General features: G+C 33.5%; 8 protein-coding genes across 11 annotated transcripts in view; 4 read left to right on the top strand and 4 right to left on the bottom strand.

Moving 5' to 3' along the window:
- The first annotated feature begins 2,562 nt into the window (after positions 1 to 2,562).
- Positions 2,563 to 6,154, top strand: LOC134249045 (haloacid dehalogenase-like hydrolase domain-containing protein 2). The gene is made up of 8 exons (XM_062731411.1): positions 2,563 to 2,820; positions 3,071 to 3,074; positions 3,943 to 4,151; positions 4,641 to 4,725; positions 5,060 to 5,142; positions 5,384 to 5,517; positions 5,632 to 5,695; positions 5,790 to 6,154. The coding sequence occupies exons 1-8, from the start codon at positions 2,568 to 2,570 to the stop codon at positions 5,894 to 5,896; spliced, it is 939 nt and encodes a 312-aa protein (XP_062587395.1). The 5' UTR covers positions 2,563 to 2,567; the 3' UTR covers positions 5,897 to 6,154.
- Positions 6,155 to 7,268: 1,114 nt separating this feature from the next.
- LOC134249038 (vacuolar protein sorting-associated protein 26C-like) lies at positions 7,269 to 21,966 on the bottom strand. Its single transcript, XM_062731403.1, has 9 exons — positions 21,873 to 21,966; positions 20,538 to 20,684; positions 19,469 to 19,618; positions 18,907 to 19,002; positions 9,308 to 9,388; positions 9,000 to 9,080; positions 7,895 to 7,991; positions 7,515 to 7,640; positions 7,269 to 7,403 (listed from the first exon to the last, which is right to left on the bottom strand). Exons 1-9 carry the CDS (start codon positions 21,924 to 21,926, stop codon positions 7,321 to 7,323), a joined length of 915 nt encoding a protein of 304 aa, XP_062587387.1. The 5' UTR covers positions 21,927 to 21,966; the 3' UTR covers positions 7,269 to 7,320.
- Positions 12,225 to 18,285, bottom strand: LOC134249037 (THAP domain-containing protein 10-like). Of its 3 annotated transcripts, XM_062731402.1 has the most exons (6): positions 17,473 to 18,285; positions 16,339 to 16,454; positions 16,197 to 16,287; positions 13,115 to 13,238; positions 12,569 to 12,801; positions 12,225 to 12,364 (listed from the first exon to the last, which is right to left on the bottom strand). In XM_062731402.1, exons 1-5 carry the CDS (start codon positions 17,905 to 17,907, stop codon positions 12,650 to 12,652), a joined length of 918 nt encoding a protein of 305 aa, XP_062587386.1. In that variant the 5' UTR covers positions 17,908 to 18,285; the 3' UTR covers positions 12,225 to 12,364; positions 12,569 to 12,649. The 3 variants fall into 3 exon arrangements, with proteins under 3 accessions (XP_062587386.1, XP_062587384.1, XP_062587385.1); XM_062731400.1 differs by having other exon boundaries at positions 16,197 to 16,454; XM_062731401.1 differs by having other exon boundaries at positions 16,197 to 16,450; positions 17,469 to 18,285.
- A 354-nt stretch (positions 21,967 to 22,320) lies between the features above and the next one.
- LOC134249039 (uncharacterized) lies at positions 22,321 to 37,693 on the top strand. The gene is made up of 18 exons (XM_062731404.1): positions 22,321 to 22,599; positions 24,371 to 24,608; positions 25,142 to 25,364; positions 25,580 to 25,702; positions 25,842 to 26,067; positions 26,480 to 26,618; positions 26,736 to 27,155; positions 30,336 to 30,349; positions 32,949 to 33,340; positions 33,503 to 33,717; positions 34,078 to 34,242; positions 34,332 to 34,482; positions 34,671 to 34,828; positions 36,430 to 36,557; positions 36,669 to 36,793; positions 36,920 to 37,063; positions 37,157 to 37,216; positions 37,389 to 37,693. The coding sequence occupies exons 1-18, from the start codon at positions 22,523 to 22,525 to the stop codon at positions 37,580 to 37,582; spliced, it is 3,192 nt and encodes a 1,063-aa protein (XP_062587388.1). The 5' UTR covers positions 22,321 to 22,522; the 3' UTR covers positions 37,583 to 37,693.
- A 3,041-nt stretch (positions 37,694 to 40,734) lies between these two features.
- LOC134249042 (failed axon connections homolog) lies at positions 40,735 to 47,305 on the top strand. Of its 2 annotated transcripts, XM_062731407.1 has the most exons (7): positions 40,735 to 40,806; positions 41,046 to 41,160; positions 41,409 to 41,532; positions 44,209 to 44,411; positions 45,739 to 45,941; positions 46,435 to 46,551; positions 46,800 to 47,305. In XM_062731407.1, exons 2-7 carry the CDS (start codon positions 41,051 to 41,053, stop codon positions 46,901 to 46,903), a joined length of 861 nt encoding a protein of 286 aa, XP_062587391.1. In that variant the 5' UTR covers positions 40,735 to 40,806; positions 41,046 to 41,050; the 3' UTR covers positions 46,904 to 47,305. The 2 variants fall into 2 exon arrangements, with proteins under 2 accessions (XP_062587391.1, XP_062587390.1); XM_062731406.1 differs by lacking the exon at positions 40,735 to 40,806 and having other exon boundaries at positions 41,014 to 41,160.
- Positions 47,306 to 47,428: 123 nt separating this feature from the next.
- LOC134249041 (uncharacterized) lies at positions 47,429 to 50,568 on the bottom strand. The gene is made up of 3 exons (XM_062731405.1): positions 50,450 to 50,568; positions 48,666 to 49,603; positions 47,429 to 48,266 (listed from the first exon to the last, which is right to left on the bottom strand). Exons 2-3 carry the CDS (start codon positions 49,564 to 49,566, stop codon positions 48,055 to 48,057), a joined length of 1,113 nt encoding a protein of 370 aa, XP_062587389.1. The 5' UTR covers positions 49,567 to 49,603; positions 50,450 to 50,568; the 3' UTR covers positions 47,429 to 48,054.
- Positions 50,569 to 65,778: 15,210 nt separating this feature from the next.
- LOC134249043 (malignant fibrous histiocytoma-amplified sequence 1 homolog) overlaps positions 65,779 to 71,408 on the bottom strand; it is a 14,278-nt gene continuing 8,648 nt past the window's right edge. The window contains exons 4-6 of the mRNA XM_062731409.1: positions 69,823 to 69,909; positions 67,613 to 67,894; positions 65,779 to 67,368 (exon numbers count right to left, since the gene is read on the bottom strand). Coding sequence (XP_062587393.1) covers positions 67,346 to 67,368; positions 67,613 to 67,894; positions 69,823 to 69,909 — 392 coding nt within the window. The 3' untranslated portion in view covers positions 65,779 to 67,345. The remainder of the gene's footprint in view (positions 67,369 to 67,612; positions 67,895 to 69,822; positions 69,910 to 71,408) is intronic.
- LOC134249044 (mucin-3B-like) overlaps positions 70,373 to 71,408 on the top strand; it is a 2,912-nt gene continuing 1,876 nt past the window's right edge. Inside the window, exons 1-3 of the mRNA XM_062731410.1 lie at positions 70,373 to 70,511; positions 70,696 to 70,764; positions 70,911 to 71,408. The exon at positions 70,911 to 71,408 is cut by the window's right edge and continues 1,876 nt beyond it. Coding sequence (XP_062587394.1) covers positions 70,704 to 70,764; positions 70,911 to 71,408 — 559 coding nt within the window. The 5' untranslated portion in view covers positions 70,373 to 70,511; positions 70,696 to 70,703. The remainder of the gene's footprint in view (positions 70,512 to 70,695; positions 70,765 to 70,910) is intronic.

Below are 71,408 nucleotides of genomic sequence, written 5' to 3' on the forward strand. Positions count from 1 at the left end.
GAATGTACATTACTATGATTAGTAACCAAAAAGAAAAAAAATCTTACTGATTTTATTAAAGTTATGCTCTGAAATACATCCATAAAACAGCTTTTGTCTTACTGTTGGCTTAATGACAAGCCTTTCTTACATTTATTTTTATATTTAATGATAAAATTCCTTCGTCTAAACATTTTTCCGATATATCGATATTACAAAACCGCATTGCAATACGATATTTTTTGTCATTGTATTGCTATATACCGAAATATTGATAATTTTTGCCCAGCCCTACTAGTACTAATTTTTGTGGATTCAGAAACTCATGTATATTTGCTTTCTACATGTATCATTTAAAACTATATGTAATATAAAAACTTGTGTGTTTTCAGCTGTCTGTCTGTCCTTTTTTAGAATTATTGTGATGTAATTTAAAACTTGAATTAAATCCATGCAGATTATTACCATTCAGTATTTGCATTTGATACTGATATAGTGTAGGGAAGTGTTTTCCTAGAAATCTGAGGTAAGCATTATTACCATTCAGTACTTGCATTTGATACTGATATAGTGTAGGGAAGTGTTTTCCTAGAAATCTGAGGTAAGCATTATTACCATTCAGTACTTGCATTTGATACTGATATAGTGTAGGGAAGTGTTTTCCTAGAAATCTAAGGTAAGCATTATTACCATTCAGTACTTGCATTTGATACTGATATAGTGTAGGGAAGTGTTTTCCTAGAAATCTAAGGTAAGCATTATTACCATTCAGTACTTGTTTTTGATACTGATATAGTGTAGGGAAGTGTTTTCCTAGAAATCTAAGGTAAGCATTATTACCATTCAGTACTTGTATTTGATACTGATATAGTGTAGGGAAGTGTTTTCCTAGAAATCTAAGGTAAGGATTATTACCATTCAGTACTTGTATTTGATACTGATATAGTGTAGGGAAGTGTTTTCCTAGAAATCTGAGATAAGCATCCTTTCCTCTGGCTGCAGTATTCTTTATTCTATCCACTAAGGAACTTGATCTTCTGATGCCAAATTGACACAATTCATTGTGATCACTTTGCTGATATGGTGCTAGATAGGTGCTGCATACAAAAGAAAAAAAATGTGTTGAATATTTTCACTTTTTGATCAAGAAGCATCCTAGAGAAAATACATTATGGAAACTGAAAAAAAAAAAATCAAAATTTAAAGTGCTGAAAAATATGATTGGGTAAGGCTGATTTTGATGGGTCGATCGAAGTACGTCATACAAATCATTTTTTATTGTTGGCCTGGTATAATTATCAACTCAAGAAATCAAGTCTACTATAACTTTCAAAGAGTTATCATAGAGAAAACAAATAGAAATGGAATATAAAGCTGTAACTGTACACCACCTTGTGAAGAAGTACGTCATACAAATCATTTTTTATTGTTGGCCTGGTATAATTATCAACTCAAGAAATCAAGTCTACTATAACTTTCAAAGAGTTATCATAGAGAAAACAAATAGAAATGGAATATAAAGCTGTAACTGTACACCACCTTGTGAATTATGAGGCATGGATCATAATGTTATGTGAATTAATACCAATCAATTTTAGTACTGCAGATCAGACCAATTTTAGTTACTATTGATTATCAAATCAAAACAGTATTACAGAACCATACAATCTAATATATTTGATCAATAATTTGAACTTAAATTTAAAAGTTAAATCAAATTAAAGCTATATCAATGAAACAAAATATATAAATTGCATTAGAATGGGAATAACTATCTTGTAATTTGGTATTTGCCACCGTTAATGCTGATTTCATGGTCGCAAACAACCGTTTTACCAGCTCTGTTTAAGTGTCCCCAGTAAAAATCAGTTTGCAACCATTAAATCAGCATGAGCAGTCTGAAATACGAAATTACAAGATAGATTTTACCTAATTTATCCTGGAGAAGGAAAGTAATTTTTCAATACAAATCTCTAAGACCAACTTTAATTAATTATACTTAGTAAGGAAGTTTGATATAATATCTAAATAAAGTTATTGTGCATAGCTTAACTTGCTTGATCTGTTAATTAAGGCTATAGAGCTTGAGCTCATTATATTGCAAAATCAAACCCCTGTCAGCCTGTCTGCCCGACACTTTCACTTTCCAAGCAAAACCCACTGAAACCCTACCTTGATGAGTGAAAAGAAAACAGTAGTGGTCTTGACATCAAACGTCGGGACAGCATAACTAGAATTTGTAAAATCCTAATAAAAACTACATTTGTAAATACATATTTTCGTATTCTCACTCCTATTCTTCTTTGATAAAACTGTAAATATTATGAACTTATGAGATCATGATCATCATGCACATGTCATTTCAAAATATTTCGTTTCCCGAACCCGATTGACATGATGAATTTCTAATATTTTTTTAACCAAGCAAGAACTAAGATTTTAGAAGTATATTTGATTCAAACATAAGTACTCCTTAATTTTTTTAAATAATTTTTTTAAAATAGTATTTACAATTAATTTTCATACCTCTTTCTGTAGATCTTGAGCCGTTTTCTTTCTCACTTTTACATTGCTGTCATTTATTTCCGATGTATACAAAGTGTTGTTTCACTTTCAATAAAATTAGTTACAACAACTACAAGTGCTTAAAAGGAAACAAAGCAAGCTTGTCATGTAACGTGCTAGAGTTACTAAGAAATTTCAAACCATATTCTACGGAATCAGGACATCAAATGGAGAGGAAAATTAAGACAGTTCTTGTAGATTTGAGTGGAACAATTCATATTGAAAATGAAGAGATTGCGGGATCTTTGGATGCATTGAAAAGGCAAGATCTGATGAATCATAATGGTAATCAAGTTTTATTCACAAAATTCTTTTTATAATGGGTAAACTCTATCAAACCAGTCCCCAGATGTGAGATTCAAAAGATGCTTGTTGCACTAGGATGGTTGGATCCACTCAAGAGATTAGGGTAGTCCTCACATGTTACTATCTAATTGTTGAATGATGCATCTAAGGTAATCTAAGATTCAGCTGGCTCTACCCCCTGCTTTTTTATATATGTGCAGGAGAGTCGTCATTCCTTTACCTGAGTTCTTGCATCTCACAAGCTAGGTCCAAATAAAATAAAGTTGTAAAATTCCGATTTCGGATTATGACCTAAATTTTTCAAAAACTTGCTTCAGATGCTGGATATGACCTAAATTTTCCAGATAAGTGACAATGGTAAAGTTTATTGACTATAACTCTGTTTTGATGTAACTTGCATGAATGCATCTAGGGAAGGGCACTACCAGACTGGCTTGGGATGCTGGAAGTGACCTACATTTTCTGGATGAGTGAGCAGGTGTAAAAGAGACAATTTGTTCCTCTGCTGGGGATTGAACCCGGGGCCTCTGGCTTGCCAGTCCAGTGCTCTACCAATTGAGCTAAAGGGTTAACCCACTAGCCCAAGCTAGTAGGATGCCATTTATCTTATACTACTACATTGTCCCCCTCCAGAGAATGAGATGTCCTCATCTCTTTTGGAGTGCCGACACCTGTCGGGCGAAGTTCTAGTGGCAATTACTCTCACCCGCCAGAGAACACCCGGGTCCCAACGTGGGTGCCAAATGTAACAGAGACAATTTTGTGCCGCTGCTGGGGATTGAACCTGGGGCCTCTGGCTTGCCACTCCACTGCTCTATCAATTGAGCTAAAGGGTTAACCCACTAGCCCAAGCTAGTAGGATGACATCTATCTTACACTACTACACAGGTTTAAGTTTTTTTTTAAAGCAGGTCTGTTCCCAAGTGACTTTAAGTCCTACCTTAACCAAACTTAATATGTCAGAATGTACGCTAAGTACATGTACAAAAAAAAATGGTGTGAGATTTGCCTTAATTACATGTATAGATAACATTTGTGGAGGTGATCGAGCTTCATAATCTTTTTATTACAATATGTTTTTAATTTGAACAGGTTGAGGAAGTCGAATTTAAACATCAAATTTGTAACAAACACCACAAAAGAATCACAGAAACTACTATTACAGAGGTTGAGAAGAATTGGCTTCAGTATTGAATCCTCAGAAATCTTCACCTCCTTAACTGCTGCAGTTAAATTAATAAAGAGAAAATCATTACGGCCATTCCTGCTTGTAGATGACAGAGCTTTAGAGGATTTTGAAGGTAAGTAAAGTATAACTGCATTTGTTGAATAATATACTTGAGGGGCTTAGACAGATTTGAAAATAATATTTTTTCAAAGTATCTGTATTATTGTTATATCATGACTTATATGTTGCTTTAGCTAATACATGTAATTCACATGAAAATATAACAAAAAACTTGTTTTATCTGGAAATTATTGAAACTACAATTGATATTGTTTGATTGATATATCCTTGCACTGTTTGAAGCAGTCTAATGAGCATTGATCAAAAATATGCCACACTCATCACTGCAAGGACTAATTCATGTAAAAAAAAAATTGAATGCTTACTTAATGGTTTTCTTTATTGATTCGTCATGTGATTGTCATGTGAATGCACTTTAATTTGCAAATAAAAGTTAATTTGTATGAGTTTATTTCACATTTATTTACTATATAGTTATTACACATAAATTAATATTTTTTACAGAGAATGACTTTTAATATATATGTCATTTGCTTTGTAGGAATTGACACCAAGTCTCCAAATGCAGTTGTGGTAGGACTAGCTCCTGAAAAATTTGAGTATGGCAAACTCAATCAAGCTTTTCGGTTTGTATGAGATCATACTACTTATTCCCTATAGCATTGATATTAATTTTCAAAATTGATATGCAAGTTTTTATGGTAGTGTAATAAATGGAGAAATACAAAGCAATAAAGTTTGTAAAATACCTTTATAAAGTTACGTACAGCATCACAAATTGATATACATATTCAGACAGTATCATCTTTGTGAAGTAACTATTTTGTCATAAACAGTACAATAGTATTTCATCCAAGTTTATAAGCTACATTTTGTACTATATAGCTGATATAACTTATGTTCTGAGAGGGCATGTAAGGAGCACTGGATGAGTTCTTTGACACATGAACTTTTTTTAAGGTTATTGATAGATGGAGCTGCACTTATAGCCATTCACAAAGCCAGATATTATAAGACAGCTGCTGGATTATCCCTGGGACCAGGTATAAGTCATGTAAGAGGGAGAATTCAATCTTAATTCTCATTCACTTTTAAAATAAAGTGAGGAGAACCTTGGAAATCAAACCTTTTTTTTATTTGGCAAGAAATACATGCACAGGAATGTGAAGGAAAAGCTTCTCATAAGAGCAGCAGCAACAAATAATATAAACAAAACATAATTATGATTTTGAACTTTTGAGACAAGGGCCAGGTTTTTCAGAGTTTTTTCTCTATTTTCAATAGGGCCATTTGTAACTGGATTAGAATATGCAGCCGATTGTAAAGCAGAAGTTGTTGGAAAACCTGAGAGAACTTTTTTCTTGTCTGCAGTAGAAGAATTTAATTGTCTTCCAGAGGAATGTGTTATGATTGGAGATGTACAGTTTCTTATTTATTTAGAAAATCTTGCATCAATATTTTGACATATAAAATAGTGAACTTTTAAGTCATTACATAGAGCTCATTTTGAGATATGTGTGCCATGTTTGTAGGATGTTAGAGATGATATAAATGGTGCACAGAACTGTGGAATGCTGGGTATCCTTGTACAGACAGGTATAATATATCAGTACTATTCAAGTTAAATAGATTATGGAGATGGATTTACACAATTTTTATTGTGTTAACATTTTATATCATTTTCCCCCAGGTAAATACAGGCCTGAAGATGAAGAAAAAATAAATCCCAAACCATACCTGACTGTTAAAGACTTTCCTGAAGCTGTTGATAAAATTTTATCTCAAAAATATTCATAAATTAGAAGTAAGATAATTTAACAAAGAAAATATTGCAAGACTCACCAGTAGATTTATCATTCTGTGTTATTCCATGCATATGTTGCATTAAATAACATGACTGCATTTGAATTGAAAAGATTTGAAGACAATGTTCAACTGAACTCTTACTCATACTACACTGTACATCATACCATTTATGTTGCAAGTTAGTATAAAGTTTTGTTGTGAACACTGATACATCTCCATTCTCTCTTGAATAAAATTTTTAAAATTTCAGTATGTCTTAATATTCTTTTACATGGCTTGTAGATGTATTGTGTGCCACATACATTTGCCCAGTCAAGTGCATGATTACACATGTTAAATTTACGTCTTGCTAAATTTCCATTTTTACAGTATAAGCGGAAATTTTAGCAAGACGCATATTCAACAATTTGTCCTGAAATATTGCAGTCTTATTTTAGTGAGATATGATTTAGCGATTTGGAAATGCCCACTAAAGAAGCAAATTATAAATAATACAGAATCAATTTTTAGCGATGTACAATTTTAGCAATTACAATATCCTTACTAATAATGCCAAAATTAAATCCTTGCTAAAAATTCTGCTTATACGGTATTTATCCCCAAAACAAACCTTCATGTTATGCAAGAGCTCTTCTACATGCAGTAATTTGTTGATAGCCTGGACATAAAAATAAATTTCATACTTGACCTTGTCCAACTAACCCTGACAAAGAGTCCAGCCTTCACAGGCAACTGTACACAATAAGCAATTCTTTTTCTCCACAAAATTGTAATAGTTCAACTCATGTAATTTAAGGATTTCAACATTATTGCTACATTGCAAAACATTTCAATTCATTTCCCATACTTTTTACCAAAACTTTGGATGCTCATTACTGCTACTCATTTATCAGTAAGACAACTCATTATCACTTCATAACAATTAAATCCTCCAGCACGCAATGTCACCCTTCCTGTATAATACACTTGACTCACCATGTTATATGAACACAACTCGACTCACAAAGTAATCATTACTTTAATATATAAAATAAATATTGCACTTGTTACAAAATACAAATATAATCTTTACACTCATGTATAAATGACCCTACCGCATTTTCTCATTTAAGGTGGAATGAACACAGAAGCCAGGGGCCACATTGCTCACCTTAATTCCACTGGTCTATCTGCTCACAAGGAAAAAAAATTTGAAAGATTTTCCCCCTCTATGTTCCATTATAAATGTTTAATCCCATACTGTGACCCCCCTGGGTCATGATCTGGAAGAACCTGAGTTTTGGAGAGGTCAAAACTTAAAATTTGTTCAAGAAAGCTTGTTTATGCTTTAGTGCAGTTTTAATTGGCAAAATTAAAAAGTTCTGTAAATGAGTTGTTTTGGCCATTTTGAACAATAAAGGAATCCATTAACTTCACTAAAACCTGGTCAGCTTGATAGGGAAGTTTTCAGTCACCAAATGATTGTCTTGAAACACAATAACTATGTTGATTTCAAAGTCTGAAAAGAAACATAAAATCAGGTTTAGGTACAACAATTAACTAAGATTAAAATAATATCACATTCAATTCATTTCACCTGCAAATACATACTGCTGTATTATATACTAACCAACTTTGAAATTATTGGTTGAAAGTGTTGGGCAGGTGAAAAGTCGAGGGAAAATCATCCATATAGGGATTGAGATACCACGGCAGACATCTCCATCAGCTATCTGGATATTCTGGATCTCTGTGGCTGTGTATAAAGATTTCTCAGTTCTGTATTTTTTAATGAAGCATATACTGCGTGACAGAGGAAGGGACTACAATATGGAGTCCAATTTTAACATGGGAATTTTTAAATAAAAAGTCTTTGAAGAATCTCCTTCTTTAATACAACAGGACCCAGATGATTCAGGTATAAAGCATTGAGGACTGTTCTTATAATGATCATTTATATACATGTATATGATAGACATCAAATATTTGAGTTTTTGTAAGAAAATATACCATCTTTGGCATAACCCTCAGCACATCCACAAGTTTCTACTCGTACCAGCTGAATTTCTATTGATTTGATTTGTGTGTCACAATGTTCTACTGTTAGCTGCAAATAAAAAATCAATCTATATTTCAAAACCGATATTCATATAATTTTCTTATTTCTAAAAAGTTAAAATATGGAACATAACCACTGACTAATCAGGTTGACATTAGAATATGTTGATTTACACTACCTGAACAACTACAGACACAACGTGCATGAATTTTTTCATTATTCAGGATTTTGTCAATGCTGTTATCAACCAACACTAGTAATTCTTAGCAGAAACATAAACAACCTTTTTGTTAAATATTCCTTGTTACTTTGTAGCCAACAGGACAACAAAATTCAGGACAACAGCATTCAAAATCATAGAAGCTATGTAGTCTGCACAGGGGACATTTTCCCCTTAATTTAAGAAAATTAGACATTAATTAAATTTGTTCCTTAATTTTATTATTACTGAAATAGTTGTATTCAAAATTTGATGATGAACTGTTATGTGTAGCTGAGAGTTTACATGATAAGAAGGTCAACACTTGAATATTAAATGCTTAAGAATTAGTGTCCAGCCTTGGACATACATTACCTATGAGTGGCTGAGTGGCTGACCTTGAACTTACTTTCCTCTAGTGATGATTTTAGACTTACCTCTTTTCTGGGTGTCTGACTGATGTCCTTAGATTTAACTCTCCTCTAAGTGGCTTTGTGTTCACCTTAGACTTACTGGTACTTCTCTTCTGGGTGGCTCAGTGGTGACCTAGGACTTATATTATCTTAACTAAGTTGCTAAGTTATAACCTTGGACTTACCTTTCCTTTTAGTGGCTTAGTGATGACCTTGAACTTACCTCTCCTCTGAGTGGTTTAGTGATGACCTTGGACTTACCTCTCCTCTGAATGGCTTAGTGATGACCTTGAACTTACCCCTCCTTTCAGTGGGTAATTGATGAACTTGGACTTACCTCTCCTCTTAGAGATAACCTTGAACTTACCCCTCCTTTCAGTGGGTAATTGATGAACTTGGACTTACCTCTCTTCTTAGTGGCTTAGTAAATGACCTTGAACTTACCTCTCCTCTTAATGGCTTAGTGATGCACATCACAGCTGAGTCTAACTTTCCTTTGACCTTGAACTTTGGCACATTCTGTTTCTAGAGTTCAGAGTAGAAGTTTGTAAGAAGGGATCTGTTATAATTTTTTCACAAAAATTTAATCTTAAAATTAATACATACATTCATTTCATTTTCTACATTTTCAAATTTAAAATTCAACTCCTACAGATTTTACAGTGCTAGTGACTGTAAAGAAAATGTATTGTTATCAGATAAATCCATAAGAGATAATTAACAAAAAAACTAGCACATGCCAGCAACCTTACTTCTTTAACATTTGTCAGGGTCTCAGGTGAGATTGTAAACTGTACAGGTTTTGGTGTAGACTTGGCTTTATCCTGCTCTTCCTGTTCATCAATATAAAACTGTATTGGTGCAATATAATGTAAGGAAAAAATTTACTTATTTAACATACAGTTAATACATGGCAATCAAACAAGGTTTAAAGGGTAATGGAAATGGGTAGCAATTCTTTTATATGTTTTAGAGTTTGGCGAAATAAAACCAACAAAAAAAACCGCATCGAAATCGATGCAAGTTTAACGGAGTTATTGCCCGTTGAAAGCGTCTATTTTTACCTGTTATGAAAATCCAATCAAGCAAAAATAGAATCGATCGAAAACGAGGCTATATCGCCGTGACGTCACTACATGGACAGATTAGGCGGATTAGTATGGATTACAACGAGATTAGTTCCGACAACAACGACGATATCAGCCTTGATATGTCAGATGGATCTTCAGTTTTTGATGAACCAGATGGATTGGGTGTCGAACTTGGTACAAGACCTTACCAGTTTGAGCCAGAAGCCGATTCTGACGAGGAATTGGTAGATGAAAACAACACACAGCCCAGCGAGGACGAGCGCTTGGGGAGTACTGACTGGTTAGAAAATGGCATTTTTTCCAATTAGATTGCTTAATGTGACATATGTAGTCCAATATTTAGACTTAATAACCATATAAAGCAACATAAATTGCGTAATTTACTTAGGGTATGGCTGAACTATGAACATTTTCTGCGGAAAGGTGATTGCCTTCAAGGCATCGTACTTTTACCTTCTTGTTTGATTACTGGCAAATCTTTTACCAAAAAATCACATTCACTATAGGATCATGATAACCCTCCTATAAAATATGTTGGCTAAATTTTAGCTAAATGTTTCGTTATTATTTTTAGGCTTTTTAATATTGGACCTATGTATAATATTGTTTGAATACACTGTGCCTATACTGTGGTTTCCTTAGTTACATTACAAAACCAGTATCAACCATATTTTTATGCCGTTTTGAAAATAGCATGAAGTAACTAGAAATATTCTGCATTTAGTTTCTAACAAATACAATTTTTGGTTTATGAGTTGGTTGCTTGGGAACGAAATTTCAGTACAGAAAACTGCACTCCACAGTAAATGGGGCTTGGGGAGGGAGATGTACTTGTGTTATGACTTATTCATCATCTGAAAACAGTAATATCACAGATTTTTTCTATTAAACTTTTAATTCCTATACTGAATTAAAAATAGCTTTAATTTGTCAACAGGTGCACTTGTGAGCAGTGTGTTGCGATGCCTAATGCAGAAGAGTGTGTATGCTGCCAGGAGATACCTGAAATCAGATGCGTGACAGAAGAAGACCATCGACACTGCATTACACAGCACAATGGGTTCTCCCCAGTATGTCTTCACCCTTCTGTTTTGAGGACGGCGTACCATGCATATAGACAGCAGTATGCAGAACTTCCGGAAACTAATGGGTAATAATTCTGATTCAATTCAATGAAACAAATGTTAAAATGAAATCAGAATCAGTTTATTTCGCTCAAACCATACAATATGGTACATGAGGAACATAAACTATAAACTTTAAATGAAACATAAATAAGACTAATTGGCTGTTCATTGTTTATTGAACATAGAAACTCACTTTAGAACAAATTGCACAGTGAACTTATCAAATTGTTTGATAATCCACAATGTCTCAAATTTATACAAACAGAAAATAAAACCAAAAATATTACAAACTCAACAAAATGAAAACATTAACACAACAATAGGAAAAAAAGGTCAAACTTGAACATTTCTCCCACCTCAATTCATTGCTGCCTTCTGGTGTGGAAGTGGGGACCCAGTACAGGTGGTTAACAATGCTCTTGATCCACTCCATCAACCTCTCACAGTCTTTTTCCTTGCCGAGGGCTGTCAGCTTCTTCTTCAGACCTTAAATGTACATAGAAGTTTACAAAATCTGACAATTATGTACATAGAAGTTTACAAAATCTGACAATTATGTACATAGAAGTTTACAAAATCTGACACTTGTCCTTCCTTTTTGAGACAATTTTAATACAAACGATAGAGTTTTATAATAAATTAGCGTCTTCCTTTACTTTATAAAATTTTAGCATTCAACTTTATTGTAAAAACAAGAAAGCAATGTCACAAACCTTTTGCAACATGCCAAACATCCACATAGTGTGTAGTGTCTGGCATATTCTCCCGAACCCATTTCGCCACCTGGAGATGTCGGTCTGTTATGAGCTGGCAGACTTCAATGTTGTTCTGTTGTAGGAATTGGACAACTCTTATCAGCCCTTCCTTCTCCATACGACAGCTTCCCCCGACCTCATTGCTCTAATAAGTAAAAAAAGTTACATTAGTTTACCTTAAAAGGTCAAATACTATTGAACATGATTTTTTTTTTTATAATTTTTTTTTTAAACTTATCACTTAGATAAGAATTATTGCATTTCTGTAAACAGTTATTTTTAGAATAAGTTGTTTCATGTATCATATGGTAAATACCTGTACAAGTTGGACATCAATGACGATGTTTTTGTCCAAATCCATGGCCGTGTAGCTGCCAAACTTGGCACAGTGACCTGGAGTGTCGGCCCTCCCATCTCCGCCCAAACGAACTGGCTGACCAGAGTCCTGAATCTGCTGTACATACTGGTTCTGGTGGTTCTTCCAAACACTAAGAATGGTGGGATGTAAGTAATGCTGTTGGTGATTCATGAAGGTCCTCACTGAGATTGTAGCAATGTCCATAAATTGCAACATCCGAATGGACTTTGTCGGCAAGGACCCAGAAAACAAAATGGCACATGACAGTTCAAAATTCCCAGCTGGGATGGCACCAATAAGGGGCTGGCTTGACCAAATTCTGCTGAAACGACAGCATCCACACTCTTGACGAACAGAAATGAAGGTTCCCTTTGAGTGAACGATGTCTGCCAAGGATGGGCTGGCACATCTTGGGCATGTCGCAAAGAGATCCATGAGTTGACTATGGTACACTATAAACTTCATTCCTCTCCTATCCCTGAAAATGCAGAGAGGTCAAAATTATGCTGTCACAAAAGTACTCTCAATCATGACTACTACATTACATATAAATAAATGAAAATGGGACTTAAATTATAACTTTGTGAAATATAAGTGGATTTGTTCTCATTTTTTTTTTTTCAGTACATCATGTCATCAAGTTATTGATTATTACTTGAAATAATATCTATAATATAATTACCCTCTGTCGGCTTCCAGCAAATCTTCTGAGTCAATGCTACTGAATGAGTCGTGAACTGATTCGTCCTCCTCATCTGAACCGTCATCCGTACCAATAGAGGAACGTTGTGTCAGCACACTCTTCATGTAGTACAGGTGTCTCTGGTTCTCCAAGTCGTCTTAGGGGAGGAGCTGGCAGAAGTTCACAGGCAATTCCAACATCCCTGGTCTTCACAGGATTACCTGCCTGCACCACTGAAAATAATAATTTCAATATGCACATTATTGTTTTAAAACACATTGTAGCCTACATTAAAGCATAAAAAATAAGTTGGGTTTTTTGAAACTACAAATTCTTTAAAAAAAAAACAACAGGTGGAACTGAAATGAACTTAGCTGATTCAATTCTCACAATACTGTTTAACTTTAGCTTTACTCGACAAATATTCCTTAAATATTAATCTTTATTCATTCAACATCGAGTCCCCTTGCACGAAAACTTGTGATCAACATTTTATCACCCAGTTCAGCTGGATAATGTTGTACTGATATTTATAAATTAAAATACCTTTGTCGCTGGTCTTCCATTTGGTTTGGGTGTAGTGGGACTTTCTCATTGGCTTAGTCAAGGAGCGTTGGCACCCTACAGTCCTTGTCTCTTTTGCAACCATCTCTACGACAATGGTACATCTCTGTAAATATCAGACATAAAATTTTAATATACATAATGACCATCACAGCATGAAGAATATGCAGGAAACATTAAATTTTTTCAAAACATTTCTTTTTTTTCCCCATATGATTTTTTTTTCTTTTCTGTCAAATAAATACTTCTGACTGGGAACTATTTGTGGCTCATAATTAACAAATCTGCCCAAAATCTAGGTATGTAATATAGGACCAATGATAAGTATCCTTTAACCCATTTCCTACTGCAGCCAAGTCTGCAGAGCTTATCAGTAAGACGAGGGATAACATGCCTGCTGCTGTGATGGCTAAGTTAATTAGCACCATCTGTACTTTCTGCCTGATAACAAGATAATTAATCCCTGTAGGTATATAAAAGTATACATATTTATAAAGCTCTTAAAATTCTGCATCCAGCAGTATAAATTTCAATATGCAGCAAGAATGCTATCCCATGTTTTATCTGATGTAAATAATAATAAATTCTTAAAAGCACTTGAAAATTTTTGTCATCTTTTTATTCAACTGCATTTTATGTGCATAAAGTGAATGTAAGCAGTATGTTTTTTTTGCATCAGTAGTTACATCAAACATTTCTGAACAATTTACAGTTTATTTCATTAAAAAATCTATAAAAATAAAAAAGTTATTGATATTTCAATACATAGGGTATTATCTCAGAATTTTCGACATTTGAATCAAGAATGGAATTTCTTTAAAAATTATTTAAAAAATATACAACATGCATTTTGCTACATTTTAAACAAAGTTTTAAGTAAAATAATGTATTACAAACATTATATCAAAACAAAAATGAAAAAAAAAATTTACTTACTTCAAAATAATATGTAATAAAATATTGCAAAAAGAAATCCTCAATTTTAATTCTCAACTCAAAAAAAGAAGTCACATTCACTAATGTTTACACTTTCATCATTCGCATGATGTGCTTAGAGCTGCACTCTAAGTGTACCGGGACATCACATTGTTGGCATCCAAATTTCGTAACACCTTTCCTTTGTCCTTGTGGTCCTGACAGGGAACATTCCCGGCACACTTTGTTTTTGGGGAACATTTTCACAATGTTATGCTCGGTAGCGCGTCCTCCACAGTCAAGTTTTTGTGGTTCTCTTCTAGATCTCACATCACCTATTAGATCTTCCACTAGGTCTTCTATATAGTCTTGAAAACTTGGCCATCTCTCACGAGCAATTTCTGGGTGGGTGTCCTTCACTACTATGTAGGAATTGTGAGCCGATGCCATCATCAGATAGAAAAACAGCCTCCGCCACCACTTCTTTGATCTGTGACTCAAGAGATAGTACCCTATCATCTGATCACATAAATCCACCCCCTTCATGTGTTTCTGGTAGTCCGAGAGAAGTTTTGGAACCTGCACCACGGTGTTCTCGGCAGCACGTCGTGTCACTTGTCCTCGATGGCTAGGGTCATGAAAGTTTGACAAGACACTTACGGGTTTCGTGTCCAACCAAATGCAGTACGTCAGGTTGTCTTTTTGAGCTACTTTGAACTCATGCTTCCTCAAGTTGACTTTAGATGGGATTAGATCCTTTGGAAGTCCCTTACGGTTTGCACGCACAGTCCCACATGCCATGATCCCTCGGAGGTAAAGGTCATTCAGTAGGTCGGTGCCCGTGTAGAAATTATCCATATATACATTCAAGTTTGATCCAAAGTAATTTCTGCACAAGTCCATCACCACTCTGTATGACAGTCCCTTTTCCTGATTTCCCTCCTTACCCGTATACACCTGGAACTTGCTCAAATAACCAGTGTCGCTTTCCGCCATTGCCCAAACTTTCAGTCCCCATTTTATAGGCTTAGCAGGTAGGTACTGGCGAAAGGATAATCTTCCTTTGAACTTTATCATTGATTCATCAATGGTTACATTTCCATGTGGAATGTAAATTTCACCAAATTTCCTGTCCAAGAATTCCAAGAACCATCGAACTTTCCAAAGTTTGTCTGGAATCTGTGGTTGTTCATCATTGTTTTGGATATGTAAATACCTCCATATTTGATGGAATCTATCCCTTGACATGATTCTGTTGAATGATGTGCAGAATAACCATTTATTCTGTCGCCAATAATCTGTTTTTTCTGGGAGACGCAGTATTCCCATTGCAAAACACAGTCCGAGAAATGCCCTCATTTCATTTGATTCCACTGGAGTCCATTTTGCTGCATACGGTGGGGGAGGGTTTTTTTCACGTTCCTGGCGAGCATAAATGTTCGTTTCATTTACTAATTTGTCAATGAGTTCATTTGTCCAAAATAGTTCAAAATATTGACCTGCCGATGCCTCTTCAGGGTGTTCTACAGTGGCCCCACCAACGTTTTTGTACCGATTCTGCATCCGGGGTTGGAAATTTTCCTTCACCCACTGATGCTGAAAGCCGAGAAATTCTTCATCTTCGTCACTATCCTCGGCGAAAATATTCAAAATCCAGTCATCAACGTCTCCCTGGTTAACTTCACGATCAATATTTCCAGCTAAAACATCCATATCCTCTTCATCTACATCGTATTCTGCCTCAATATCGCTACCATCGCTCAAATCTTCACCTCGCTCCGCCATTTTGAAATTTCGTTCGTGTCTAAAGCATCAGTTTTCTTTGTTTCAACCAGGTTTTCCCCTCATAAATAAGTATCTAGTTTCACTTTTATGTGCGCATGATCAAGGTCTATTTCCGCTTTTCCTTAGTCTGTAAAATGTTTTAAACATCCGGGCTTTTCAATGGCATTTAAAGACCAAGTATGACGCAGGTACGTAAACTACTACTGTAGTGGTAGTTCGCGATGTGAGCGGAATACGACTACAGACGTAGATCGCGGGGAATGGGTTAATTCTCCTAAAAGCTTCATAAAATTAAATTCGATTTGCTGTCAGCTTCACAACAATGAAAATATTTTAAGCAAATAAGGTTGTGTACAAATTTTACCTCTTCATCTAATTCAATGGTTGGTGTGTTAATGGATCTCTGCTGCTCTGGTGTATTGTCAGACCCCGGCTGCTTTGGTATATCGTCAGATCTCTGCTGCTCTGGTGCATCACCCGACCCCTGCTGCCATGTATCGTCAGACCTCTGCTGCTCTGTCTGTGTGCCTTCAACCCCCTGGGGATTACATCTGTCACGGCCAGCTTCAGTTAGGGTGTCGGACTTGGACTCTCTCCTTGCCTGCTCAAACTCTAATACTATCTACAATTCAATTTTAAAACCGATATTCACAAATCCTTTAAAATAAATGTTTTGGTCATAAATTTACTTTAAAAAAAAAGGAGTGATAAACTGCTAAAATAATATTGTTCATAGGTGATATTATAATGAAGCAAGCAATGCATCCCTTTATTTCAATGAAAAGGGTCAGACATGGGGCTGAGGTTTATGAACAGAATCTTTGAGGACCTTACAACAAATTTTAATTTCAAAGCGGCATTTTTGTCAATTGAAGTGGTCAATTTGGCGCTTTCTAGGGAAGCAAGCATTCCGTAGTGTGCAATTACCATCGCCTGACACCCGAGACTACCAAATTTAGAGGTCAAGCTATCAAAAATCTATACTCTGTGTTAGCCCATTAGGCTATTAAATCTAAAAGAAAAGTAAACATATATTTACCTCCACCGAATTGAAGTTCGAATGAACTTTTTTGTAAAATCATAATCTTTAATTCGTTTAACCTATGCATTGTGTGTTGCTATCGCAAGTCGTCTCAGTTACAATGATATTCAATATAAATAGGGGGAAGTACCTGACAATTACAAAGCGCAAACGGTTAGCCATTATTTGTTTCATATATTTCAACTTAAGTAGTTTTTTAACCTTTATGTTATACTTATACATGTACATGGATTGTTTTTGGTAGGTAATGGGATAGTGACTGGCAAGTGGCAACCTAAGGCTAGTAACTTTGTTACTTCCACTACCCCGACGGGCTAGTATCTTATATTTGTAATTGCGCACCCCTGAAGTATGTGTTTATCTGGTTAAACAAATACATCAGATGCATAGAATTTTGAATGTACACATAATTTGACTGTGCTATTTGATATTGTGATGCCTGACAGGACCTTGATTTGGAAATAAAGAGTCTATCATCATGTACAAAATAGCTGCACAAGTATTGAGATGATGAAGATTACCATGATTACAGCACTTATATTTATATGTAAATAAAAATATTTTAATAATAGATAAATAAATGATTGAATTAACTTACTCTTTTGGATTCCCTCCTGAGATAAGCCCTCCTAGGCTTCTTCGGGGTGCTAGTAAGAGGAGTCGTAGGATGGGCTTTCCGTTTCCCAAGTGCCAATGCCGGTGTGGTGCAAGGGTCCACTTTCGTCTGCAGTGTAGGAATGGCATCCTTATTGAGGTCCTTTCTGGATACTGTCACTCCCATCGACTCCATAATCTTGTACTTGGCAGGGTACGCATCCTCAGTGAAGTGAACGGAGCACAACGTGGACGTCTTCGAGGGACCCTTCCAATCTCGTCTGTACTGTTGCACAAACTGTATCCATCTTCGCAAAACGGCAGGTCTGTCAAAGGGAAAGTAGTGTAGGCTAATTCCCTCTATCTTTGTGTTGCTGCAGCCGCCCGCGACACATCGTCTTCCTCTGGAATCTGCTCTGGGGACGGGGGTCTCCGACATCCTCAGTTCACACGAAAATTTCACAAAAATCCAATGGAAAAAATTCTAAAAACTAATTTTAAACAAACTACACACTACATACTACGATCGCTGTACAACAAAAGTTCACAAAAGTCACTAGAAATATAAATAAAGCTCTAAAAACGTCCTCGAAAATTCACTCTCTCCTTTGTTTTCAAAATGGTCGGTCCATGTAGTGACGTCACACTAGTGCATTGTGGGTGCCAAGGACCAAAACCGCGCGATTCACAAAGTCGCTCAGGTGTGAATTTGGGTTTTCCCCAAATAACTCCGTTAAACTTGCATCGATTTCGATGCAGTTTTTTTTGTTGGTTTTATTTCGCTGAGTTCTAAAACATATAACAGAATTGCTACCCATTTCCATTACCCTTTAATGATGCACTTAGTATAAAGATTTCATCTAAACAAAACCTGACATTGAACAACCATATACATATGTACAATTCCAAACTATGGTCAACCTAATTTCTGGTCACAATTTTCTTCCTTTATGTGATGCATCAATGGACATTTATGAATCAAGGTTTTATTCTCCATGACATATAACTTCAACATAATTTTGACTATTTACAGCAAATAAATATCAAAATATGTCCATAAATTGTAACAATCTTGTTCCAGTTGTGATACTTCCTCCCCCTAAGATTTATCAAATGTAAAGGTTTTATGGTGTTAAAAAAGACAGACAGTTTGACAAACTGGACACAGGAGTAGAAATGGAGAGGAACTATGGCAGGCCCATTGAAAGACTAGCGCATAAAAGTACTGAAGTGGCAACATTAAATTCAAGGCAGTAAAGTCACTCATTTTTAACAGATGAAGTGATAGGATTTTCAATGATTTAACAATGCTGGTAGAAATACCCAGATGAATTGACTGTATATTTAATACGTATATGGCCTGTTACAGTATTGTGAGGACTACTTCTATACCAACCTTTATGTTTTACAGTATTGCGAGGACTACTTCTATACCAACCTTTTTGATTTTCTCAGAGTATTCAACAATAAATTCGCAGGTTTTCTGTAAATCTTTGGCAAGAAGTGGTCTTTTCATCTCTGCTTTTAATGAATACTGAAATTTTGAAACAACATCAATTATTTTTCATAATATTGTCCCTAAGTTAGTAATAGTGATAATTGATGAACAGAACTTTAGTTTTCTAGCTAATAATCATATACATGTAACTGATAGTAAAACTGGTGACGTGGATATATATATGCAATGCTGCAAAATACTGTAGAAACATCTTTGATCGTTGGGACCAATGATTCTGGATTTTGTGGGTTACCATTATCCAGGAATTTACATCCCCACTGAACAATTTTTTTCTATATATCTTTCCATTACATCTTCTAAATATACAGTTACCCACAAAAGTATGTCCCCACGAACCAACAATTTTGCTAACCTATACAGACATAGACCGCCACTAATTAAAATGATTCCACATTCAATCATGTATGAAAGAGGGGAATTATGGATGCTCTCCAACTGCGTACAAATGAAATTTCTTTCCTGTACCTGTTTATTGACTTACCTGTATATTGACAAACACTCCATGGTAAGTTTCATATAGTTCTTTATTTCCTTTTGGTTTTAATGGAATTTCAAAAGGGATCTCAGTTCTGCCACTGGGCAATTTTCCTGGCTTTGCAATGTCCAAGGAATAATTAATCAACTGCATAGGCTGTAAACAAATGTAAACAAGCTATCATTAATGAAATGTTACAAAGCTAAAATATTTAACCTTAGTATATGTGTTTAATAAAGCATTTTGACCTACTCAGTAATTGTTCAAACCAGTTTCTGCGAGAGTTGTCTGTGATAAGATCAAGGTGAAGTAACAGAATTGTACTAATTAAGTGATGGGAAATCATGAAAAAAATTTTTTTTTTTTTTGAAAAATAATCAGCTGGGCATAATAATTACTCAACTATAATCCAAATTTTTAACTTAGATGAATTAATCTTAAAAAGTTATACTTATTCAGATTTCAGTTCAGACTTTTACATAAAATATCAATTATAGTTATATATAATATTCAAAAATGTTTATTAATTTTTCTTTCAATAACATGGAAAATAATATTTCAGTCTTTACTTCATAAAAAATATCTCTATAATATATTGAATGGGAATTTATATATTTTTTAATCTCATTAAATATATCGAATCGGAGTAAGACTGTTGTTTGTCCTACCTTGCAATTACAAGAATTTATTTTTAAGTAGTACAAGTTTTGAAAGTAGTTATGTATTCCTGATTATATAATTATATTTACAGTCAGATCGTCTATACTAAAAATACTATAAAATTAAAACCTTAAATACTGCCTGTTTTCTGTTATTATTTTGACCATATATATATATTCAATCATTGTGGCAAAAATATCAACATGGTATGGATACCTCTGATATTTTATACATTCACCACTTCTTCAATGCACTAAAATTTGATTTGGTAATAAAATTTAAGTATTACATTATTATTATTTTTTCAGTCAGTCCGCTAAATTATTTTGTAATCAATCAATAGCAGTTCAATAGCAATCAATCGATTGTCAGCAACAATTTGCCCATCACTACTTGTACTTATACAGATTCTAACCTTCAATGAACTGTAGAATGCCTCAAACAGACCAACACTCTTTGCACTGAGTTGCAGATTCACTGAACCTTCCATCATCAAGGTGATGCCTTGATGAGCTACTTCACTTCTTCCAGCATCTATGCATATTGCACCCTTCACAAGCTCCTGAAAAGAATTAAACATGCTAGTGTAGAAACATTTAAACAATCGTGACAAATGAAGCAGTATCAGTTTGTATAGAGGAGGGATCTATGACATTCTCTCACTTATCTGCTTCTTGTATAAATTATTTAATATTCCACTGGTAATGCCAATTAACATTGAAAGTGGAGACCCCTGTTTGTTAAGTTGAGTTTGTTCATTCCCTTTACCAGGTCCAGTACAATCACTAGATTTAGATACGTAGGTAGAATTACCTTCGTAGCTTTATTTACCTACCTCTGGTAGCTTTATTAGCTATTTCAATGCAACTTTTCAAAATTTTTCTTTTTATTAAAAAGAGACAACAAATTGCAATTAAATGACTATATATTAATATTTATACTAGGGAGGTTTTGAAAAAAACAATCCAAATTAGCATTGATAGTTTATACATTGCTGCGTTTGGACAATTTAGTGCAAAACATGTAATTCCATTGTTTGGCTAACTGTCCTCTCTATTGCGTGCAGTGAGGCATGACTGAGTATGATTACTTCACATTGTGCTGAATACAATTACGGACGTACGTATTATCATGTTAACCGGAACTGGACTTCTTTGTCATTTCATTCAAGGAGTAACTGTTCTAACTGTCATTACATAGCCCCAAAACTTTCAGAATTTTGATTGCAATTGTGCAGAAAAAGATATTTCTTCAAGAGTGATTTTTTGTTGAATTGTTTTCAGATGAGTTCAAAGTTGAAAATGATCACTGCATTAAAATAAGATTTTCTGCACACCCTGAGAAAAATGCTTTTTTATAGAAATAAATTGATTTGGTAGCTAAATAAAGCTACCTCAGGTAGGTAAATAAAGCTAAGTAGGTAAATCAAGCTACGTAGCTAAATCTAGTGATTGTACTGGACCTGTTTACTGAGCTCTAGGAATGGTATATGAATGCTAGCCCATCCATAAATATCTTTGACAAGTTATCATGTTTAAAAAAAGATTCCCAGAATTGCATCATTTACTTGTCAGGTGCCCGTGTACAATGCCAGTGATAGTGGGTTCTGTCCTGTGTGTGCATTTATATATGCCATGCATGCTGAGCATCAAAATTTTAACAGACTTCCATCTACAACAGACATGCACTGAACAGGCATGAATTTTTATTATTAAATGACATGAGGAAAAGTTAAATCGTGTTAACCTACCCCTTCTTTATACACCTTATTGGCTTTTTTCAATTTGATGTCCAACGTCGCCATTTTTTAGTCATGTGACTTTGAGTCCCTTCTATCATTAACAAAAGCAGCTATATCTTTAAAATATCACTTAAATAGACCTTTAAATATGTTTTAGTTTTTCTATTTATTTAGAAATAATAATATTATAGAGATTTTTTATTGTTTTCAGAGATAAGTATTTATTATATTTGATATAAGGTTTTACTAGTACGTTTACCTCCCTCCGTAAATTAAATTTATAATACACATGTTTCAAGCAATAAAACTTGCTCCATGAAAAAGAGTTTGTGCATATCAAAGTGTAAATCGATGCGTTGTTAATATTTTTGAAATAAAATGTCAATCAACTTCTATTGCCACAGAAAATCTTATTGATACCTAATTATTTATTACAAGGGCTCTTTCGATAACAGCCGTTGCTATCAACGTCGCTAAGGAAATTTACCTGAGTTTTCTCACCTGTTGTGTGAAGAAAATATATGAACGGTATTGAGAACTGTCACGCAAAACCAAAGGGTATTAAAAAAATATAATACCGAGCACGTAATGTAACAAGTGAACAACTTTTTATAATAGTTTATTTATTTTTCCACATCTGTGGAAGAATAATATTGAGAATGGCCTCGTGTGATGTGGATTTCTTGACCGAGCAGTTTCCTGATAACGTATCAATCAGCGATTTGTGCGACTGTGGGTAGGTGTATATTGCATGTATAGGATATTGCTTATTTAAAAAAAAACATATGCGTTTGTTATTGCTTTAATTGCTGTGGATTGCATTGATTATAAGTATAATTAAGTCATGTCACAGTGTAGAAATCGCTGTATGTTCGATGTGTATTATTCAAACTTCAGCTATTATTCCGATCTTACATGTATACACCACAGGTGCTTGTGGACAGCATTGTCTCTAACACCCCCCCCCCTTTATATACGCGAAGCGACTGTGAATAGAAATTGCATATGATTGATATCTTTATGTAATTTTCAAATAGAAACATATAGATTAAGTTGTCAGAGATACTAGGATTGAACCCCCCCCCCACGATTTTTAAAAAATATTGAACAGGGGTAGGGACAATCATGTCCGCAAGCACCTGGTTTATACTTACATGTATGGGTATTATATCTGATAAACTGAATGTATTGAGATATCTGATCTAAATTTTAATAAATCATATTATGCTAAAATATCCACTGTAGTAAATGAAACTAATTACATGAATAGATGACCTAAATCTTACTTTATCTAACTTTTTTTAAGTGAAGCATATCTAAACATATAATTTACATTGTATTCTAGGCCCAATTGTGATGTTATAAGGTGAGATCATCAGTACAAGTGTCCCATTCTATCAGTAACCCCTCGTAATAGATCTATGTTCACTGATGTAGTCCAACTTCTTATTTAACAGTTTCAGATTCCTTTTAAAAAGTCTCATTCCACACCCTTTATCTCCTCTACTTGTGATTATATGAAGTTCATTTGTAGAATTTTAAATGTAACATCGTTGCATGGTTCATGTCAAGTTAAAGTGTTTTTACCTGAACAATGTGTTTGTGTTACATGTATTTTCATTGTGTTTTATTGGTCTGTAATATTTGTAAAGTTAAATGGAATCACCATTCACCATTTATCTCCACACTTGACTGTTACTTGAATTCCACCAATATTTACATACAGTCATACACAGCTCACAAATCACCACTGTTTCTATGTATTTTAAAACATCAATGTAGCGTTATAGAGATTGATTTATTTTTGTTGTAAGATTTAGGAAGCAATATGCCTCAAATGGATATTTTAAGTATTATTGAACCATCAAAGATGATAAGGAAATTGTTTAATTTATGTTTTAAGCATAAATTTCAGTGTTACTGACTTTTTGGCACATCAGGTAGGATATTAACATTTCTCAGCAAGCGTAGATATTATACAAAAGCTGATGGTATCAAATAATAGAAACAGCAAGAAATCATTAATATATTCGCTGTCTAATTTCACCAACTTCTAAATATCATATTTTTCATTGGAAAAAAAGGGGGGGGGGCAACATTTGCAGACAATATTTGGGAGTTCAGTCTAATTCTACTATTGTGCCAATGTAATTCTACCTACTTAGATTTTCTAAAGCGGATTCAGACGCATAAATAAAGGGTCCCAGTGTGGAATAGGTTTAACGTAATTAAAAACCACATGGTTGGTAAAATGCTTTGGAGATAACATTTAAGTTTAACTTTTTACACTCCAAAGACAAAATGACAAGAAATCAATACGTAATCTTTCAAGTTATTTTTCAGGCTGATCTTAACCTTTCGCCTTTTTTTTAAATAAAAATATTTTATCAGTTTTTTCCAGTGACATATAAAACCAATTTGTTTATATGTCTCTGGTTTTCCCCTTGTTTATTTATTGACTTTTTTGTATCAACCAATGCAATCACTAATGTCATTATTTTCATCAGAAAACACAAACGAAGGAAACAGAATGTTCCGATCCCCCGGAAGTCGTGTCCATTTCCGGAGTCAGACTACGCCCGGACCTTTAAGGCTGTGGAGCACCCCCGCCCACGCTCCAGTAAACGCCCCCCTCCTTCCCCGACGGTACGAGACCGTCACTCGGCTCCTATGATGTTCTCTACAAACCAGAGGGACGAATTCAAGTCACACGGGGCTGTGGCAAGGACAAAACCCATTATTCCGGTAATTTATTGGTAACACTCCACATTCTTATTGAATTAATTTGGCTATTCTCATAAAATGAAAAACAAACAAACAAAAAAAAAAACAGAACAAAAACAAAACAAACAAATACAGAGACAAAAACAAAACAAAACACTCTCTGCATTTAACACCTAAGGCGGAAGAACTTTGTTCTCTCATTATTAATAAATAAGAACGAAATTTCCATCAGTGGTTTAAGTAATATCGATTAAAACGTATTTATAAATACACACTAAGATTCAATTTCTGACATTTCAATCGTCGTATACTGATTTTTAGAAATCTATAATAGATAAGTATTGGCAACGAACAAATTAAAAAAAAATGAATTCGCTCGACCCACAACACATTTATTGATCAAAGTGTTGCTAAGCGCCATTGGTTATGAAATACTAAGTATTTAATATGAAACAAGGATGAGGGTCATTTAGGTTTGTACATACAATTGCTTTGGGGCATTCAATTAAAGAATAAAAATCAATGCTTTTGTGAAAAGAAAATTTAAATTATAGGAAGAGAACTACGAGGCCGTAAATGTCCCAATCGAAAAGACCACTTCCTATGCTCAGGAGTTTACCCCCAAACAAGCGCAGCCTGAATATCGGCGAATGGAGCCCCGGGGGACGGTCCAGATTCCAGACGCCAAGTTTGACGCACACACAACTAACAAGGATCATTTCAAGCAGTGGATAGCGCAACCGACCATGCATTTCCAGGAGCTTCCTAGTTTTACAGGTATGTTGAGAGAGAGAGAGAGAGAGGCTATGGTTGAGAGCTTTGCTGAGCATGTAATATATTTATTTTATCTTATATATTTATTTTATGTTTAACATGGACATTATAAAAAAGAGAGCACCAAAAGGCTACATGTATATAGATTACAAATCAAATACCGGGGTAGGTAAAAATTCGTCACAAGAAAAATAATCAAAGTATTGAAATGTCTTCAGGGTCCATTTTATTTCCGGAGAAAAACAAGTTACCCCCTAGTGAAACAATGCAGCAATTTAGAGGGGAATTTATCAGGAGACCAGAAGCTGTGAGGCTAGCCGACGCAAACATAACAATGGAAGGTATGGTATCTCTTTATTATAATTAATTATATTTTAGCGGTATTTAATATCTATTGTATTAGCACTGTAATTTTTATTTTTCTCTAAAAGTTTTTACTAAGTGAAAATGTTTTTTTTTTTTTTTTTTTTTTTTTGTCAGGTGATATGCTGATGACCACGACAAATAAAGATACATACAAGAATATACAGGGGGACCACCGTGCTGAGCGTATCGTCAGAAAACCCACCCTACACGCCTCTAAAAAACTGGGCAAATTTGAGACAGAGACACAGAATAGGCGTGACTTTCCTGAGTATGCTGGCGCTAGGCCTGCCAGGCTAGCTGAACCGGCACCAGAGACTATTGACCTACGATTCGACAACAAGTAAATAATACGCGTATTTTAAGAACCAAACATAACTTTGATTTATAAAATAAGGATCTCAATTTTAAAGGAGAGAACGAAATCACTTACGTTTACATCACGTAAAATTGAAACTAATTTAATTAAGAATAAGTGTCATTAATTTAAAATAAAGATGTTAAAAATGTAGTTACTGCAAAAGACACTGATCCGTACATGTAGGTCGTAATGTTCTTTATTACGGGAAGGTTTTCATTCCTATATTGACTATATACGAGGGCTAAATATTTGTATTTTAAAAAAAAAATCTTTTCAAAAAACCTTTAGTGGACTTCACTTCAAGGAAGTCATTAATAATCAAGTATTCATGTTCAATTATTACGCAGTCGATTAATCTAAATCTGTTTAGAAGAATTATGTTAATTAATTTCAGGAGAAGCTTTCAGACAGAACAACGTACTATATATAGAGGACACAACATACTACAAAACCCCGCCCCTAAACCAATCCGACACGATTTAGAGGATTATAACCCACCTTCTGTCAAATTTGAAACAGAAACTTCAAATAAGGTTAGAAAGATAAGCCTGTTGTTTAAAAGTTAAAAGTGTCTTTTTGATTCTTATCAATAGACTTGGCTTTTGTAGAAAGCACCAACTATAAAGTTAGTACTGTTCTTCCTTTTCCAGAGGGATTTCCAGCCTATAGACATCACTGCCAATCTAACACACAAAGCAACTGTGCCACATTCAACAATCAGGGTACCCGATGTTAAATTCGACGGTAGGACCAGTTTTGGGGAGTTCTTTAAGAACTACGGTCCCGTCAAACGAGAACGGTACGGGGACTTCCACGAAAACCGTCCTTACATTCCACCTCAGACGAAGTTTGATGGAGCAAGTACAACAAAGTCAACTTTCGTTCCCAAGAAATGGGAGCCAACTAAACCATTTGTTCCAGAAAACAAACCAATAGAAGGCCAAGGGGAAATTGATTTCAACACTGTTCACAAACAAACATACACAAAACCGAAAGTCAAACCATGTAAAGCTGAAATATATCTTATCCAGAAAGAACTCAGAAGGCAAAAGGCTTTGGAAGCAAGAGCGGTAGCAGCGAAATAAGCATGTCACTCACTGCGCATGGCCGTATGAAACGGTTGTTTCTATCAAGTGTCCAGTGTTTTCGAATTTTATGTTAATGGTCCTTTTATATGCTAAATCAATTGGAACATAACAATTTAGTGATTTGCACCATACACAAAATGTCTCCATATTTTCACAGTGACTCTGCTGTTTTAACCACTTTTCTAATTCCTGTGTATTTTATGTAATTTTTCATACATATTTTCTTGTTAACATTTTTATTTTCAACTAACATTGATCTATATATTACGACAGTATTTATTTTATATTTTTATTTTTTTATACGTTTCATACTTTAATGGGTTTCGAAAAAAAAGAAATCATCTGTGTGGTCCTGATTTTACGCTTGATTAAACTGCTACCGTATATGTTTAATGTTTATACATGTTATGTTTTTGAATTTTATCTCATTAAAGTATTTGTTACAAGACATTGTTTTCTATTTCTGTCCCTTCAAAGAAAGTTCTTGTCATAAGAAAATCACATTTGAAATATGAAGCAAATAAAGTTACAGGTAATCTTATTTTTTTGCTGACAGACGGACGGATGTAGCAGGAACTGTGAATCTTCAATCCTTAGGAAATAGTTACGAGGGTTGTTCGGAAAGTATTGAGACAATTACATTTACTCCATAAAGGACGAAGATAATTTCAGAAAAATTCATCAACATTTTATAAAGAACGAATAAAACACATACAAAATTTCCAAACCCTATGATAAAAAGAAAAGTTTCGGTGAAATAATAAACATGCATATATCTATCGATCCGGAGCAGCATCACAACGTCATTTTAACGTCACGTCAGCCAGGGATGGTTTCACATGTAAAACGATCGGGAAGCGCTTAATCTGTTTCCTTCTTTGTTATTACATATACATTAACAGTAAAAAAAATCAGTCTCTTTTCTTAAACTATTCCTTAAAAATGTATGCAGTTGCTACCCGAGTTATATTTTCATTGTGGGGAAAGATGACTTAAAATCATGTAGTGCCGATTTATGCAACGCGGGTCAACGATATTGATACCGTAACAATATTGATGCTGTACGTAATAACTGATGGTTCGGAGCTTTTGATTTTACTCTGGTTGAACTAATTGTAAAAAATATATATATACAAATGAAATAACAAACCCTAACACATTATTTTTTTTTCTTGTAGTTATTATTTGAACAGGTCGTTGTGTCTGGAAAAGAGTTCTCCATTGCGCTACATAAAATTTTAGGTATCTTCGCTGCTCCGCCCTTGACGTCGAAATCCATTTTTTCGTTCTTAGCAGATTTCTCTACCGCGATTATTTTTTTTAATGATCTCCGTATTCCTGATCAAAATTCTATTAAAGTTGCACAACATGAATTTGAATTAAAGCTGAAAAATTATACACGTAAACAAAATTATTTTCGCTCTTATTATGGGTCCAAGAAGAGTTAGAACGTTGGTGTTACATATTTTCAATATCTGATTTCGAGACTACTCCGGGTATCCCTACTGATGACGCATTTTTATATCACTGTACAGAAAATATTTAATATTTGTAAAATATTTTTTGCTTTTATTAATTCTTAATGTATGTCAAACGTATATGCAAATTTTTACTGAAAGACGTTCATTAGAAAGCAAAATATACAAAATGTCTCAATAATTTTCGAACAACCCTCTATAAATCATTTAAAGATAACTAGGTCTACAGAAATGGCACACCTTTAATTTTCAGCTCCATTTAATGACAATTTATATATGAAGGATATGGAGCTAACGAGCAGTATTCAACACCATGCAAAGTCCAAAAAAAAACAGTACAAAATAGGAGCAGAGCAAACACGGACCTCCGAAACATCAGAGGTGGGATCAGGTACCATGGAGGAATTAGCATCCCCTGCTGACCGGTCACACCCGCTGTGTGCTCCTTGTCATGATCGTGTATTAACGGAAAAATCCGTCGTCAATTCAGTATATATATAATGGACTATTTGTATGAAAAATGCCAGTCAGCATTTGGCTCAATGACAAATTGTATTTGCTGACAAGGTCATTGTATCGACCATAGAATTTACGAAAAGATGACTTTAAACGAGACTGTTGATATTCTTGTTTCATCAACTTGCTTGTCAATAATTTACCTAGTACGTTTTAGAAATTGTTCATACGTAGAGCATGCTCTTGCGTATCGAATCAACTGAGATATATACACTCCGTATGCAGGTGATGACGGTATATTACTGCATAAGTAAGGGAAGTTGACGATAGAAAAGTTAAAGTCATCACGTTTATCATATAGCTAGATTACCATTAACGTCTTTTTCAAGTAAAATATCCAAGTATGAAACAGATGTGTCAGACTCTGTGGTATCTTTTAGCTCAAGCTCACCAGGATGTATCGTATCGACGTAGGAATAGAAATGACAATACGTCGTCGATATATCTAAATGTGGGGTTGAAGGCCAAGCAAGTGTTTTCTTCTTTTCACGCATAAGATTTTGCACAAATTCTGCTTCATGTGAATATAAAAATAGGTCTGCTAATAACTGAGCGCAATTGGTACCCCTGTGAATTTCAATAGATTGTTAGAATACCTGGTCTCCAAAAACCACATAGATATTGTCAATCAGAAACTCAAGCATCTCTTTGATGTCAACTTCAGAGTGCTTGTGTGTGCAATATATATGAAAATCAGAGATGAAGGATAGAAATGCATTATGCCCAAATGAAGAAAAACGTACCCCCTTTTCTTAAAATCATCTCTGAAAAATTAAATAAGTTAGTTGTGACTGCAAGAGTCGAAAAAATTAAGTTTGTATCATTCCCATTAATTGTTTATTCAACACAGACTTTTATTCATTCATTCTTTATTTAATTCAATTTTAACATTACAACAAATATGAATAGTCAAACATATTGACAACATTATGAGGGAAAGTAAATTAGATGAAGAACAACTTAAAATAGTTATCAATGAATAATATAATGATAATAAATAAATAATTTGCGTGACATTGAAGGCTGTACGGAAGTGACCCCCCCCCCCCCCCCCAGATATTATAGACCAGATTACATGGATTGCATTATTAAGAAGGTGAAGATCAGGGTTGTCGAAGGCGACGTTTACAGCTGCGTAGTTTCGAGATCCAAGAAGGAACAAGTAAAGATCTTGCTGGGAAAGTCCAGAGAGATCGGTGCCAAGATTTACATTGAAATCTTCGATGATAGTCTTTCAACAGGCATATCTGTATGACGATGTTCCAGAGCATGAAGTGGACAGATGTTCAAAAACATTTGTAAACGTTCTGTTGCAGATTACACAAGATTCTTCTGGTATATTCAAAAGAGTCCAGAGTTTATCAATAAATTTACATAGTTGAATTTCGTAAGTGTTTGAAGGGATGGACCACAGGGTTTCAGGCGATATTCCAAAGCACACCATATTAAACTGTAAGAAATCGGAGTCATTATTCATCCGCCCCTGTCGAGATGATGTAACGTGAGTAAAAACAGAGGTTCTGACAGTTCTATTCCACAATGTCTTCGACCTTTGGAAACAGTCGTTGCTTTAAAGTAGACATCAGTGACTGGACCTGAACATGTTCCGAATTTTATTTAAAGGAATGTTTTAATGCTAACCACGACACAACGACTTCTCCCTTGAAATTAATGAGATTATGAAAAAAAAACTTTGGTCAACGCGAGTTTAAGGAAAATTTTGACTTTGCGAAAAAAAAGTAATTACAGAAAAAAATTGTTTTGTAAAAATACTGTGTCAAAAATTGTTACAGATACAGAAATGTTTTAAGAATTTTTTAGTCTTCTGATTCTAACACATTTTAGGTTTCAGTTGATCAATAAAGTAAATATTGGCAACCTATAACAATTTAACTTTTGATTTGTTTCAAACTGATCCCCGTGAAAGCGAGTCCTCAGTAGTCAGTAGCCACAGAGACGATCCCTAAAGCTCCACATTAGGTGTAAAATCCAGTGTGATAGAGTTAAGCTATTTATGCAATGAGTTGTAGAGAAAAATGAAAAGAACATCCGGTTCAAATAATTTTAATGACAAGGAAGTTATGTACAAACAGATCACTGCAGTGGTTCTACATGTGATTGTAGAATGACCAAGAAAGTCACGACCTCAGCGATATCGTTTTGGAATTTAAAAAAATGAAAATCCTCATGGAAATTATTTTCAGCTGTATTTTTATTTTTTACACTTTATTGTACATAAACACGTTCACCATGCGCACACAATTACAATATGCATGCGGCGGGTAGATCATAGTGGCGTAAATAGAAGATTATTAGAAAAAATTAATTTCAATTTTTGCTTGGACAGAGGTAAATTGACCTTAAAAGTTATCCAGTTCACCAATACAAGGACAAGTATTCGGTCAGATTGGCATATTTGTACTCGAACTTGTCAAATGAGCCATCGCCCATCTTATCGGCTGAGGGGTTAAGATTTTATAATAGCTTTCGATACAAACAAAAAGATCAACCCGTTATGATTTGATAAGGGTTACGGCATATTGTGCAAAGGTGGACAAAACATTCAAAATTCTACCAAAAAACGAAGACAACTAATTCAAAACACAAATCATATTTCTAATTCTTTAGAAAAAATAAAGAAAAAAAATCATTTTATATTAAATATATGATCATAAAAATTGTTTTAGATGCGACCTATATAAGAATTAAAAATACTTAAAATTTAAATAGCGTACATAAAAAAATTATGTTAGAAAAAAAATGCAACTCACATAATGAAGTAACTTGATCAGAGCTTGAAGCAGATCGACAACATTTCTTTGTGTGTTATATTTCATTCAAAGAAGAAGTGCATTTCAAAATGTTTAGAATACTTTCCTTATGAACAAAGGTATCATGATAGAAAAGTCGAAGTCGTGATAGGACATAAAATAGAAAACACCATACTACAGTCATAGCAAGACAAAACAGATATTAATTTTAGAATCATGTGTGCAGTTTGTTTTTTCGCTATGAGTTATACATAGCACATTTCCGGAGCGTCTACGTCACGCTGTTGTCCCCAGGACTTAAGTCCGCAGCTCGTGTCCAAGGGCTTCATGACGAAAGGCCTTAGTCGGGAATGCACTGTTATGGAAATTGGAACCCAAACAAACACAAACAAACTTCGTGGACAGACAAACAGGATCCTTATTTTAATGGATTTTGGGTGTGCTGCTCTCCTTCAAAAGTCTTCGAACTTTCACCAGCCAGTCACAAAAAAGTTGTTGGGCTTAACATTCATTTTGAGGAATCTATGTGATGGTTTAACAGGAATAACGGTGCTCAGTTCCAAAGTGATATTTTTTCTTTACTGTGTTCATACCTATAGTTACTTAATTAGACTGTGATTCAAAGAACTTCATCACCAAAAAATATGTATTTTTATATTTATGTTTCAATACTCCTTGGTAAGTAATTATAAAAATTATTGCGTTTCGTATGCTCAATTAATTTGCTCAATTTCATTTTTTAAGTGCTTCTTAGTTTGAATGGATAAAAGAATGTTTTTGAATTTGCCGTTTTTTTATAAATAAAATAAAAATGTATTAATATTCTATTTTTCATCAGCCATCTTTCTACCAGACTCTTTACAATCACGTAAGTATTTGAAAAAAAAAAAAAACAAGAAAAAAAAACGGGTTACCTAATATCAATTACTGTTTGTATAATTTGCCTAAACTTTAAATACTGTATATCTTAATTATTATATGTATATTTTTTTCATTAACTTGGAAGAAAGCAAATTTATTTGTGAGAACCAATCGGACAACCTTTCCTGTTCAAACAATGACGTCATCACAATCCGCTCTATAAATTTTGGAAGAACAAGTCCGACTGTTTGCGGAAATGACCCTAATACTTATTGCTACTCCTCTGGAAAGGTAACCGGAAATGTTGCTAGGAACTGCAATAACAAAAACTCGTGTCAACTGACGGCATCATCCTCAAGTTTGGGGGAAAATCCTTGTTCTGGGACACTGAAGTACTTGGACATCCAATATGACTGTAATCCACCACCTACAACCACCACCACCACTACCACTACCACAACCACCACCACCACCGCCCCTCCAACCACACAACCACAGTCAACCTCCCAACAGTCGGCTTCTATATCAAGTCCAAATGCTGGTACCAATAAGTCTTATACCATTTTCATCAGTTGCTTTTTTTTTTAAATGTTCAGAAGAAATGAATTGCATTCATTCAAAGTTCCTCTCAGGAAAAATAAATTTAGGAAGTTCGACTGCATTTTGTATCAATTTGTAATGGGATAATGAACTTCATCTACAGCTGGGCCACAGGTTTGTCACGAGTTCCTGGTATCAGGCACCAACGGAATACCCGATAATAAGTTGACAGCTACAAGCACGTGGTCCAACTCTTCTAACCAAGACGGCAAGCCGTACCGGGCGAGACTCTTCAATTCGGGATTTAATTTCGGGAACGGAACGTATCTTATTGGAGGATGGGTAGCAGGAGTCAACGACAAGAATCAGTATATTCAGGTATTTATTTTGGGTTTACACTTTGTCGAATAAGCCACATTGTTATCCGCCAATAAGATACTTAAAATCACAACATCATAAACTTCAAGCAATTTTTGATGTTCATAGATGAAATCATTTGATTTTCAATTTGATTTTATTTGTATTGTGGTAGATTTCTTTTTTTTTTCTTCGAGAATATTGTATTTAGTATGTAAGAGAATGTTGGACCATGAGCAAAGTACTACTACTACTTTCCTTAATGACGTCTTGTATAGGTGTTTTGATGGGTTGCTAAGCTTTCGGAGCCACTAATTTTTCCTTCTCTCCCGGATGTATATATATGTACTTTCGGATGCTTTATTTCCTTTGTTCATACAGGCAGAGTTTAATTCCATTAGCGTCATCAGAGGTGTGGTGACACAGGGCCGCAATGTCAACACCCAGGACCGTTGCTGCCATCAAAAGGTCACCAAATACAAGGTCATGTACAGTGTGGATGGGGTCACATATCAAACTGTCAAAGATCACAACGGAAATGACGTAGTAAGAATTATTCCGCTATTTACCCATCATCTGACTTGAACTGGTACTGGAAACAATGGTTAGAAGTTATGAGATCTTTGATATTGTAGGTGTACATTGGAAATACCAAAGACGAGGAACTGGAGATGACAAACATGTTTGGATGTCCAATTATAGCCAAATATCTTCGCATTCAGCCTCTAGAATGGTCATCCCACATCGCACTCAGATTTGACGCTATTGGATGTAGAGCTACAACAGGTGTGCAACAATAATTACTGCAACCGAATTCTTTAATTTTTTTTTCATTTTTTAAAATATTTTTTTTTCTCATCTCTTAATAAAGATACATTATTATGTAATATCTAGTGGAGTGGTCAATATATAAATAATGCAAAATAATAAATACACTTTTATTCGTCAATGATTTGAATAATTATACATTGTAGATCCATATGGACAGTGTCCACAAGGCTGGAAGGAAAGACCGGGATCCAAAACCTGTTACTTGATAACGACCAACCAGGCCCTAGGATGGAGACAGGCTAGACAGCGCTGTAAGCAGCAGCAGGGAGATCTGGTCAAGATAGATTCCGTCCAAGAAAGGGTATATTCTATAAGAGTGAATGCACTTAATTATAACCTGAGTTTTGACCTCTGACATTTACCATCAGCATATGGTGATATTACGTACGGATTATCGATAACTTTCACAAAGCAGCAGACTGAATTTACTCACAATTTTTCGACTTTTTTTGCGGTGGAAGTTTCTCCACAATGACTTAAAAGATACAATGAAGCGTATTGAAGTGGTAAAATTTTAATATTTTCCGTTTGAATGAAAAGTTTTCATTGAACTATATGTAGAACGTTGATTTAAGGAATCACTGTCTTGTTACCCCACGTTTCCAACTATCGTTAATGTCTCTGGCATGCTCTACTAATAAGACAGTGATTCCTTATATTTCCATTTCATCGTGAAATAAACTTGTAAATTTAGATTTTAAAAATGTAGACAAGAAAATTTAAATTGCACGAGTCAATTTCAATAATCCCCGCCCACAGAAGTCAAACTCAAAGAGAGCCGCACGAGATTTACATGCATATTAGGAAATCAACTCAACTAACTTTCAAAGAGTTATCACAGAGAAATCAAATAGAAATGGAAATTACCAATTTGTCATATAATGGCACAACCATTTCTTCAGAAAGGAAAAAAATCGATCAAATGGTTCATTCGAATACCTGTAGAACAGTTATTCCAAAAATATAATATCCAATCAATAAGCACATGTTCGACCGATGCATGCGTTATGGTAACTCCAATAAACATGATAAAATCATTATGTACAAATTTGTTGCAGTACGTGTTTTACAGAAGCAAGGACTATCAAAATATCACTTAAAATCTCATTTCATTGTGACTCATGTTGCTAGTCGCAAGGAAAGTGGTATCCTAAAGCATTACGACGAATATTTTTTTCCCGTTTCTAAAGAAATGGGCGTGTTATTATGTACCAACTGACGTTCGATCAGAAACACCCAAACTCTCTATTCAAACGAAAAGTTTAACCACTTCAATGCGCTTTTCATCAATCAATCCATAACGTGTCCACATTCGTACATACTTATTTACTTAATCCTCTTCGTGCTGGTTAGCACATAAGGCCGTCACTAGAGAATTCTTGATGACCTGTCTTGTGTCCATCTTTGGATCTGTCCTCATGTCCAGTGACTCCAGTTGTTTTCTTTTATCTCTTTCCCTACAGATCTTTTCCGTGTCTCTTTTGGTCTTTCTCTCTTTCTCTTACCAGATGGTGTCCATCTCAATGCAACCCTTGGGATGGAATTTGAGTGCATTCTACATATATGTCCTACCCACCTCCATTTTCTTTTCTTTATAACTTGGGATAGAGGAGTGGTGTTAGTCTTTTTGTACAGCTTTTCATTTGAGATGGTATTAGGTCAGAAGATGCGTAAGATTCTTCGAAGGCAACGTGTCTGGTAGGCATCTAGCTTGTTTGAAATGGTTTTTTGTAATTAACTTTCCATGCTTCAGCACCATATAAGAAGACCTCAAGCTTGTTGCTCTTGAGAATCCTGATTTTGGTCTTCTTGCTGATCTTTACACACATTCGTACATATGAAATATTTATTCAGCAACTTAAAAATATTATCCGGTACATAGTTCTTTATATTCCAATACAGGATTGGCTCATTCAAGAAATAAAACAGAAGTCGTTTTCACAAGTTTGGATTGGTCTAAATAACCTTCCAAGGCGGGATAACAAAAATTACCATTGGACGGATGGGTCCTCTCTGGATACAAATATTGTGTAAGCATGATACTAAATCAGTACATCTTACTGATTTCAACACTCATCCTTCAAAAAATTCACCAACAATACATTTGAGAATCTGGATAATCTTAATTTTACATTCTTTAGACCATGGAAGAGTGGGAATCCGGACAACTACCTACAGATGGAACACTGTGGCGAGTTCTCTAACGCGGAACTGAACGATATAGACTGTAATTCCAAAATCAATTTCATCTGCGAGAAACCTAAGTGTAAGATTTGTCTGCAATTAATTTCTTTCCAACATAGAATATATTTCATGTTGTTTAGGTAAAACTATGAAACCTTCGACACTTTCTATAAGGTTCCGACTGACAAAATTATGTGATCAATTTTAGTTTGGAAAAACCCAGCCACAGCCACCACCCAGGCACCACCAAATAGCCAGACCACCACGAACAGTGCTGGTTCCAGTCAAAGCACGGGGTCCTCTGTCACAATTCTCTCTCCCACAAAGCCAACAACACTAAAACCATCCACTCGTAAGTTATCCATTTTCTTAAAGTTTAACCAAAATATGATATGTCTGACTTTGTGACGTTAACAGTAATTATTTTAATTTTCAATTTTTGCAGAAACCAAAGTCATTCCAACGCTACCCGGAGCTAAGGTCGTCAATGGAATAATGTTCACAAGTAAGAATTTTCCCCGTAAAACATACCCTCTTTGAGTGTATAAACGTCACTCTGCAATTTCTATATTATTGATAGATATTCGATCAATCAGAATTCAACCAAGAACAATCAAGAAATCGGTCAAATAATCAAGAACATGCAGATATAATAAGGAAAAAATAATATTTTTTAGCCGGTTGCGGTTCTAAGAATGACTGCTACAATCTCGGGATCGGGGATCATCAGTACTGCCAAGATTGCCATAGTTACCTTACATGCGCTCCTAGTGGTGTCTTTGTCAGACCTTGTCCTGCCAATTTGGAATTCGACAACAACCTCCAGGCATGTGTGGCTAGGTCTTGGACATGCAAGAGAGTGGCAGGATAGATAAATTAAAAAGAAAATCAAATATTTTTTATCTAAGGAATACATTTTTGAGGTTGTGCTTCTGTGTTTTATAATTTATATATAGACAATATTTGTACAATAACATTCCCCTTGCTAAAAATCCTATAGGGCTGTTTTTCCCTTGTTTTTATATTGTAATTCGAATTCATTGAAAATAAATTGTTTTGAAGGAAATTTTTTCCTTATTTTTGAGTAAATTTTGAGTGTTTAACAATTGCAATGTAAAGAGGGAAAGATGATTGTAAACTGTCCAATCTTAAAGTAAATCCGTCATACAACATGTAATATACTAGCCCTGTTCAATAAATAATGTCCTGAGCTCTATGACATACAATATAGAAATCATATGACATTAAGCTTGACTTTCTTTCATGGTTGAATCTTTAATGAATAATTGGTTACAGTTTATGCGACCACTTTTCATCACATAGTTTCATTGTGAGAAGCTGGAATCAAGGGCTATTCGAGACACTTCATTAAAAATGAATGGTAAAGAATCAGTAAACAAGAGTGAAAGTAAACGCTTCAGTAAAACTGCAATAAAACTCTTTAAGAATCCCAAAGAAGTATATACTGAAATACATGAATGTTAAATTTACAGCAAACAATGTCTGTTTTATAGACACATGTGCAGGTGGATTTCAATAAAAAATGATAAAATGAGCATAAAAAATGGGTTCCGTCCTTGGCGACAAAAACTCATAACAACCAATGTACAGTTTGCCAAAATTCAACAAATTATCACTGATTATGTTTGACTGACTTCAAGACACATAGCAAAATTGATAGGTAGGCATCATTTTGGGGGTAGTTTACATTGTTTTAAAGAGACATTTGACAGTTAAAAAAGCTTACTCAATGGTCACCCTATGTTTTGAAGAATGAGTGAAAACGACAGCGTGTAAGAAAATCTAAACAATTATTTAAAAAAAATGAAAAACTGAAGTTATCCACGTTTGTCTAAAATTCAAACAGAGAGTGAAACTAGAATCCATTGCTTTAAACCCATAAAACAAATTTACAATAAGATGTATTTGACAAAAACAGTCAAGGTCTGAGAGGAGCAAAGAATTGCAAAAGCACAACAACAATTCATTTGCCATCATCTTAAATATTAGTAGTCATGTTGCTCAATTTTTTATTCGGGGAGGCAGTTTAATTTCTGGAGAAGTTTAGAAAGCAAATTTTTGAAAAAAAATGGAAGGTTTATGAGAAGATGGAACCAAAATCAGGAATCCACACTACAATAAATTTCTTCATGTCAGCATCTAAACCCATACGCCATGAAGAGTAAAGTAATTTTTGGGATAAACAGATAGTTAATGTTTTGTCACACCAACAATATTCGCCAGCTCTTTCAACCTTTTCCAAACTTGAAAAAACACCTTTCAGAAAGAAGAAACAAGTCAAGGAAATCATAGGATTTTTGTGCCCTTCTGAGCACCGAGGACAATATTTATTTAACAGCCCTCGTATAATGTACATATTGGAACTTTTATTTCACTCAAGGCCTCGTTTGAGGTATATAAATACAAAAACATAAAATTTGCAAATTCTAAACATATGTTACAAGCTTATAAAGTATGAATACTGGAAGAAACACATGTACAAGAGTTTTCAGGTGCTGGAAGATAAAAATATTATAATAGTTATATTTATTATTTAAAAACTGACACGAAAATTTCACAGTATTTACAATATAAACATATTTATCATGACTATTTATGAGATTAAAACACAAATAGTATTTCTATTTTTGCATAAATCATCAATATCTATACCTTAAAATTAATAAATAATGGAACTCATCACTCACTCCTCCCAAGTAACGCAGATCACAAATTCGTTCACCTCTTTCTATGCTTAAAAAAAGACACCCCCTAAAAAACAATTGGGAGTCTATGACTACCCCAAATACATGTATATTCATAAGTTCAATAGGTTAACAAACAAAAATTCTTCTTAAGTTTAAAAGTTTTATAAACACCGTGGCGAATTATAATTATGTATTAGAATTTTCCATTCATTAATAAATATATTCGTATAGTATTTCTCCACATTTTCAGATAAATTGGCATAATCATATGGAGTAAAAACATCTTTACTAAAACAATGAATGAAACATTTGGAATGACAAATATCAGAAATGTCATAGAGTCTTCTAATTTACCTGTTGAAATGCATTTTATAAATCAACTATTCCCACTTTCAAAGAAACTGACATGAGCAATCTCCCAAAATCTATACATGTTACAATTTGGAGTGTACTTGCTTAATAATTTACAAAATAACTTGCCATGGTTGACTTTATGAGTACATATGTACATGACATTAAAATCTCCTTGTTCTTCTTCAGGAGGTACAGCAAATACAGGTGTCGTTTACTGATTTTTCTATTTGAAAAATTAAAATAAATACACAACTATATTGTACTTATTTGAATTTTCAAATAAAAATCAATAAATGACATATGTTCTAGTATGTCATCTGTAAAAAGAAGTATACACACCTTAAAAATTCTTCAATATCAACATTATCAAAAAGTAAATAGAACTAGAGGTACTGTGAGCGATGAGCTCACTAAATGATACCCCCCGCCTCCCATATGGTTATAACTGGTGAAAAAGTCCATGTTTTCCTGTGGCCGGGAAACCCAAAATATGTGTCGGATCAAAAAGTAAAATAGGAGGTGCACAATGGCAATATGTAATAAAGATTCTGTGGAAGTTGCATCAAATTTCATTCAGTGGTATGAGAGGAGTTGCGGATAAGAGATGGGTACCCCAAAGCGTAACAGACGGACGGACAGACGTACAGACGGACGGAATTAACGATTACTATATACCCTCCCGCTTTTCAAGCGGGGGGTATAAAAAGGTTACAGACACCAGTAATGTCATTGTATGCATGAGACAAAAATTCTGTGAGGACACTAAACTAAACTGAAAATAATAATAGAAAAAGGTCTTTCCCTGATTTCCTTTATGAAGCATGATTTATTTACTTTATCAAGCTTTCGCTCGATATGAATGTATTTAGTTTCAAACGGAGTTCATTTTCAAGTTTAACACTTCCATATATTTATATATATATAGTAGTTGATATAGTCGAGGGTCGAAAGCTTTGCGTTCCCCTTAAATCCGCCACTTGATTATCTCTAAGAACCCGACCGTGTTAAAAGTTTACATAAACTTTGTATACAGGTGAAAAGATTACATTTAATTAATATTTGAATATCTGTGCATAAAATGTTTTTATATTCATTATCTTTATAAAACAGCCTGTTTTTGTAAATATTAACCATAGTGTTAAACTGATGAAATATCTGTTCTGGATGTCTGAATGTTCTAAATTATATTCTTATCAAAGTTTAAATACCTGATCTACATATATAAATCTATGTTCACTTAGGTTATTTGTGAATTTCTGTTAAACATTTCAGACATCATGGATTCTATACGAAATTTTGCGAAAACTCATTCTAAGGAGCTGGGGTTGACTGCTGTTGTTGGAATATCTCTCTTTATAGTCATTAAGAGGCGGAAGAAGCGAGCCAAGTGAGTATTGATAATAGTCCACATACCCTGAGATGGACATACTCTGATTCTAATTTACAGCGTTACAAAAAATGTAAAATAATTCCTAACTAGTTTGAACAATTGGACCACGAGTAGGAAGGTCATTTGTATTTGTCATTGTGACAAAATACTATTTCGGGTTTCATATCTTTACCTCAAGTTAACGATATCAGTGTATATTTGTTTAAGGTAAAGCATTTTCAACATTGTACCGTCTATTTTTACAGGAGAGTTTACCCACCAAATACGATAGTCCATCACCAAATAGGAAGGGGAGCTTACGCGCCTAGCTTATCACCATTTTGTCTAAAATTAGAAACTTATCTGCGGATGGCAAAAGTCCCATTTATGGTACATATACAAAACAAACAAAAAACAATATATCATATTATATGTAGATTAATCAATTACAAATTGACAAAAAGGCTTGAGTGAAATGAAGGTAACTTACAGTAATCAGCTTAAAAGTCCTTATAAACATTACAAATCGGGAGCAGAGCAAACGGGGAAATCTAAAACACATCAGAGGTGGGATCAGATGCCATGGAGGAGTAAGCGTCCCTGTATACCAGTCACACTCGTCGTGTGCTCTTTGATATGATCGACAAAACGGGGAAATATACGTAGACAATATGTGGTGTGTAAATAATGGTATAACAATGTATAATGAAAATCGTCAATCAGCATATCATTCGAATTTATGATAGATTGTATTTGCTGACAAGTTAATTGTTTCGACCATAACACATGCGTATTTATGAATTCAAACGAGACTGTTGATATTTTTGTTCCATCAGTTTATTTATCAATGACTTGTCTCATTTTAGAAATTATTCGTCAGATCATGCTATTGCGTATTTTAAAAATGAACCTGGGAGACAGAACCCCAATATACAGGTGATAAAGGTTCATGTGTATATTGCTAGATTAGTAAGTGGAATTAATGATAGAAAAGTTAAAATCATCACCTTTATCATAAAGTTTTGTTGTTAGGTTGTTTTTTCGTATAATATCCAAAGTTTAATATATATAAACATATCAATATATTGATTTTACCATAATTGTTAATTGAAAATACATAGTCGATATATAACAGGACACATTTGGTACCCATGAAATATACCTACGAATTGCTGGCAGACCTGATCTTAAAGACTACATAAAGTTTGTTAATCAGAAACTCAAGCATCTCTTAATAACAACGAAGAGTACTTGCGTGTACAATCAGAATGTTTTCTTAACAAAATAATTTTGCAAATGACTAGTGACAATGTAGGTCAATTAACAAGTTTTATTTTTATAAAAAAACCCAACATTTTATCAAAATCCCGATTTATCAAATAAGCGTTCACTAATTAAACAATGCGAGAGTACCAAGACGTGTTGTCTTCTGTAATATTATTAAAAACCTAAATAAAGGATTTCTTCATAGCATACTTGATTGAAAGTTTAAGCTGAAACAAAATGCAAGAATGGCAAAAGTGCAATAGATTTGTTTATCGCGAAGGTTAAGATCAACAAAATTCATATAAAATGAATGAAAAACAGATCAAGGTCAGTAATGGGTTTGGCATTCTTGGTATTTTACAAAAGCCTTGGTACCAATCAATATACATGTATGAATAAAATCTAAAATTCCTACCTCTTACCTCTCCAGCATAGAAACCGTATAAAGAAAGTTTAGTACATGTATAGGATAAGTTAGAAAACGGCTGTGAGCTCTAGGTAGATATGCGCCTGATGGACAAAACGGGGAAAAATACGTAGACAATATGTGGTGTGTAAATAATTTCAGCATATCATTCGAATTTATGATAGATTGTATTTGCTGACAAGTTAATTGTTTCGACCATAACACATGCGTATTTATGAATTCAAACGAGACTGTTGATATTTTTGTTCCATCAATTTATTTATCAATGACTTGTCTCATTTTAGAAATTATTCGTCAGATCATGCTATTGCGTATTTTAAAAATAAACCTGGGAGACAGAACCCCAATATACAGGTGATAAAGGTTCATGTGTATATTGCTACATTAGTAAGGGGAATTAATGATAGAAAAGTTAAAATCATCACGTTTATCATAAAGTTTTGTTGTTAGGTTGTTTTTTCTAGTATAATATCCAAAGTTGAAACAGTTGTATTACACCCTGTGGCATCTTTTATTACTTCACCGGGATATATATAGATTCGACATATCAATATATTGATTTTACCATAATTGTTAATTGAAAATACATAGTCGATATATAACAGGACACATTTGGTACCCATGGAATATACCTACGAATTGCTGGCAGACCTGATCTTAAAGACTACATAAAGTTTGTTAATCAGAAACTCAAGCATCTCTTAATAACAACGAAGAGTACTTGCGTGTACAATCAGAATGTTTTCTTAACAAAATAATTTTGCAAATGACTAGTGACAATGTAGGTCAATTAACAAGTTTTATTTTTATAAAAAAAAACAACAACATTTGATCAAAATCCCGATTTATCAAATAAGCGTTCACTAATTAAACAATGCGAGAGTACCAAGAACGTGTTGTCTTCTGTAATATTATTAAAAACCTAAATAAAGGATTTCTTCATAGCATACTTGATTGAAAGTTTAAGCTGAAACAAAATGCAAGAATGGCAAAAGTGCAATAGATTTGTTTATCGCGAAGGTTAAGATCAACAAAATTCATATAAAATGAATGAAAAACAGATCAAGGTCAGTAATGGGTTTGGCATTCTTGGTATTTTACAAAAGCCTTGGTACCAATCAATATACATGTATGAATAAAATCTAAAATTCCTACCTCTTACCTCTCCAGCTATAAGGTTTGGTAGGTAGAAACCGTATAAAGAGATTCCTAAATTTCGCTCTGCAAGCGACGCGCATTAGTACATGTATAGGATAAGTTAGAAAACGGCTGTGAGCTCTAGGTAGATATGCGCCCGACTCTTATTCGGTAAAAATGTTAAAACTTTGACTCAGGTTATTAATAACAATTCTAAAATTGCATATGATTTTTAGAATGTCCATGACAGTATCAGTAACAGAAGTTCTAAAGGAAAACTGACCTGGATAGAATATAACGGAGAAAAGGTAGCGGACTCGGAGTTCTGTATCCAGTTTATAAATCAGAAAATTAACATTGACCTGGATAAAGATTTCTCTGAGGAGGACCGAGCAGCAGCATTAGCTATACAGAGAATGGTGGACGAGCATCTGTTCTGGTGAGTGGAACACACCTTAATCTTCACCTTTTGATAATACATGGGTCAGATTGTACCCCATTATTTTGAATATTAACCTTTAAAGACAAAGTTAAAAACAAAAGACATGAGCCGTCTTGAAGTAAAACTCACATACTCTCACCTTTTCAATCTAATGAAGAGAACCCTGACATTCATAAATAAACCAAGAGGTCCACGGGTCTTAACAGTGACCGTGGTGTTTGAATGAATTTTCTAAGGCAACACTGCCCCTATGTGGGACTGGGACTCCAGACAAATGGGATGAGATTTCTTAGATTGAAAGATTCAGCGTTCATTATCACACTGTATTAAGCTTGTTTGCAAGATGCTCAAGCTAAAAGAAGGATTTAAAAAAATCTTGAAATACATGATCATCTTAATCATAAGGCAAGAACCTTGGGACAAAAAGTTTAAAATCTAATGTCAAATAGGTATTATGTATTTTTCAATACATGTACTAGTTAACGACTAAGTGAGTCTTATTTTTCATACATTATTATATTTCATATCACTGGACCAAGGAGATATGTTTATCCAACTTCCAGGAAGTTATGTTTGTTTTTACTGTTTGTCTAAAAATCGTCAAAGTCAAATGCAGAACTGTGTAGCGTTATGGTTTTATATATATTTGTCTTTGACCATAACGCCACAGATGCGCAAGATTTTCTGCTCACGTTTTGGAAGAAATTCTCCACTTTCTTGCATTAGTCAATCAACTACCTTTCATTCCCTGTTTCTACACATATTTTGTAACTAATCTGTATATTTTATCCAACTCCTTACCCTTTTTAGTCGTCTTTACAGGCCAATAAACTTGTAAAAATTTTGTAATCCACCAGACAATTCAAATCAAGCTAGTTTACCGCTTGTAAAGAATACTAAAAAGGGTAAGGGGGGATAAAAATAAACAGATTGGTTAAAGAATACGTCTAGAATTGGGGAGTGAAAAGTAGTTGATTGACCAATGCTGGAAAATGGAGAAATTCTCCAAAATAGTGCGCAGAAAATCTTGCGCCTAAAATTGAACATTTTTTTGTATTACGGGATATATTGTCAAAGACTATTATATAAACTAATATATAAACCTATAACGCTACAGTTCTGCAACTAAGTCAAATCAAACTAAACAAAAATGATTTTCAGAAGAAATCTGCTTTATTGTCTAATTATTTCTTTATTTTCAATTAACGTCACAGATCGACCAAAATATTTCTTCCACATACTAAGTACATATATATTTGTACTTTAATTTAATCCCCAATTCATCGTTCTGTCATCATTGATGATTTTTTTTTTGACACTGCAGGACAGTTGCATTGCAGCGTTGGGTTTATGACCCTTCCAGTGGAATAGACCCAAGAAAAACACTGAATTTTTCCTGGTTCACATGTCACATGATAAATAAATTGATACAAAAGCAAACTTATGCACAGGGAGTGGGCAGACACACAAAGGAAGAAGTTCACCATGTAATGGATGAGGATTTAAAGGCCCTGTCAAAGTTTCTAGGTATTATCTGAAAAAAGGAATCATGTTAATATCATTATGTATTTGAATTTAAATCAATGTTCATTAGTTCTCTCCAAGTGAATATCAAGCTAAGTTTCAAGTTTTGTAGGATCAAATCGTATTTATTGACTGAGAACTCATAAAAATCTATTTCAGGATTTTTTTGGATGAAGTTTGAAATATGGACTTAGAAAATCTTTCAATGGAAATAAAATACTTAATGATCAGAAGATAGATTTTTAAAAAATATGAATGTCAATGCATATCATTGACATATCAAGTATACAAAATAAAAATCAGGTTTGAGGACCCTTTCTACACAAGTGCAAAAATGTTTTTTGAACATTGAGGATATAATATTGAATATGTATATGTATACTTAATATTACAAATACAAAGTATCTTTATTAGAGTATATTATTTTATACATACTACATGTAGTTGTACAAAAACCGAAGGGTTTTACTTCGGAGATTGTTTTTCCCTTCGACAGGAAAAAAGAATTTTTTATTGGGGGAGAAAGCTTGCCAAGCAGACAGTGCTGTGTTCGGAATGTTGGCACAGATGTATTACCATGGCTTTGGGGGTTATGGGGAGAAAGCCATCAAGAGTAAAAGATTTATTCCTCTGAAATTTATTTAATACAGTCTATTTTCTAGTATCAAAGTTTATTATGACTAATTCACGAAATGTTACTCGATCTCACAATAATAAGGATGAGGAAGAAAAAGTTATTAATAATCACAATGATGCTTAATGAAGATCACTCTCCCTTCTTTAACGTTCTTCAGAATTTTTAAATATATATATTTTAAACATATACAAAATAAAATAAATCCAGACTCTCTTGCTTTACAGAGTACCCGAATTTGTGTGAATATTGTGATCGAATGAAGGAAGCACTCTGGCCAGACTGGGATGACTGTATAACCCATGGCTGGACAAAGGAAGCCACGAAATAAAACAAACTCACAAAATGTAATGCCACAGTGACATCTAGAACCCACAATGTAATGCCACCCACACAATGTTTTGTTTTGAACATATTTTATTGTATAATTTATACAAAGGAATTGGTTGCAAGTTCTTACAACTTAAAAAAAACCTTTCTATACCATCTAGAAACCACACAATGTAATGCCGCAGTGACATCTAGAAACCACACAATGTAATGCCGCAGTGACATCTAGAAACCACACAATGTAATGCCGCAGTGACATGTAGAACATGAGTGTCGAATTCATCATTATTTTGCTTGTTAAGCTCCATCAAATATTATAAATCAACTGGCTGAAAGATGATCAATCTTTTTGAGAATTTATTCATATTCTTGTATTAAAATTAGTTAAAGATATAAGAAAGCTTTTAAATGTTTGAAATTATACTGTTTATTGATACATTTTTTTTAATGACTTCTAGAAAACATAAGAACCCACAAACGGGACATCTATCTGCTTAATATCATCTCATAGTTCATATATGTTTGTTTAAATGATGTGGAAGAAGTTGCGATATTTGAATTATAAAGAGACCGAAATTTGAAGAAGTGTCACGGAAGAGTATAATTATATGTTATGTCACATCACATGACTGATTTTTTTTTTGAAAACTGAACTTATAGATAAGTGATGGTGATTAAAATTAGTATGCAAGTCTGAGGGAAACATTTGTCGTCGGTTTCAATGTCGTGCATGCCAAATGTGTAACGGAAAATGGCGTACATTACCGTTTATAATTACCATGCTATCAGCTTTTCAGTGATGTATCTAGAAAAAAATATAGTTTAAAAAATCCCAGAACGGATCATTGCATCTTTTAAATCTAGAGGAAAAATCACAAAGAAGGAAGAATTATGAAGCTCACAGGTTTTTAACTGGCCATTTACATTTTTTCGCTATACACTGGTAATTTTCAGGGAATACTTTTGGCATGATAATCAGTATATCGAACACAACTTCCTCCATAACTTAACAATATAACACAGTCGGAGAAGGAAACCTGCTATAGAATGAGCTTATAAATATTATGTAAAATAAGTTAGTTTTACACGTCGATTTCATTCTTCAAAAATATCATAAATTCAAATAAAATCTAAATTAAATTTGACTTTCCATTAATGAACTCTAGTTCTGCTTTCCCTCAGAACACCGACACTACGTGAGTTTTGTTGCCTTCCTCGTGTTTGGCGATGCATACCAACAGGAAGAACCCGATTTTCGCCAGAAAGGAAACGTTGGTTTCCATTTGATTGGGTTTTCAGAGATTTCTTCTTTGACCAATCAAGGTCCCTCAAGCGATTTTCGCAGATTTTTTCCAAGTCAAAATCTGAAAGAAAGAGTATTTTTCAGTACAAACTTTTTAAAATTGGAATTAAAAGGTTATATTATGATTGTTTCTTGTCATGTCATTATGGCATTCAATATTCATGGAGTAAAGACAGAAAGAATTCTCATATTGTCAATGATCTATAATCCCTTTCAATATGCTCAAATAATTTCAAGCTTCCACTTTCCCAGGCCAATGAACACAATCCACATACCATCGACTTTTCAAAGAAGATTAATGGGGGTTATAAAAAGTCGGACTTAGCACATGCATCATGATGATTATTCGTTTTGAGATGAAACAAACCCTAATCTTTGTTGGCGTAGGTATTGAAACAACCAGATAACAATAAATAATTTTAAAAAAGATAAAAGTCAATATTTATCTAGAAATTGAAACCTTTCTGTAGACTACTGTTTTTCCGTCCAAAAGCTGGAGGCTTTAACTTCGGATCGATTGTGGGATACGTGACATTTGACCCAAACATACGCTTTATATGTCCTTCAGATGCTCGTCTGTAACTTGGAGTCTCGTTACGGACGATATCTTTCATCGGCTTTGATTTTCTTGGTTTGCGAGTCTTGAGGTAAAAATCTGCTTGAACATTCAGTGGAAGACCATACAATTCCCGATCCATTCGCTCATGTTCCAAAAGTTTCCAAGTAACGTACTGACTGCGAACTCGCCATTCCTTTTCTCTTTGAAACTCAGTTCTTTTTCTTTTCAGGTCTTTAAGAATCTTGTTCTCGTTGTCTATTCTATTCCTTTCTATTTCACGTTGCTGTTTGAGTTTTTCCTGAGTATAGCTCGTCCTGAATGACACATACGTTTGTGAAAACTCATTTTGACGCCTTTTTCTTATGTTGTCGACGTCATAAACTTTCTTCATTTGATTGTAATATGTCTCCTGTCTTCCCCCAGTTGATAAATCGACATCCTTTCTTCTGGACAAGGCACTCCCAGATCTAGAGGGGGTCACAGATCGATGGTGTCCACTTGCTATACGTCTGGCTTTCTTCACTTCACTTTCCGACTCGTACACGGAGTAGAAATCCAGTGGGGTATTCGTCCTCGGTTGATAAGAACACATCGTTATGTCTGAGAGACTTTCGTCTGTAATTGGTAATTCTTGATAGCTATTTTTGTCCAATGTTTGTGTCAAAGGGCGTCGCTTTTGCCAGTCTGGGACATTCCGTTTTGCTGTTTTATGCAAATCTCCATCAGATTTGGAGATAGACGAGCTCCATTGTGAGTTCCCCTGCTGCCAACGGGAATTCGGCTTAGATATCTTTGTTGTCATTTTCAGACAATGAGATACCTATCAGAAACTGGATACCCTGAAATAAAATATGGTAAATTAATCAAAGGAATTGGAGAAACCATTAGGGAAAATAAAGTATCCCTTTTACATTCCAACAGAAGGGGAGAAAATTGAACCATAATTTCATATTTATTTTGATGAAATTCTTTTCACTTCAAACCTTAATTAATTCGACAATAAATCGTGAAATTATATTTATTGGCATAGAACAATAAACGATATTAAAGAGATAAGTAAGGTTAAATTTTGATCTTTTTCTAATTAATAAGTAATGACCGAGTGCTCAATACCACAGAGAGACGAGTAACCGGTTACTAAATAAAGGTTGACAACCCTAGTATTAAAGATTTACACTATTCAGTAATAATTTAAGTTTTTCATCATACACCATACAGAAAAAATTGAAGTATTTTCGCTACAAAGAAGCAAAAAAAAATCTCTTTAAGATTTAGGTGAAAATGAAAATTTTACAAGGTCAATTTTAGTTAAGCGCACCATATAGCTTCGTACCTATATTTCTAGCATTGATATAATAGACTGTCAACAGATAAATGGAAAAATGATGAGATGTTATCCCGCACCACTTACTGTTACGTTCAAGTAATCCCCTTCTATACTATATTATGCCATGTCTAGATTGTGTCAAAAATTAGTGCTTCTATTTAGGCTTCTGTTGCAGTAGCCATTCTAAGTCCAGTCATTTGATAATCAGATTTTGATAATGTCGTCAAATCATGGTCAGTTTGTTGTTTTTGGGTGAGATTAGCCCGTATTAAAAGTCTTTTAATCCCAGTAGTTTGATTTTCTGAATGATATCATTAACAATTCTTCAAACAAGTGGCAAAATATTTAAAATCCTTACCTTGGGAGAAGTCATCGACCACTGTCTCTTATAAAGTAAAATAAATAACAAATATCTAATAAAACAAAAATTAACGGTGGAACGACTATTGAGGGTCAATGTGAAAGGTCATTATGACGGGGGCCTTGGCATGACTTATTTCAAAAGAATTTTTTAAAAGTTGAAATCGTGAACTAAAAAATGTTTGTAAGAATGATATGTAGCGAATCCAAATCGACATTGAAAATGGCTATATTTTTAGCAAATATGGAGTCTTTTTTAATCTCCATCAGAGACTAGTTACATTGGCAATGTTTTTATTTTTAAAAAATAGACTTAAGAAAATGGTCCCAGAAACTGTTTTGTGACAGAACCTTATTTTCAAAAGCTTTTCAAATACTAGTATTTCAATGAACTGTATACTAGTAATTGATTTTCCAACTTGTAGTTTTGACAAAACAGATATAACTTCTACAGTAAGAAAGACGCCTACTAGTATTCATGCAAACTTAAGACAGTTGAATTTTGGAGGCAGAAATATTAGGAAGCCAAAAAGGGCATCCTTTTTTTCTAGATGGTATTGCTGTTTGGCATGTTATTTTCACAGAAAATACTCCCCTCCTAATTGCGGAATAATTTTACATAATTGTATATGATTTCTGTTGATGGGACTCCTCCCCTACACCCAATACTAGTTGACTAAGTTTTTTGATTTTTTTTCAATTTCCAGTTTACTTATGTATTTTTGTTTTTCAGACACTTTCGGACACTTTTGTTGATGCTATTGTTGTTTGTTGTCGTGGGTCATTGAATTCCCCCTATCCCTTAGATAAAGATAAGAATCGAACAGAAAGTAAATACACTGTCAGTATCGCAAAACAACAATATTTTGTCTATAGGAGATTTATATTACAATCGAAGTTTGGTGATTATACCTTGGATTTTAATTCAAATGAATGTATTATTTACCAAATGTTACAAGAACACGTGTTATAGCTTTAGACAAACAGAGAACATCCATATATTTTGTACGCATTACAAATAATGCTAAACACAAATGTTCTTAATAAAAGCAATATGAGATCCATATTTGAGAAAATTATTTTTCTGTTTAAATGTGTTATTATGATTAATTTGTATGCAATTTAAACCCTTATGAAAATTAAAACTAAAATGAAAATTCAAATTGTTTCCGAAGAGACATTTATATTTCTGTACAATCGAACATACAGCATTATATACAATGTAAGAAACCAATAATGTAAAGGACGACAATGATGTCATTTTGCTTCAACTAAAGCTTATAGAAAGTTCTTCCATCTCAAATATGATCAACAGAAGTATATAAATGTTCTATTTTTTTTTATTATTGAAATAGTTGATAACAAATTTGCGACAAAATTTTCCCATGTCAAACTTGCAGCTCATATTGCTATAAAAGAGAGAATTCAAGTTTTCTTTTTTATTTGTTACTAACAAGAAGAAAATCATACTAAACGAGATTTTTTTTTCAATTGATGACATTATGCTCACGTCGGATGTAAGATTATAAGTGTAGCTGTAATGTATACTTTTTGTAACGTTTTTGACTATTTTAGAAATGTAGCAGTAAGTAATGTACCTCTGAAATAAAAATATAAATGCAATAAAACACTTACCTACTGGAAGTTCATAAATACCTCAAAACTGGGTAGATCTATCTTAAAATCTCATCGGAATGATGAATCATTTACACGGTGTCTTCTGTTACGACTACCATGTGAGCCAGCTGATACATTATTAATTAACAAATTTCCAGTAGCAATTAAATCAGTTCGTGTAATGAGGTGTAGCTCGTTTACAATCGATGGTTTATGATTTCGTTTTTTTAAAAGCCATTTTTCAGAGGGAACACCCTAGAAGTACTGGATTTGTTCCCCCATCATTGATTTGAATTAAATACACCATCGATTTGGAGACATTTTTTGTAAAGCAGAAGTCCATTATAATATTTCTTTATTTCACGAGTATTTCACTTAGTTTTGTGGATACAAAATTTCAAGAACACATAGAAATACTTTAAATCTTTATGAGTTTTGATATAAAAGTTTTACGAGTTAAGTTCCTGTGTGGTATTTTTGGTTTTAGAATTAACGAAAAGCAAGATATTCCCTTTTTTCTTAGAAACCAGTCATTCAAAAAAAAAACCATGACAATAGATATAAGTAACTTTGTTCCAAAGTTCTTTATTTATATATATATAATTTTGCAAATCTGTTGTCGGGCTTATTTTTCAGGTATTACGTTTAAAATAATTTACTCGTCATTAAAAATTCTTTCCACTTAAACCATTATGATTGAATGGGTTAAACATATAATACTTAATAATTGTTTTTTAAGCGTGTGACTGAGGGCTTGGATAAGTAATATACAAAATTTCAAAAAGAAACACATAGTAAAAATCCATTTGTGGCTACTTTATAATTTTTAATAAGTTCATTGGTAAAGATAAGAAAGCGCTTCAAGTTCACAAATCTTACTAGTAATTAAGATGCTGAACAAAAAATTCCCCAAAGAGTCACAAGGCAAGGGTCAGTATATAGAAAGATTCTTCTTGATTTCTTGTCGGAAGTACATGTAACTGTAAAGGGTTTTATCATCTGATAACAATTAATGCTATATATCTCGTAAATTGTATCTTTTCTGAGGATTTGTGTCATGCAATACATGTATGTCCGAACACACGGTGAATACTAAATGAGTACACAAACCACTGCTTTATTGGGAACTTGAACTTAGGGAGAATGGATAAAATGAAGGCAAAATAACAAACTTAATATTTAAAAATGAGGAATAATAAGGTTATTTAAAACCATTAATTAACATGATAAAATTTCGTTGAATTACATTCAATGTTCAACATAGACAACATAAGGAGAAAAAAAATTCAACAACTCAGATAAACATCTTTGATTAAATTTTTTTCACTTTTATAGCTACATATCTACTAGAAATTTTCAAATATTTTGGAAATTAATAAATTGAGAATATTATACCTCTTTTTTTGCATGTCGATTTCTCAAAATAAACGTGGTTAAAACAATAAAGAAAAAAATATATATATAATTTTGCTGGTAAAGTCTGTTGTCGGGCTTGGCACCTGTAAATTATCTAGTTTAATACATATTTTTTTTTAAAACACAATAAAAATCACTTTCTAGAAAGCAAATTCATTAAATAGTTAAGCGATTGGATCAATTTGCTTTTATACCCGAAAAGGGCTCATATCGAAATATTACTTGTAAATGACTGTTTACATCGTGTTTTTCACGTACTCGCATTTGCAAAATACATAAAGTACTACAGGACTAATTGGACAGTTAAGTTGATAAATTTAACTTTAATCCAACGTTTTTCTATGCCATGGACACAAACAATGTGCTTTAAATGAATTATTTCCATGGGATTTGTCAATAACTAGCAAATTCATTTTATAGGTGCTACAACTGGTTTCTGTTAAATTTTGGCACAGGCGACTTTTGATTTGTGTAAATGCGACAACTGGTTTACGTCTCTAAGACTGTTGGTTTATGTTACTTAACGTGAATAATATGAAATTATTCAAATTTACAAGAAAAGAATAATTGTTTTATAGTTTATAGTAATTTTTGACTATTGATTGAATCAATACATAGTGTTCCATCAATTCTTTTTACGGATATTGTGTTTTTGGTTAAATTATTTTGTTACTTTTAAATAGAGTGATATGGTGTGAATGAGTAAGACGATGACACCACATAATCCAAAACTGCACCAGGTATTCATATACAAATGTTGTGATCAAGCGAACAAGCTTTTTTAATGGAAATATTTTCCTTGCAGTATGTGTTTATTCAAAACACGATGTGAGTATCTTTAGAGTTGAGTTGCATGTAGTCTAAATTTATCCAGTAACATCTCAGGTCCGTTGTATGCAAGTTGAGGTGTACTTTTTTCTGAAAATAGTCTTTTGATTTTCTTTTAATTCATGTTCATGATTTTTTTTATGCAGATATGCTTGCCCCCCTTTTTTTAGTAATCGTAAAGTAGCTGCCTTCCTGTAACTCGCTGGTCTGAAAAAAATGAGATAGACGACCAAAATGCCACTCATACAAAAATTTGTTTAAAAAAATTATTACGCACAAAAGCTGTGCTTGGTGCTAAATTAATTTCTCCAGATTCTTATCTCAACTGCACAAAAGCTAAAAAACATAATCCCAAGACCTCTAGCAACAATTCTTGTAGTTGACTTGTTCACGAATCGCGTTGCAATTGAAATGATTTTTCTTTAAAAATGGAAGTAAAAATGCGAAATGCGATGGTCTCAATTTCATGTCAAGGAGGGCTATTTACAACAGTTGTGGAAATAGTAAGTGGATATTGTATTTAGGAATTTACTTGTATTTGGAACATCCAATTAGAAATAGTTTGAGAATATGACAGTTTGAAACCGAGAAACAGTGCATTTTTTATGCACAATAAACACACTTTTATTCCAATTGGTGGCACTGCAGCTCGCCCGTTTGTCAATATATATTTTTTTTTTAGAGCTACAGTTCTGCAGCTAACCGTAAGGTTGAACTCTGGCAAATCCATGGAATATTTGAGGAAAGGTCTCCCACACACCAAGAAATAGACTGTTCTTCCTAGCTGCAGAACTGTATGTAGCGTTATGGTTTTATTGGTCTTGAAAATCAAGGATTAAAACATAAAACCATAACACTACAGTTCTGCAGATTTGTTCTTCCGTGCGACTCTCATTCTTCTTCCATATGCATTTAAAAGAATCCACGGGTCTGCTTGTTTAATAAATAGATAGGTCTATTTATGTCATTCAAATATGAGAATATTTTGTTGAAATATTAAGATATTCCTTGCAAGTTGAATTTGCCATATTTCCAAGTCAAAGGTTAAAAAATTATTCAGGAGGTGAATAAAAAGCTATAACACACTTCCATGTTTCAACGTCTATTTCCTTCAAATACTTAATATATATATCTCTTATTTCGGGGGGGGGGGGTGTTCCAAGGTCTTTTTTTCGCTTCTTCTACATTGAAAGTTAGTAACCCTTAAAACATAGGTAGTCAATTGAAGATTACTAACAAGACGAAAGTGGAATTATTAAAATTGAACTATGGGATAGAGCTTTAATGGACATATAACATATTTTAGTGAAAAAGATTATTTTTAAAGAATGATATCCAATGTATACTAAACAGAGTGAATTCTGCATTTATTATCCTTTAACTTTAATCACATAATCGAACAATTTATGGGAGGGGGGTTATATGCAATACACATTAAATATTTGATAGAAGCTTAATTTATGAAACAACTAGTCAAGGACTGGAGGTATATGTTTTTGGGACGTATTCAAGGACGTTGCACTATCTAATGTTCGAAAATAAAGTCTTTAGATGCTTTACTAGGAAAACAATGATACAGCAGTAAAAAGTCGCGCCTTATGAAACAGAACAGAAGCCAAACGTAGCAATTACAGGTACCGAAAGTCGCACATACAGCAACCATACTCGCACTGTAGATCAGAAAACTTTATATTGCATCAAAAGTTTTTATCTTGTGAAACATTAAAGGCATGGGAAATCATAAATGACTCATACAATACATATTCATATCACTTTTAACACAAATAACGCAGTGTAAATCGTGTTTAACACGTAAAAAGAAAATATGAATAGATCCAGTGAAATACATTGAACATGTGTAATCTGAAGCAGTTACTGGATTTCTCCTTACATGTATTCAACTAACAAGCAATTCTACTGCATAAAATCATACTGAACATTAATAATTACGTCTTAATCAAATATTATATAATTTCTGATCGTTTAGTTGATATAAACTGCCTCATTGATGTAAACCAATAGTAGCTGGTGTCCGAAACCAAGATTTTCTCGATTCGCACTTTACCAGCAGTGACCTATAGTAATGTTAATCAAGTCTCCAAGATAACTGAATTTGCTTTCTTATCCTTACATTTACACGCTTGATTCAGCGCTTTTCGAAACTTAACATCAAAAAATGTATAAATGACAGGATTAAGAAAATGATTAACAATTATAAAGCGCGAAAAAATTATCCAAGAATTCAAGGAAGATTTGGAAAAATTTAGGTACGTGTACTGTATGCGGGCGTACGCCACCCAAACAAGTGCAGTGGTTGGAATAAATGACACAATAAATGCAACTACGATCAAAACATACATCATATTGAAAGAAGTTTGTAATCCAATATTTATATTTCTACCTAAAGTGGGATTAGGATTTTGTTCGTTGCTGTTGCTATTACAGAGTGGTTCGCATTCCGTTCCTGTAACCTGGAAAATGCTTCTTAGCTTCAATGCAATGAGAGCATACAGGACTACGAGGGCGACAAAAATAACAATAACAGATACATACGTAATCCCCAGATATGTAAATATCAGTGGGTGATACGTAGACGGAATGTCATGGTCTACGAACTTGCAAAGGGTTCCAGTAATAGATTGTTCTCGAAATTGTAATGTTACAGTGGAGGTTCCCGAGAAAACAAACCAAGGCACCATGATAACAGCTGAGACGGACACAATGAAGCAGATCGAAAATCGCTTCCAGAAAAGGGTTTGTGTATCAACTGCGTGACAAACCTTTCTATAACGCTGTACTGCTATGACCAAGAGTATAAATGCAGACAATAAACCGTTGAACATAAGTAAATATGTAAGCAATCTGCAGCATGTCTCCGAAGGATAGTCGAAAAAGAAATAATTATCCAATGCATTGTAGGCGGTCATTGCCATTGATCCCAGCAGATCTATAAAGGCCAAAAATGGGATGAAGTAGCGATCTCCATTCTCGTCTTTGACTTTGAAACAGTACAAGACAATTACAATAATGTTTCCAAAGATTCCAAAAATCCCAACAGTTGTGATGAAAACTGTACCAGGCAGTAGTATTTCAGCATATTCTTCTGATGGATTGGCCATCCCAAAGCTCAAACGAGAAATCCTCTGTCAAAAAGTTCTTCTCAAAAGGTAATCATTATCAGAATGTGAGCTTTATTTCTGTTGGAGCTTAAATATTTCCTTATTGAAAGTATGTACTACACAAGGATCATTTCCCCCATATACTTGTCGGTGCCCTGTTTTTTAATATATTTGATAATTTTTTCCATCATAACGTTTCCTGTCAAAAATGCTACACCAACAACATTGTGGTATTTAAATTGATCATTGAGTTCCTTTGATTTAGTATGCACGAGTGTCTAGTGTTTAAATTATTTTTTTTTTAAATTATATGGATTTTTTGGCCAATTTTCAAAACCATTTATGTCGTTAACGAGGTATAAAATGAATGCTTTTTTGGATCTCGTAACCAAAAAAAGCATTCATATTATACCTCGTTAACACCATAGGCACTTGGTTTCAGGATGGTGTATTTAGTGTATTATGTGTTTTTCTAGGTGTGTCTGCATACCCTAATAAAAATAAAAATTCGCTGAAATTAGCACGTTTTAAAAATGTCATATTTACTCTTTTTATATATAGTAAATATGACATATTTAAAACGTGCTAATTTCAGCGAATTTTTATTTTTATTTTGATGAGGGTATTCAGACACATCTAGAAAAACAACTAATACTCAAAATGCACCTTCCTGAAACCAAGTGCCTATGGTTAACAAGTCAAATTAAACACGACTACGCGATACCACGATTAAAATGAGCATGCATCTAAAGGGCTGAAATCAACACTTCACTAAGCCTGGCTGACTAAATGCGTTTTAATTTTGTTTGTGGTAATTTGTTGTTGCTGTGATTTATTAGTTGTTTCATCAGAATTAGCTATGAATTCAAAATAAAATGTTTATATTTTCATACTCACAGTAATTGAAAAGACCTCAGAAATTGTCATATTTATTGGTATTTTTAAAGACATATTATACATACATGTGTACAAAATTATATATTGATGATAAATAAACATGATTATGTATGAAGAGCTGAAATTCGGGAGTGACGAAACTTGTGTTAGAGGTGTTGAAGAAACATCAGTGTCTATAAAGAGTTGGAAAACAGGAAAGACGAAACTTTGGTTTAAGATGTTAAAAAAGAGTGTCAATGGAGAATGGAAAGCGGAAGTGACTAAGTTGTGGTTGTGATGTCATATTTAGCTGAAAACAACACAGACTTGAATATGGAAAAGCAATAAATGTATTTTTAGGCTTTAATTTTCTACTACATGTATTCAAAATAAAAAAAATCTCTTGCAAAGGTAAATGGATTATTAAAAATTGATCTGACCTCAGTGAGTATTTCTAGATTTAAAATCACATGATTGACAAATAGCCGCCCTAAACTTAACATCAAAGTAAGTATATATAAAAGGATTTACAGAATGATTTAAAATTATAAAGCGTCCAAATATCATCCATGTTACAAGGGAACGTTTTGGTAAATTTAAATAGTTCACGGACGAGTATGCCAAAATTAGCAGCACAGCCGTCGGTAGAAATGACACCATATAAAATACTACAATCATGGCATACATCATATTGAATTCAGTTTGTATGTCTTTACGTTTAGAACTTTTGGAGTTGGAATCGTCCCCTTCTCTGTTCTCTTTACAGAGCGGTTCACACTCTGTTCCCTTCTTCTGGAACACTTTCCTCAATCGAATTGCAATAAGGGCATAAAGGACAACAAGCGCAACAAGAATGATCGTAATGAGCGTATAAATAATTCCTAGGTAGGCAAATATTAACCCGTTATAATGTTGAGTGATATCATTGTCCACAAACTTGCATAGGGTTCCTGTGACGTTCCGGCCTTGAAATTGTAAAGGTACTGTAGAGGTCCCCGAAAATACAAACCATGGAACCATGATAATGCCTGAGATTGCTACAGTCAAACATATAGAAATCCGTCTCCATAACAACGTGAAATGGTCGCCGTCTGGGTGACACACCTTTCTATAACGTTGCACTGCAATCACAAGGAGAAGACATGCCGACAAAAATCCTATGAACATTTGTGAAAAATTGAGCCATTGGCAAACTGTCTCCGATGGATAGTTGAAAAAGAAATAATTGTCCATTGCATCGTAAACTGCCATTGAGATAGACCCCCACATGTCTATGAAGGCTAAAAAGGGGATAAAATACCGGTCTCCATTCTCGTCCTTAACTGTACAACAGTACGAGACAATAACAATAGCATTACCAATGACGCCTATAATTCCTGCAGTTGTAATAAACACAGTGCAAGGCAGCAGCATTTCTGCGTACTCGTGAGAAAGATTAGCCATTGCTATTAAAACTTCCCGAGGATTGTATCACGACAACTGTAAAGATTTTCCTTTCTTAATTGAGGAAATTGTATGACAAAGGCATATCCGAGTGCAAATATATATATTTTTAAAAATCCTACCATGCTTAATACTTGTTGCTACTTATATCCAGTGGACTTTTGGACCTTCAATATTTGTCATACTAACACTTTTATTACAAGGAAATTTATTTATAATAGTTTCCTTATATTTATTGTTTTTTAACATTAAATTGAAACTCAGTAACACCCACGGACACTGGAAGTTAATGTACAAATATACTACATAGTATGTGAATAAATATTTGTGTATTTATACATGAACATACATATGTACTACATACATGTACATGTATTTATTACATATACCCCCCGCGAAAATTTGCGATTTTACAGTATCTAAAAGTTGTTAAATCTTAAAGTCTGACTAGTTAGAGATTGAATGAGAAAAAAGGGCATGAAATGATGCGAAAAAACCTTTAAAATTTTTCTAAGTAATTCCTCTTCCAAGGGAGAAAATGTATTTTAAAAAATTGGGGGGGGGGGGGGGATGAAGGTAGAACCTAGCGCACAATAATCACGTACAGTCCCTTAAATTGGTGAAAACCCAATTCATTGGCGCATAGAAAGAAATGAGAAGGAAAACTGACATTGGTATTTTAATTACTTGGAAAATCAAATGTACTCAATTCAAGCCAGTTTTAAAGTTTACAAACACCTAGAATCACCTATGGTTTTTCATCCAAGTTTATCATTAAGCGGTATTATATACAGACTCTTTCAGTGCTATTTATGACAGGCGCTACACGTTTTTAATTTTTCTTTTCATGAATAAAAGAATTTCCCATAATATTATTATAGTATGGAGATTTTTTATATATAAAAAGAAAAGTTAAAAACTCAAGCGCCTGTACTATTTATGAAACAATTAAATAAATAAATTAAACATTATTCTCTAATTCTAATATCACAATATCTTTTTTAAGTCAGACATAATACAATTATCATAACTTAAGTAGAATCAATTCAAATGTCGATACGAGAAGAGTATTGTTTCTAATTGCCTTAAAATATTTATTTTGACAAAAATATTAGATGATTCAAGATATAATTATTATAATACTGGGAAATTGTTATTTTAAATTATTACGAAGAGTAACAATTAAATACATAATTTGAGGAAAGTTTTGTCTGACCTTATAACAATTCAATTTTGAGTTATATTCTGAAAAACGATAAGGTACATTTCAAAGATGAGACGTGCAAACATAAAGGGGGGGGGGGGTCTAATCTACTACAGCTTAGACCAAAAAGTAATATCATCAAAGCAGTATACAGATAAATGCATATATAGGTACACAATTTTAAGATACGTACAGCTCTGCGCACTTTTAACACCCACATGGCTTTTCGCACAAATTAACGTCACATTATAACAATGCAAAATTGCTTAACGAGACAACAAAATATATTCTCAAAGTGAATGTTTAAATTAGCTTTCATTTTATTCACTGACAAAAATATATTTCATTCACACATTATATTTGAAGGACTTTGATATGCTCTAGGATGATAGAATGTAACAGTTCTCTATAATGGATGGTTTTATGGTTTCTCCCCACCTGCAGCCGTATCTGTGTTGCAGTCCAGTTTGCCTTGCCTAAACACAGTGCATCTCCAGTAACTTGTACTTTCTGTCTTTCACTAGTTAACAATTTTCAATAATTGCCAATGAGTACATGGCTAAACAAATAGCCATGTACGTACTCATTAGCAATTGAAAATTGTTAACTATAGTGAAAGACACTTCTGTACTCTTTTAAAGCTCAAGGCAATAGCAATCTTTCGCATCTGTTCGACTGCTTTCCTTGTGAAAAAGTTAACATTTTTTCGGAGTTAATTACTTTCTGAAATTTAGCATCATGAGAAATAAATTTCAAAGTTTCAATCCGTAAATGTATTAAATTTTAAAAAATCCTTTCTATATTAAAAAAATTAATATTTACTATTTTAAAAGTGAACAATGCTTCATTATCCTGTCTTTTGGCAAGGTTTATCTCTGCAGCATTGAACTTTTCCGGTGCTCTATTTCGACAAAACTAACTAAGTATGGTAAATGAGCAAGAAAAAATACTCATCTTTAAAGAGACAATTTGAAAACTTCAACTAAACAGTCATAAAGAAAACTCGATAATTTCAATTTGAACACACCTTTGGTAGAATTAAACAGATGTTACATCGTACCACTTATTGATTATGTCCACTTAAAACATCGACTTCGAAAACTGAAGATAATTATTTTCAGGACATATGCCATGTGAGCTTAAAAAGTGTTCGGAGCTGTATTTTAGAAGAAATTTCAATAAATATACTTATTCAGATAAAGGTAAACAAATCTTAAATTTTAAAAATCAAACATGTGTTTTGTTCTTACACTGACAAACACTGATGAGTGCTTTCCGAAATTTAAAATCAAAGCAAGTATATATAAATGGATTCACAAAATGGTTTATGACCACAAAACGCCCAAAAATCAGATATGCATTCAAGGCGGATTTTGGTAAATTCAGATAGTTAACATGGGAGTACGCCACAATCAGCAGCATAGCAGAGGGAACAAAAGACACTATATACACTATAACAATCGTAGCATACATCAAGTTAAACCACGTCCGTACGTCCGTATTTGTGGTATGTTTTGAACTGGAATCAACATTCTCTCCAGTTTCTTTGCAGAGTGGTTCACATTCTGTCCCTGTCTTCTGGAAAACTTTCCTTAATTTTAGTGCAATGAGGGCATAAAGTACAACAAGCGCAACAAGGATGACCATAGTCAACGTGTAAATACATCCAAAATATAAAAACACTATTGAATGGTAGTGAAGGATGACGTTATGGCTTACGAACTTGCAAATGGTTCCTGTGACGTTTTGGCCTTGAAATTGAACAGAGGTCATAAATGTCCCCGAGAAAATGAGCCAAGGAGACATGATAAAGGCCGAGATGGAAACAGTTAAACAAATAGAACACCGCCTCCAGAACAATGTCAACTGACCATGGTCTGCGTGGCATACCTTTCTATACCGCTGTACTGCAATGACCAACAAAAGAGATGCAGAAAGGAAGCCGCTAAACATCTGTGAAAAATTAAGTGATTTACAACATATTTCCGACGGATAGCTGAAAAAGAAATAATTTGATATCGCATTGAAAATTGTCATCGAAATAGATCCCAACATGTCAATGAATGCTAGAAAAGGAATAAAGTATCTGTCTCCATTTTCGTCCTCCACTTTACAACAGTACAAGACGATAACTATAATATTCCCAAAGACTCCTAAAGTCCCTGTCGTTGTAATGAATATGGTGCCCGGCAGCAATATTTCAGAAAACTCTTGAGATAGATTGGCCATCACAAAAATCTTAACAGCAGTCTCTTTTGCATGTACATGTACATTGTACATATCAAATGAACTTATGATTATTTAATTAATGTATAAAATACAGGAAAGGAAACGTATTTACTCCTATAATATCCGCTTAATTAATATATTGTGAGGGAACGTTTTCTTAATTCAAAATTCAAATTATGTCATCAATGATTTATTATTATTTCCTCGTTACTTTATGCAATAAATGTGTTTTTTAATTACATATATGTTATGTAATTATAAATGAATATTGGTAAAATTATACCTGTCACCCCCTTTTATCCCTACTTCTGTTGGTCTTTTCACTTGAAAAAAAAGATCACATCTTTATTAAAGTCGGTTCACTTTATGCATAAAATGGCCCTGTAGATATACCAATTAATTGAACAACACTTGATTTTCTATTTGAAGCATTAAAATAAAATAGACACTTGGTGCTTTCATATCCTATTTAAAAAAAATCTTCTAAAAGTTCAGGTCTTGGAGAACTGGCTTTATGAAATTGCAATGTTCTTGAATTTTTAGGTAAACAGGTATAATTGAGTACTTTCAGTGAAGAAAAATTATATGAGCACACTCTCTGATCTAAAAAATAAAACATGTCCAATAATCCTCAGAAACAGTTCTATCATTTACTATTCGTATATTATAGATCAGAGGTTGCGCTATACATTAAATATCAAAAAATAGCGTAAAAAATTGGCCGTTTTAGTAGACTTTTTCAGAATATGAGGAAATTGACGCAATTCGTGACGTCATAATACATTGACTAGCCAGAAAATGACGTCATTTTTGATAGATATGCAGTCACCAAAGATCTGAGTGATATTTAATGCAATGTGAAGTAAAACTATGCAGTTTCAGCTTTTCAGAAATTCACAGGGCCAAATAAGGCAAAAGTGAACCTTGTTCTTTATTCACCTTCAAATAAACTTGAAAAGACGTAAATGGCAATCTAACAACCAAGCTCTATGATAAACGTGATGACTTTAACTTTTCAATCGTCAACTTCCCTTACTTATGAAGCAATATACCTTCATCACCTGAATACGGGGTTTATATCTCTCGGTTGATTCGACACGCAAGAGCAAGCTCTACCTATGTACAATATCTAAAATTGTAAAAAGGTAAATTATTGACAAACAAGCTGGTGAAACAAAAATGTCAGCAGTCTCATTTAAAGTCATCATTTCGTAAGTTCTATAGTCGATACAATGGCCTTTTCAGCAACTGCAATTTATCATTGAATAATTTAATTCTGGTTGTAACGATGTATTTGATTGGATAAAAAATTATTTTATATCGTATAAAATGGGTTGCCTACGTCACAATGACTTGCGTCAAAAACGTATCAATCCGCCTGACGTTACATTTAAATTTTGTACAAATTGAAGTCAATTTGTTAGAACAGTCATCTTTATTTCTTACGTCAAATGAATGAAAATTAAATTATAAGGAATGAATTTAATAGCTACCCATTTTATGCGGTATAAACTGGGTTGGAACAGTTTACGCTTTTTTATAAAGCGTAACTTGCCCCAACCCAGTTTATACCGTATAAAATGGGTAGCTATTAAATTCATTCCTTAAGTCAAAATATGTGACGTTTTCATACTAATTGTTAGGCCATTGTTTACAAACTGAATTGACGACTGATTTTTCCGTTATTTCTCTGATCATGACAAGGAGCACACGGAGGGTGTGACCAGTCGGCAGGGGCTGCTCACTCCTCCATGGCATCTGATCTCATATCTGATGTTTTGGAGTTTCGTGTCTGCTCCGCAATTTTGTATTGTTTTATGGATTTTTGAGCTTGAATACTGTTCGTTATCTCCTCTTCACTGTGACAACTAAAAAATTGCTGACATATTTCACATGTGTATTTCTTGTGACAAGGCTTTTCTTTAGGTATCAACATATTTGACCTTGACCTTTGCAAGAATTTACTGAACTTTAAACATTTTCCATAATTTTTTGAAAAGTTGGTGCTAGTGTAGGGATTTCATACTTCACATGTGTGATAAGACCTATCCAAGGAAAAAAATACATTTAACTTACTTACCTTGACCTGAGTTTAACCCATTTTTAAAAAACTTTAACCTTGACCATTACTTTCTAATTGTTAGTGTTTGGGGCTTCATATATCATAGGTGTATTCATTGAGAATATCCTTTTATTTGGCAACATTTTTTCACCCCCCCCCCTTTGACCTTGAAGTTTGACTTGCACTTGAGAAACTTTAACCTTCTTCAAAAGCAGTCATAAAGTGGCATCAGAGTCTTCTTCACTGATGTTTCCTCTCTCAAATAAAGAGATTTACTTTACTTAGAACTATCCTCTGCTTAGGTACCTTAAAATTGATACATTGGTAGCATCAGGAAAAATTCAGACTAATCACCGATTGAGCTCAAAATACTGCCCTGCTTTTAGCACTCTTTACCATCATGGCATTAGAAAGCAATAACTGCTGCTGGCCAATGAATCAAAGTGGAGACAAATCATTATTAAACATTCTAATATCGAAAATAAATATCAAACTACATCAATTTCATTTATTATTAAATTTATTAATTGCTTTACTTATAATACCATTTTTATAATATCATAAACTATAATATTATTTTTTCACATATGAATTTCTGAGAAGAATTTAAATATAATTAATAAACATTGCTGAATTTGAAATCTCCATATGAAAAAAAGTTTGACAATACTCTTTTCATGAAGAGTAAAAAGATAAATTACTTTCCGTTTTTAAGGAGATAAATATTGAGATAAATTTCAAAGCAGTTTCACAATTTGCAACAGTTTAAGCAATGACACCACCATATAATTATACATCAACTTTCTATGATGAATATACTAGTGGGTGCAAGTCACAACTAGACATGCCTGTAAAATTATCACTAATAGTTTATGAATTACATTCAAATGAGCTTATTTTTTTCACAAATACATTTGGAACAACACTGTTAAGGAATCACTATATGAATAACATTCAAATGAGTTCATTCTGTCAAATGTAATGATTTACAATGTACATACATTAATTATAAATACTGCATCAATAGGTTGTTTGCCAATGACAATACCACTCACAACCCCCAGTATTAAACAAATCTCAATCACTTTGACTGTGTCTTAAAATTTCTCTTTGTTGTGATATTAAATCAATATGTTTCACACTTTCTGCTACTCTTAAAGTCATGATTTCCTTACAAAGTAGCAAGAAAAAAAAACATTTAGATAAAGAAATCTAAGTATTGCACATATTTTCCAAGACATTTGCAAAAGTTTATCTCCATAATACATAATATGGACAAATTAAAAAAAATTAATGAATTCATAAATAAAGAACAATCAGAAAAATTGAAAATACAATTGTATTACAATACTGTAAACAAGGGGTCCATGGGCCACAAAGCTCACCTGAATCAATATATTACACTGCTGTTCTTTATCAGATCATTTATTTCTCCTATTATTGTTTTCAACAAACTAGAATCTATACAACATTATGATGCTTTCAGATCAACATAACAAAACAGGGATTTGTAGTTTTTTGAGAAAAGGATTTCTACACATTTTTCCTATGCTTTCTGACATGAAAGTAAAACTTTATCCAACACTGCGGTCCCAACCCTATCATTGGCGTCATCATTTTAACAAAACAGTAATTTGGGAGAAAAAGTTGAAAACGTGAGAAGTTTACAGACGGATGGGCGATGGATAAAAAATGATCACAAAAGCTGACTTCAGCTTTCAGTTCAGGTAAGTTAAAAAAGTTGCTGCTTCTAAGATTTTCCAAAATTCATACAGAGAAAATTACTTCTGCAAGAACATCATGAAATTAAAAGCATATATTTAATGTTTTTAAAATCCTGTAATCAAAGTTTGCAACAAACAATTGATTAAGATGTAAAGATGAAGATAAATTCCTCATGCTTTCATCTTTAAAACTATTGGCTTGTAAAATTGTGCCCTTTATTACTGACAGAATTTTGTTAGTCATTGAAATTATGTTCTTTGAAACCAAGTTCCTTTTGAGCAAATTTTACTGCTTATGTACAACAAACATGCGTTCATAAAAATTGTCTTTTCCTCATAGTGCTCTTTCCTAACCTTGAACTATCTTCTTCATAGTTTAATCTTCTTTGGGGTTGTCTTCTAAAAATGAAAGGAAAATGTTATTAAAACTTGGTTCTTGCAAAGAATTAAAAACTTTTAAAGAAATTTTTGATAAAATCTAACACAGCATTTGTCATATTTGTACTAATTATATAAACAACTAAATACAATGTACAGCTTTATCATAAATTTCAATAACACAAAAAAAAATTTGCTTTTACTACATATAGTAAGTGATTTTTAAAGGTAATAATCATATTTGATTATAACTAGTGGAACAAACCTTGTATGTTGTATTTCTGCCGTAATTCATCCACCAGGTCCCTGCGATTACAATTCTCCAGCGCACTGAACAGTTGTTGAAGAAGAACCTCGTCAGACTGTCCATCTTGTCTGTCCCGCCATCTTTGTAATGCAATACTGATCATGTGTATCACTTTGTATGGGTTGTCCATCTGTATCTGTTCAATCTCTGCTTGCTTCAAACCAAGATTACTGACCACCAAGGTCCAATCAAAGCCAAGCTTGGCAGCCACATACATCAATCCAAGGTCAGTCAAAATACCTAAAATTGGTCAAGTTGGGGGTTCACTATTGTCTGTATATAAATTAACTTTTAAAATGATTGATGCAGTGATTACAAACAATATGGAATCAATTATACAATATCCAAGTATATTTATTATGCAGTATTGTGATTTATCCCCTGTCATTGCAAAAGCTCTGGGACATTGAATCATATTTGTTGATCCATTTGTCTGTCTGTCATAAAATTTAAACTTTTTTCATAATCATACCATTAACATATTTTTAAAATTTTTACCCAATCACCTTGACCTTTTGAAAAAAGTTTAAAACCAATACCTAGGTTATTTTGCTTACAATTTATTATTTTAATTAGAAATGACAGGGTGTTTATATTTCTGATGTGCATAAAGTATGATTTTACTTTTCCACCCCCACCCATCTCCACACACATTACATACTGTACATTTCAAATTTTTTTTGAATTCAGAATACCTTTTATACTTACAACTAGAAAAATCCTAGTAGAGTTGGTGAATGTAATACCGAGATGTTCATACTATAAACTCATATTTCTGGGGTTTAAAGCTTTCTATCAAAATTAATCATTAATTAAGTCTTTGGACTTCTGACAGTTCTAAATGCCAAGTCTGCAAAATTTACCTAGTGCTGGACAATGGCCGGGTTTGTTTTGATTAAACTGAACCTATGTAAAAATGTTTTTGTTTCAAACATAAACATATGCTAATAAGGGAATAGCTCTTTTCAGTAATGTTAACCACTTTATCAAAAATTGATTTTCAACACTGTCAGCACAGTATAATGAAGGAAGAAGATGGATTTAAAATCAAACTTTTACTCTGATAATTACAACTACATCAATGTCACTATCAGCTGTTAAGATACTAGCGTATCAGACTTGTAAAAAAGACCCATGGGCCACAATACTCACTTTAAAGTAATGTACAAATAATTTGATAATTTAGTTGCCAAAATATGTGGGTTTGAATCCCAGTGCAGGACACTGAGACTGTTCCTACTGATAAGACTAAAAGGTATATTCTGAGGTCATGTGTCATAGGGATGGGTTATCGCCAAAAAATTTATATCGCAATATATCACGATTTTTTCTCAAAATATCATGATATTTTTTACAATCAATTTTTACATTGATTTTTAATGATTTGTTATTATTTTTCTTAAAAATATGGTAGTAAAAACAAAATTTCATTTTTTTGAAATTTTTATGTACATAAAATTAGTCATGTTTGGATGGCAAGATGCTATTCTTTTCACCTTTTACAACTTTTTTTTTTAGACTTTCTATATTGTAATTTGAAAGATTGAACAAATAAATGAATAACTTCTGGACTTAATAATATGTACCTAAATACCGGTATTCAGGTCTCCATATCACAATATGTATCACGCAACAAAAAATCGTGATATACCGGTATACCGATAAAATCGCACATCTCTAATGTGTCACAGAAGGTGCTGTCATAGAAAAATTTCCTCAATGCTAAATTGCCCTAAGACCCAAGTATAGGTTTCAGCCCTTCACTGACATGTGATCTCATCAATTTAACAATTTTTAACTCCCTTCATCACAGCCTTGACTTAAAGCTGACATTTTAGGATGAGTTTAATTAAGCCTTGGGAAGAAGTTATATAAGATCTCACTGAGGACAAAAACTAACTTTCATTTCAAAAGTTCACTTATGCATCCTGGTGCAGGTAAGCTAATAGTAAAATTAACAAAAAAATAAATAAATAAATTTAAAGAAAAATCAATCAAGATTTGCCAGTGGGAAATAATCATGTATAAAAAAAATACTGAATTTTTCAAACTATAATGAGATTGCTGTTCTTGTTTTATATCATATAGTGTATAAATTAATCAGGCATGTGTAAAGAGAATATTTTGAGAAATAAGTCAACTTGACCTTTGTGACCTTTGTGACCTACCTGACCCACTGCCATCCACCGTATCTTCTAGACTCGCCAGGAACTCCTTTAATACTATAACATGTTGTCCAATGTCATCCTGGAAATCTATAGACAATAGAAGGAAAAACTATTTAATATTTATTAGCTTTAATAGATTATTTTAAGAATCTTGCAGCTTTCAAATAATTTATACAAAGTTCTCTCATTTAGTTTGATAACAATTCTATACTTATTGTCATTTTTCAGGCTTATTCATGAAAATTCAGATACTGCATTTAGCGATAAAACATTGGAAATGACTAACTCATTGACATGAAAATTTTCATGCATTTCTACTCCAAGATTAAAAAAAATTTAAAGATAACAGTTATCAATCAAAACCAGGTAAACATATTTAAATTCAACTCATTTACATTTTCATAGGTTGGTAGATTTTTGGAAATTTGAAATAGTTACTACATGTTTATTAATCGGAAATATGCGTGGGGCACAGGTAACCTGACCATTAATTCCTTCACTTCCGAGAGCTGTATGTGCAGTATTTTTGACAATGAAATAACACCTTCATTAATCATTATTCATCAAGGAAAACCAAATAAACGTAAGCATGACAGTTTACGTCACAGTCCAATAGGCCCGTCCTCAGAAGTAACAAAAGCTTAGTTTGATCATTAGTTTAATCTCTGAGCTTATAATCACATAACAAGGTAAGGTGTCTCTTTATTTTAAATTTTCTCACATGAAATTAATTTCTCAAATCTTTTTAAACATTTAATGATTGAAGACATTTATTTAAAAACTATATTACTTTTCAAACAAATTAATTTTCATATAAATGAAAATATATAAGTTGATTCCAAATCTTAACTCAATGTCTCAAATTTTTTAAAGGTTTTAAAATGAGAAGAAGCTGGATTCTTTGTACATGTGTCTATATTTCAACCCTAGCAACAAGTCACAGTAAGTTTGAAAATTCAACTTTTTTTTTCTTAAAAAGGTAATAATCAAAATCTCTTATTATTAAACCTAAAACTTAAATTGAAATCTGTTTCACCACTTGGGAACATAAACATCTGATTTAAATGTCAATGTTCTGTATTTCACAGGTCAATTACCATTTGAAATTACAACAGAAGACCTAGGGAATGCAGAGGCTGATTTTATTGACTTTTTTCTGAGTAACCCTGACATGTTATTTAATGCCTTGGATGTTGGAAATGAGACAACAACTGTGACACCAACAACAAATAAACCAGCACCTGAAGAAACCTCCAGTCCAGCAATTACAGTGGACTCAGGTACAGAACAGTTCCAAAACAAAACAGACCAAACAGACCATGGAACAGAACATACAAGTGGAAACAGAGACCTAGATCATGGACTAGTTGTAGAGAATGGCATGGTACGTGATCCAGTATCTGGTGCTATCACTCATGTTCTTGATATTCATGATGGAGAACTTTTAGAGGTTATCCAGAGTGAAATAACTGGTGGGCATATAATTGATCCCCACACTGGAGAACTGATTCTCCTCTCAGAACTGCCAACCCTGACACAAACAACACTAGCACCTGCTCCCCAGACTACCACAGTGACCATACTAT

This window comes from Saccostrea cucullata, unplaced genomic scaffold, assembly GCF_032062105.1.
Source record: "Saccostrea cucullata isolate Sc308-1 unplaced genomic scaffold, CSIRO_AGI_Scuc_v1 ctg2008, whole genome shotgun sequence".
In the NCBI taxonomy this organism is placed as follows: domain Eukaryota; kingdom Metazoa; phylum Mollusca; class Bivalvia; order Ostreida; family Ostreidae; genus Saccostrea; species Saccostrea cuccullata.

Coding starts and splice junctions, on each gene's coding strand:
- LOC134249045 (XM_062731411.1), top strand. CDS start 2,568: ATGTATACAAAGTGTTGTTTCACTTTCAATAAAATTAGTTACAACAAC. Junction 5,143..5,383: donor TGGATTATCCCTGGGACCAG/GTATAAGTCATG, acceptor TATTTTCAATAG/GGCCATTTGTAACTGGATTA. Junction 5,518..5,631: donor AATGTGTTATGATTGGAGAT/GTACAGTTTCTT, acceptor CCATGTTTGTAG/GATGTTAGAGATGATATAAA.
- LOC134249037 (XM_062731400.1), bottom strand. CDS start 17,907: ATGTCGGAGACCCCCGTCCCCAGAGCAGATTCCAGAGGAAGACGATGT. Junction 16,455..17,472: donor TCAGGAGGGAATCCAAAAGA/GTAAGTTAATTC, acceptor ATTGAATTGTAG/ATAGTATTAGAGTTTGAGCA. Junction 12,802..13,114: donor ATGGAAGACCAGCGACAAAG/GTATTTTAATTT, acceptor TATTATTTTCAG/TGGTGCAGGCAGGTAATCCT.
- LOC134249038 (XM_062731403.1), bottom strand. CDS start 21,926: ATGGCGACGTTGGACATCAAATTGAAAAAAGCCAATAAGGTGTATAAA. Junction 19,619..20,537: donor CATTCTACAGTTCATTGAAG/GTTAGAATCTGT, acceptor ATTTGTTTACAG/CCTATGCAGTTGATTAATTA. Junction 9,389..18,906: donor ACTCTGAGAAAATCAAAAAG/GTTGGTATAGAA, acceptor ATTGATGAACAG/GAAGAGCAGGATAAAGCCAA.
- LOC134249039 (XM_062731404.1), top strand. CDS start 22,523: ATGGCCTCGTGTGATGTGGATTTCTTGACCGAGCAGTTTCCTGATAAC. Junction 22,600..24,370: donor AGCGATTTGTGCGACTGTGG/GTAGGTGTATAT, acceptor TATTTTCATCAG/AAAACACAAACGAAGGAAAC. Junction 26,619..26,735: donor AAACAGAAACTTCAAATAAG/GTTAGAAAGATA, acceptor TTCCTTTTCCAG/AGGGATTTCCAGCCTATAGA.
- LOC134249042 (XM_062731407.1), top strand. CDS start 41,051: ATGGATTCTATACGAAATTTTGCGAAAACTCATTCTAAGGAGCTGGGG. Junction 41,161..41,408: donor AGGCGGAAGAAGCGAGCCAA/GTGAGTATTGAT, acceptor CTATTTTTACAG/GAGAGTTTACCCACCAAATA. Junction 46,552..46,799: donor TGGGGAGAAAGCCATCAAGA/GTAAAAGATTTA, acceptor CTTGCTTTACAG/AGTACCCGAATTTGTGTGAA.
- LOC134249041 (XM_062731405.1), bottom strand. CDS start 49,566: ATGACAACAAAGATATCTAAGCCGAATTCCCGTTGGCAGCAGGGGAAC. Junction 48,267..48,665: donor AAACAGTAGTCTACAGAAAG/GTTTCAATTTCT, acceptor TCTTTCTTTCAG/ATTTTGACTTGGAAAAAATC.